The 70508-nt window shown below is 50.2% G+C and overlaps 2 protein-coding genes and 1 long non-coding RNA gene across 3 annotated transcripts; 1 reads left to right on the top strand and 2 right to left on the bottom strand.

The window, feature by feature from the left end:
• Positions 1 to 18136: 18136 nt before the first annotated feature.
• On the bottom strand, positions 18137 to 38619 carry LOC125644662 (uncharacterized). The gene is made up of 4 exons (XM_048868935.2): positions 38482 to 38619; positions 37161 to 37364; positions 21126 to 21239; positions 18137 to 20815 (listed from the first exon to the last, which is right to left on the bottom strand). The coding sequence occupies exons 2-4, from the start codon at positions 37297 to 37299 to the stop codon at positions 18975 to 18977; spliced, it is 2094 nt and encodes a 697-aa protein (XP_048724892.2). The 5' UTR covers positions 37300 to 37364; positions 38482 to 38619; the 3' UTR covers positions 18137 to 18974.
• LOC125644685 (uncharacterized) lies at positions 33556 to 34712 on the bottom strand. The gene is made up of 2 exons (XR_007359089.2): positions 34603 to 34712; positions 33556 to 34179 (listed from the first exon to the last, which is right to left on the bottom strand). It is a non-coding gene; the product is annotated as an uncharacterized LOC125644685 (long non-coding RNA).
• A 113-nt stretch (positions 38620 to 38732) lies between the features above and the next one.
• LOC125644660 (uncharacterized) lies at positions 38733 to 54695 on the top strand. The gene is made up of 4 exons (XM_048868923.2): positions 38733 to 38823; positions 46631 to 46762; positions 49566 to 51540; positions 52175 to 54695. Exons 3-4 carry the CDS (start codon positions 49602 to 49604, stop codon positions 53041 to 53043), a joined length of 2808 nt encoding a protein of 935 aa, XP_048724880.1. The 5' UTR covers positions 38733 to 38823; positions 46631 to 46762; positions 49566 to 49601; the 3' UTR covers positions 53044 to 54695.
• The last annotated feature ends 15813 nt before the right edge of the window (positions 54696 to 70508 follow it).

A 70508-nucleotide genomic window follows, 5' to 3' on the forward strand; every position in this document is an offset into this window, starting at 1 on the left:
TCAAAAACAGCAACCTAATGTTCGGTTCTTAGAGCCACGCTCAGTTCTCTCAATAAGTGGCCTGAGTTTGAAACGTGCCGAGCCTGAGACATGAGGGTTACCGTCAGGTGCCCAGCACGGTTGCCAGTCAGAGCATTTATTCAGCTACCTGAATACAGATCGAGAACATTAGCTATGGGCTTAGGGTGACGGGATAGAAAGTGTGAGAATCGGGACAGGGGGTGGGGGGTAATAGGCGCCCATATAAGAAAAAAGCCCCAAATAGTGGGACTGTCCCTAACAAATCGGGACATCTGGTCACCCTATATAGGCTCCGGTATGTAAGGACATGGTCCTGTAACACAGCACAGACACAGCCCCTCCCAGCACCCCAAAATCAACTAAGGCCGTTTTAAATCCTCACCGTTATCTACAGGGAGTGAAGGGCAGGGGGCCACTCATGCTCACACACACCATGTGTGTCAATATTTGCCGGGCTGCCACTTAAGTCAGTAAATAAGTGTGATTGACTGGCAAACAATCAGGCTGGGTACCCTCGGAAACAGAGATTGACTGGACTACAGAGAGGAGAGGGGCTCCCTGGGATCTCTCTATCAGACGCGCAGCCCAAGGAGGCTGGAGCTCTTCAAAACTGGATCATTTTCGAAGTATTAAAGGGTCATTTCTCTCCCTTCCTCCCAGGATGCTTTCCAAACAGGGGCGAGCTGTGTGTCCCCCCAGCCTCCGAGACCAGTCGCCAGGAGCAGCCTGCCAGTGACCCGGGCAGGGCCATATCGGCTCCGAGCCGTCGGCCCCGCAGACAGACGCTGCACAGCCGCCTGCCCGGAGCTGACGGCGGAGCAGGGCCAAGGACCCGCTGTGGGGACCCCTGGACCCCCTCCGACCCCTAGCGGACCCCTAGTGGACCCCTGGACCCCCAACCCCTAGCGGACCCCCCGGACCCTCCCACACCTAGCAGACCCCCGGGCCCTCCCGACCCCTAGTGGACCCCAGCAGACTCCCGGACCCCCCCGACCCCTAGCAGACACCTAGCGGACCCCTGGACCCCCCCTGACTCCTAGCAGAGCCCCCGGACCCCCCCCAACCCCTAGCAGACCCCTAGCAGACCCCCGGACCCCCCCAACTCCTAGCCCCTCTCCGACCCCCCGACCTGTGGGGACTCCCCCGACCACTAGCGGACCCCCCGGACACTCCCCCGACCTATGAGGAGTCCCGGACCCCCCCCGACCCCTAGCAGACCCCCAGCCCCCAGTGACCTGTGGGCAGCGCGTCCCCCCAGCAGCGGGCACCGGGCAGAGGCAGGACCAGTCTTTTCCTCTCCCTTCCCCCCCGGGCAGTGACTGTTGGAGGGGGTTCAGGGGGCAGGAGCTGGGGGGCAGGCAGAGCCTGAGGGGAGCCGGCTCTCACACAGAGGCAGCAGCGGCCTGGGCCGGTGTCACGCCCTGGAGCTCAGCCCCGGCGCCGCAGGCCGCGGAAGGGGGGGGCGGGATTCGCTGGGGGGGTGTTTGGGGCGGGGAGGGGAAGAGGCGTAGCTGGTGTGGGCAGGCCAGGGGTGGGGGCTGTGGAGTGTGGGGCGGGCGGGGTGGGGTGGGGTGGAGGCATAGTAGGTGTGGGCAGGCCAGCGGTGGGGGCTGTGGACTGTGGTGTGGGTCGGGGTTGGGAGGAGGCATAGCTGGTGTGGGCAGGCCAGGCATGGGGGCTGTGGAGTGTGGGATGGGCGGGGAGGGGAGGAGGCGTAGCTGGCGTGGACAGGCCAGGGGTGGGGGCTGTGGAGTGTGGGGCGGGCAGGGTGGGATGGAGGCATAGCTGGCGTGGGCAGGCCAGGGGTGGGGGCTGCGGAGAGTGGGGTGGGCGGGGAGGGGAGGAGGCATAGCTGGCATGGGCAGGCCAGGGGTGGGGGCTGTGGAGTGTAGGGCAGGCAGGGTGGGGAGGAGGCATAGCTGGCATGGGCAGGCCAGGGGTGGGGGCTGTGGAGCATGGTGTGGGCGGGGCGGGATGGGGAGGAGGCATAGCTGGCATGGGCAAGCCATGGGTGGGGGCTGTGGAGCGTGGTGTGGGCAGGGTGGGGTTGGGAGGAGGCGTAGCTGTTTGGGGCGGGGCAGGGGTGGGGGCTGTGGAGTGTGGGGAGGCCAGGGGTGGGGGCCGGGGAGCGTGGGGTGGGCGGGGCGGGGTGGGGAGGAGGCGTAGCTGTGTGGGCAGGCCAAGGGTGGGGGCTGCGGAGCGTGGGGTGGGCGGGGCGGGGAGGGGAGGAGGCATAGCTCTGTGGGCAGGCCAGGGGTGGGGGCTGTGGAGCGTGGTGTGGGAGGGGTGGGGAGGGGAGGAGGCGTAGCTGTGTGGGCAGGCCAGGTGTGGGGACTGCGGAGCGTGGGGTGGGCAGGGCGGGGAGGGGAGGAGGCGTAGCTGGCATGGGCAGGCCAGGTGTGGGGGCTGCGGAGCGTGGTGTGGGCGGGGTGGGGTTGGGAGGAGGTGTAGCTGGTGTGGGCAGGCCAGGGGTGGGGGCTGTGGAGCATGGTGTGGGAGGGGGTGGGGAGGGGAGGGGAGGAGGCGTAGCTGGCATGGGCAGGCCAGGCGTGGGGACTGCGGAGCGTGGGGTGGGCAGGGCGGGGAGGGGAGGAGGCGTAGCTGGCATGGGCAGGCCAGGTGTGGGGGCTGCGGAGCGTGGTGTGGGCGGGGTGGGGTTGGGAGGAGGCGTAGCTGGTGTGGGCAGGCCAGGGGTGGGGGCTGTGGAGCATGGTGTGGGAGGGGTGGAGAGGGGAGGAGGCGTAGCTGGCATGGGCAGGCCAGGCGTGGGGACTGCGGAGCGTGGGGTGGGCAGGGCGGGGAGGGGAGGAGGCGTAGCTGGCATGGGCAGGCCAGGGGTGGGGGCTGTGGAGCGTGGTGTGGGCGGGGCGGGATGGGGAGGAGGCGTAGCTGTGTGTGCAGGCCAGGGGTGGGGGCTGTGGAGCGTGGTGTGGGCGGGGCGGGGAGGGAAGGAGGCGTAGCTGTGTGGGCAGGCCAGGGGTGGGGGCTGCGGAGCGTGGTGTGGGCGGGGCGGGGCGGGGTGGGGTGGGGAGGAGGCGTAGCTGTGTGGGCAGGCCGGGGTGGGGGCTGCGGAGCGTGGTGTGGGCGGGGTGGGGTTGGGAGGAGGCGTAGCTGTGTGGGCAGGCCAGGGGTGGGGGCTGTGGAGCGTGGTGTGGGCGGGGAGGGGAGGAGGCGTAGCTGTGTGGGCAGGCCAGGGGTGGGGGCTGCGGAGCGTGGTGTGGGTGGGGCGGGGAGGGGAGGAGGTGTAGCTGTGTGGGCAGGCCAGGGGTGGGGGCTGCGGAGCGTGGTGTGGGCGGGGTGGGGTTGGGAGGAGGCGTAGCTGTGTGGGCAGGCCAGGCGTGGGGACTGCGGAGCGTGGTGTGGGCGGGGTGGGGAGGGGAGGAGGCGTAGCTGTGTGGGCAGGCCAGGGGTGGGGGCTGTGGAGCGTGGTGCGGGCGGGGTGGGGCGATGGGGTGGGGAGGCAGGCGGGTGAGAGCTGGCAGGAGGGAGGCGGCGTTGGTTGTGTGACGGAGGCAGGCGCAGGCTGTGGAGTCACTTAAAGAGCGTCAAAGCAGCAGCTGGCATTGTCTACAGCCGTACCCCCCTGCACACGCCTGATCTCGTCTGTTCTTGGAAGCGAAGCAGGGTTGGGCCTGGTTAGTCCTTGGGTGGGAGACCTCCTGGGTGCTGTAGCTTTTGCCTGCCCTTGCCACGCTCCCTGATGCTGCCTGGCTGCAGAGCTCTCTCCAGCCCATGATTTTGCCGCCTCCTCCTACCTTCCTTCCGCAAACGTCTCCCAGGCTGTGGCCATCTCTCCCAGGACAAGGGGTTTGGGCACCATCTTCCAGCCCTGTTTTTCTTTTCTTTTTTTTACCAGCGGGCAGGGCTGGATTAACGCCGGGGCTTTGGGGGCTGCAGCCCAGGGCCCTGAGCTAAGAGAGGCCCTGCAAAAAGATCTCTGGGTGGCTGCTAGAAGTCCCAGATCGTTTTGCAGGAGCCCCTTAGCCCGGGACCCTGGGCTGCAGCCTCTAAAGCCCCTGCTGCGATATCTGGCCATGGCTGGGGGCAGGAACGGGAGGGGACTCTGTACGCTGCCGTCCCCCCTGCTGGGCTGGAGCCCCTCCCCGCCTGAGATCATGTTGTTTTAAATTAGGAAAACACTTGTACATGGGGTACGGGTGGGGCGAACAAAATCTAACAGCCCCGGGCCCCCAGAAGAGAGACTCCGGCCCTGCCAGCGGGCGGTCTTGCCCCGCAGGCAGCAGGCGCGGGAGGCCAGCTGGCTGAAGTGGCGGTACGTGCCCCCGACCTGTCTGCGCGTGTGTACCCTGCCGCCGCGTCTGCTCCGCGGTTGGGAGTGGGGGGCAGGAAAGCTACAAGCTTTTCCATGCGGCGCAGCCCGGGCCTTTGGGGTGGCGGCTTTAGGGAAGCCCTTTCCCAGCATGCCTCTTGGCAGCTGGCCCTTTAAAAGTGTGGAGAGAGAGGCAGCTGGTGGCCCTTTGGCCCGGGGAGGCTGCTGCAGGCTTGGATCAGCCCCTGCCTCGGGGCCAGTAAGTGGAAAGTTTGGTCCTTGTGGTCTCTGAGCTCGTCTCCCTGAGGGGGCTGCCCATCCTGCCTCCCCCAGGGCCTTGTGAAGGGGGTGACGGGGGAGGGCGTGGGCATGGGGGGCAGGTGGTCCCATAGGCTGGGGGAGGCTCAGCCTCCCAAACAGCCAAGCGTGACCCCTCCCCCTGCCACGACTGCTCCCTGCGTGCGGCTCCAGTTCTCTGTCTCCGGCACCCCGCTGGTGGGGCTGGGCCGCCGGCCTTCCCACGCTCTGGGGCTAGGGAGGCTGAGGCCAGGCCCTGGGCGCCCTCCTCTGCTTGCTGGGGGCTTGCGCAGGACTGGGCCAGTGGCCGCGGTGCAGGGGCGGCGGCTCTTGGCTCCGCCAGGTGTGGTGCTGGAAGGGCTGGGGCCTTGGGCAGAAGCGGGGTTTCCAGGAGCGAGGAAACGGCTGGCCCCGTGCAGGAGGGCGTCCCCAGGGACGTGTGAGCTCTGGTGAGCCCTAGGAGGTGGGAGCAAACAGAGCGGATTGGCCTGTGAGCTGCTGGAGTTGGCAACACTCCCGGACTGGCCTGGAGTGCCCCGGAGTCGGCATCGATCTCCCCGTGACTCTTGAAAGCAACCCAGGAGATTTTAATAGGATAGTTTAAGAAAATGACACAAAGTCCTGTTGGGGCGTGGGGGGAAAGTCCTGCAATAGCTGCAGTCAGAGTTGGCAACCCCACAAGCTGCCCCCGTGGGGTGCGTGCACGTGAGGCAGTGCCGCAGCAGCGGGTGTGGGGGAGGCAGCCCCGCCCCAGGCGGGGCCTTGCGTCCGGGGGAGGCGTTCTGGGTTTTGTGTCGGGGGTGGGGGTGGCGCTTTTGTGCAGGAGCAGGCTGAGGAGAGAGGGCTGGGTGAGGGGTTAGTTGGGGGTGTGTTTGGGGCGGGGAGGGGAGGAGGCGTAGCTGTGTGGGCAGGCCGGGGTGGGGGCTGCGGAGCGTGGTGTGGGGGGGAGGGGAGGAGGCGTAGCTGTGTGGGCAGGCTGGGGTGGGGGCTGCGGAGCGTGGTGTGGGCGGGGCGGGGAGGGGAGGAGGCGTAGCTGTGTGGGCAGGCCGGGTGGGGGCTGCGGAGCGTGGTGTGGGCGGGGTGGGGTGGGGAGGAGGCGCAGCTGTGTGGGCAGGCCGGGGTGGGGGCTGCGGAGCGTGGTGTGGGCGGGGAGGGGAGGAGGCGTAGCTGTGTGGGCAGGCTGGGGTGGGGGCTGCGGAGCGTGGTGTGGGCGGGGCGGGGAGGGGAGGAGGCGTAGCTGTGTGGGCAGGCCGGGGTGGGGGCTGCGGAGCGTGGTGTGGGCGGGGTGGGGTGGGGAGGAGGCGTAGCTGTGTGGGCAGGCCGGGGTGGGGGCTGCGGAGCGTGGTGTGGGCGGGGCGGGGTGGGGTGGGAAGGAGGCGTAGCTGTGTGGGCAGGCCAGGGGTGGGGGCTGCGGAGCGTGGTGTGGGCGGGGCGGGGAGGGGAGGAGGTGTAGCTGTGTGTGCAGGCCAGGGGTGGGGACTGTGGAGCGTGGTGCGGGCGGGGTGGGGCGATGGGGTGGGGAGGCAGGCGGGTGAGAGCTGGCAGGAGGGAGGCGGCATTGGTTGAGTGACGGAGGCAGGCGCAGGCTGTGGACTCACTTAAAGAGCGGCAAAGCGGCAAGCAGCAGCATCTACGGCTGTACCCCCCTGCACACGCCCGATCTCATCTGCTCTCGGAAGCGAAGCAGGGTTGGGCCTGGTTTGTCCTTGGGTGGGAGACCTCCTGGGTGCTGTAGGCTTTTGCCTGCCCTCGCCACGCTCCCTGATGCTGCCTGGCTGCAGAGCTCTCTCCAGCCCATGCTTTTGCCGCCTCCTCCTCCCTTCCTTCGGCAAACGTCTCCCAGGACAAGGGGTTTGGGCACCATCTTCCAGCCCTGTTTTTCTTTTCTTACCAGTGGGCAGGGCCAAAGGAGGTTGGAACAGAGCAGAGTGGATTGTCTGTGAATTGCTAGGGTTGCTGGTTTGGTGGTGAACCTAACCAAAGCATTCATCACAGTCAGCAGAGCCGGTCTATTTACAATACTAGGAAAGATAGGATGCCCACCAACCCTGTAATGGCTTATACGCTCATTCCACAACAACATGAGAGCAAGGGCAACTGTTTAGTTTGACGGGTCCACTTCGGACAGCTTTGAGATGAAAAGCGGAGTGAAGCAAGGATGTGTTCTTGCCCTTACACTCTTTGGAATCTTCTTCTCAGTACTCTTAAACTGTGCGTTTAAGGACACGAAAGATGGAGTGTATTTCCACACAAGATCAGATGGGAAACTCTTCAGCCTGTCCCAACTTAAGTCAAAGACCAAAGTCAAAGAGGTGCTGATCAGGGAACTTCTATTAGCTGATGATGCTGCCCTTACAGCTCATGATGAAGATCTACCATGAGAACTCATGGATCGCCTTTCAAGTGCCTGTCAGGCATTTGCTCTCATCATCAGCATTAAGACAACAGTTGTATTAGGACAGGGGGCTTCACAAGATCCTTTACCTTAAAAGCAAACCAGCTAGAAGTAGTCCAAAAGTTCAGCTATTTAGGTTCAACAGTGACCACCAACCTCTCACTGGATGAAGAAATGTTCACATTGGAAAGGCCGCCGCCACCTTTAGCAGACTAACTAAAAGAGCATGGAACAACTCAAAGCTGACCATCAAGACCAAATGCTAGTGTACGAATCCTGCATCCTCAGCACTCCCATGTATGGTGGGAAAACATGGACAGCTTATGCTCATCAGGAGAAAAGGTTAAAGAGTTTCCATTTACATTGTTTACGCCGCATACTCAACACCAAATAGCAAGATGAAGTCACCATCTCAGAGATTCTTCAAAGGGCAAATTAGCAAGCATGATAGCCCAGCTCAAGCAAAGACGACCGCGCTGGTTGCGCCATCTGAGTAGGTTGGAAGACGGATGCATATCCAAGGACGTGTTATATGGCAGGGGGGATTGTCACAATCAGTGTAACATTCTCAACTGTGGAGTGTGCATTGGCTGAGTCTGGGGCAGGGGGTTGGGGTGCAGGAGTGAGGGGTGCAGGTGCTGGGTCTAGGAGGGAGTTTGGGTGCAGGAGGGGGCTCTGGGCTGAGGCAGGGGATTGGGGTGCAGGGTCTGGGAGAGAGTTTGGGTGCAGGAGAGCGTTCTGACCTGGGGCAGGGGATTAGGGTGCAGGAGGGAGTGTGATGTGCAGGCTCTGGTCAGGAGACGTTTATCACAGGTGGCTTCCGGCCGGCGGTGCAGCAGGGCTCAAGCAGGCTGCCTGCCTACCGTGACCCCACGCCGCACCCAGAAGCGGCCGGCTGCTGGCACGTCTCTGCACACCCCTTGGGAGGAGGGGGGCAGTGGGTCTCCGTGCGCTGCCTGTGACTGCAAGCACCGCTCCCACAGCTTCCATTGGCCGGTGAGATTAACTTCGTTCCAAATACCAGAAAGGGGTCAGTCAGGTGAGGAGGAGGTTCTCAAGTAGCTCCAGCAGGACTGACAGGTTAAGCTGAACGTCTGAAGAGGTATCACCCCACCTGGAGAGAACTAGGCTAATTATTGGCATTGAAAGAGCAACCAATCAGAGAGGGTCAAAAATCATACATAAGGCAGAGCGCTGATAGACTTGAGAGTGTGTGAGGGTGGTTAGCAATTGGAGCAGATTGGGCGGAGTAGAGCAGAAAACAGATTGAAGAAGCAGGCAGAGGAATCCATCAAAGAGCAGAAATCATTTTGACTGAGCAGAAAAACCAGCAGACGGGTCAGAGGGATTGAGACGATGGACAGTCAGTTTAATGACAGGTTTCAGAGGAACAGCCGTGTTAGTCTGTATTCGCAAAAAGAAAAGGAGTACTTGTGGCACCTTAGAGACTAACCAATTTATTTGAGCATGAGCTTTCGTGAGCTACAGCTCACTTCATCAGATGTATACCGTGGAAACTGCAGCAGACTTTATATACACACAGAGAATATGAAACAATACCTCCTCCCACCCCACTGTCTTGCTGGTAATAGCTTATCTAAAGTGATCAACAGGTGGGCCATTTCCAGCACAAATCCAGGTTTTCTCACCCTCCACCCCCCCACACAAATTCACTCTCCTGCTGGTGCTAGCCCATCCAAAGTGACAACTCTTTACATAATCAAGTCGGGCTATTTCCTGCATAGATCCAGGTTTTCTCACATCCCCCCCCACCCCCATACACACACAAACTCACTCTCCTGCTGGTAATAGCTCATCTAAACTGACCACTCTCTAAGTTTAAATCCAAGTTAAACCAGAACATCTGGGGTGGGGGGGTAGGAAAAAACATGAGGAAACAGGCTACCTTGCATAATGACTTAGCCACTCCCAGTCTCTATTTAAGCCTAAATTAATAGTATCCAATTTGCAAATGAATTCCAATTCAGCAGTTTCTCGCTGGAGTCTGGATTTGAAGTTTTTTTGTTTTAAGATAGCGACCTTCATGTCTGTGATTGCGTGACCAGAGAGATTGAAGTGTTCTCCGACTGGTTTATGAACGTTATAATTCTTGACATCTGATTTGTGTCCATTTATTCTTTTACGTAGAGACTGTCCAGTTTGACCAATGTACATGGCAGAGGGGCATTGCTGGCACATGATGGCATCTATCACATTGGTGGATGTGCAGGTGAACGAGCCTCTGATAGTGTGGCTGATGTTATTAGGCCCTGTGATGGTGTCCCCTGAATAGATATGTGGGCACAATTGGCAACGGGCTTTGTTGCAAGGATAAGTTCCTGGGTTAGTGGTTCTGTTGTGTGGTATGTGGTTGTTGGTGAGTATTTGCTTCAGGTTGCGGGGCTGTCTGTAGGCAAGGACTGGCCTGTCTCCCAAGACTTGTGAGAGTGTTGGGTCATCCTTTAGGATAGGTTGTAGATCCTTAATAATGCGTTGGAGGGGTTTTAGTTGGGGGCTGAAGGTGACCGCTAGTGGCGTTCTGTTATTTTCTTTGTTAGGCCTGTCCTGTAGTAGGTAACTTCTGGGAACTCTTCTGGCTCTATCAATCTGTTTCTTTACTTCTGCAGGTGGGTATTGTAGTTGTAAGAAAGCTTGACAGAGATCTTGTAGGTGTTTGTCTCTGTCTGAGGGGTTGGAGCAAATGCGGTTGTATCGCAGAGCTTGGCTGTAGACGATGGATCGTGTGGTGTGGTCAGGGTGAAAGCTGGAGGTATGTAGGTAGGAATAGCGGTCAGTAGGTTTCCGGTATAGGGTGGTGTTTATGTGGCCATTGTTTATTAGCACTGTAGTGTCCAGGAAGTGGATCTCTTGTGTGGACTGGACCAGGCTGAGGTTGGTGGTGGGATGGAAATTGTTGAAATCATGGTGGAATTCCTCAAGGGCTTCTTTTCCATGGGTCCAGATGATGAAGATGTCATCAATATAGCGCAAGTAGAGTAGGGGCTTTAGGGGACGAGAGCTGAGGAAGCGTTGTTCTAAATCAGCCATAAAAATGTTGGCATACTGTGGGGCCATGCGGGTACCCATAGCAGTGCCGCTGATCTGAAGGTATACATTGTCCCCAAATGTGAAATAGTTATGGGTAAGGACAAAGTCACAAAGTTCAGCCACCAGGTTAGCCGTGACATTATCGGGGATAGTGTTCTTGACGGCTTGTAGTCCATCTTTGTGTGGAATGTTGGAGTAGAGGGCTTCTACATCCATAGTAGCCAGGATGGTGTTATCAGGAAGATCACCGATGGATTGAAGTTTCCTCAGGAAGTCAGTGGTGTCTCGAAGGTAGCTGGGAGTGCTGGTAGCGTAGGGCCTGAGGAGGGAGTCTACATAGCCAGACAATCCTGCTGTCAGGGTGCCAATGCCTGAGATGATGGGGCGCCCAGGATTTCCAGGTTTATGGATCTTAGGTAGTAGATAGAATATCCCAGGTCGGGGTTCCAGGGGTTTGTCTGTGCGGATTTGATCTTGTGCTTGTCAGTTTAATGATTTTTAAATATAAGGAATGCACAGGTAGAATTGTCAATAAAGTTGGATGAAAGCCACCACCTCCATTCCCCCAAGTGACCGATCACCACTTGTGGAATGTCCTCAGTCAAGTCCTTTTAATGGGTCCTATTGTAATGTGGCTTTATCCCTATGTACAGGGGATTAATCTATTGTATTGTAATAGGTTGTGTACTGTGTTGTAACATTGGATTAAGGCTTTATATATATATATATGTATGAAGGGTCTGTGTGTACTGTGTTATGCAACACTGTGTCTGTTTTGTGGTTTGTGTAGTCTATTGCATTGCCTTACTATGATTGCAAAATGCAATGAAACTGTTTTTTGCTAGGAGTCATGTATCACAGCCCGTTCTTTCTTTGATTATTAAATACATCGTGACTAAATATTTCCTTTAAACAAACGTTATTTTGCGTTTGAAGAATTACTGCTTGAGTGACAATCCTTTGACTCTCCTCTGGGGAGAGGACCACGCCCAGTTCATCTGAACAAGTCGCCGAATGCCAGGCTCTATGAGCGACTGGAAGAGCAAATGAAAGAGAAGTCACTCCTGGGACACTGCCTGGTACCAGACCAGGAAGAAGGGAGCTCTGGCAGAGCAACCAGAACTCAAGGGGGGAGAACAGGACCTACGGCCACGCTCCCAGGGCCTGCCCTGTTATGAGGAGCTGAACTGGGAGTGCCACCACCAAACCTTGGCATAGGAAGTGTCTGGGCAGTGACCCTAGATACTGACTGGGAGGTGGTTTTGCCAAAGAGCCCGCGTATCTCTGCCTGTTTGAGCTGGGATGCTGGGTGGTGGTGAAGTGCCTGAAACCCAGGAGCAGACCCAGCCTAACACTGCTGCAGACGGGAGCTCCACCACGCCGCGTCACGTGCTGTATTGCAGTACAGCTGTACAGAGGGATTTAATAACTTTTTCCAGGGACTTGTGGGGCACTGCCATGTTGGGTGGATGAGAGCTGGCTCTTTCTCAGCCTGCTCTGCTTCCCACTGCCTGACCCCAGAGTGCTCAAAATGACATTGGCACCAGAGACTTTAAGATCTGAACGGTTTAGTTCCCAGAAATATTAAATCCCCAAACCACTGGCCCAACTGGCCTTCCTGTGCTGCCTGGTGCACCTTCCCCTTCCATTAGTGTCTACGGGTCTTGCACAGTCAGGTTGTAATCAGTCCTGTGACCAGCCCTTTTGCCAGCATCCCGAATTGGGGGGGAAGGGGGAGGGACAACATTCCCAGGATGGGAAGGGTCAGGGTCTCGACATCCACATTATTTTATCCTTGTGGGCATTTACTTTTAGTTTCAGGGTCATCAATATTGCCCTTTGTTAGGCATGGATGTTTTCCAATAAGCTCCTGATGTCTTCAAGTCTCTCCACTCCTCCCTTGACCATCTGGTGTTAATGATGGCCTTCATGCTTCTCTTTTTCCCTTTGCATGAATGTGGAGAGTATGTAAACAGTTTTACAGAGAACATACTTTCTTTGTTATAACAAGGCACATAATACAACTTGTAACTCAACCTCTACAATACTTCTCAACAATCTAAAATATCTTGCTATTATCTTGTATAAAGTGTGACCAACCCTAATTACCAGGCCACACACACAGGGTGCTGGGAGGTGCTGTGATGTTGTTACAGTCTGCTGCAAAGAAAATCTCCCTACACTCCTTCCCCACACACCCTAACCCTCCAGGGGCAAGTTGTCTCTGCCAACCTCTCCCACCACACACACCAACACACTGCACGGGGTGTCACTGTTACCATGGACACACTTCTCTGGGTGTAGTACAGGTAAGGGCTGGGGGTGCAAACATTTCTGGTTTTGGAGAAGAGCTGTCAACCAGAGAGAGTGGTGGCATTTTGGGCTAAAGGATCCAGACCTGGTGCCACCAGGGCCTGAGGCGTTGTGATGCTCAGGCTGAGTGTGCAATGAGCAGGGAGAGGAAGGCACCCAAGAATGGGATGCACACCACATTTTGTGATGACAAGCCAGGAACCCTTCTCCTGGAGCCAGGTGGCCCTGGTGCCTCAGCTGTTCCTTGTGAGAACAAGTTCGGAGTCTCCTCACCCCACACACAGTGGCCGGCGGAGGCAAAGGTGGTGCCCACTGTGTAGCTCTTCTGGGTTAGAGAGCTCAGCTTGGACCTGGATGAGCCAGGTTCAATCCCCCCTTTGCAGCCCAGGAGCCAGAGGAGTTCCCTCTGCCCACTGCGGCCCCGGGGCTGGGAAAGTTTGCTGTCCCTGGCACAGCCCCAGGAGAGAGGAGCTCTCGCACTCTCCCTGCCACAGCCCAGGAGCCTGCGGAGTTTTGTGCCCCTCGCCAGGCCCCATTGCTGGAGCAGTTTGCTCTCCCCCTCCCCAGAGGAGTTTCACATCCCTCGCCAATGTGCCCCACCCCAAAGCAGTAAAATTTAAATTCCTGCACATGCCCCTGCTTCTAGAGATTGCTGGGCACTGCCATGTTGGGTTAGTTTATGATCTATTAAAAAGAAAAGGAGTACTTGTGGCACCTTAGAGACTAACCAATTTATTTGAGCATAAGCTTTTGTGAGCTACAGCTCACTTCATTGGATGCTGTAGCTCACGAAAGCTTATGCTCAAATAAATTGGTTAGTCTCTAAGGTGCCACAAGTACTCCTTTTCTTTTTTGCGAATACAGACTAACACGGCTGCTACTCTGAAACCTGTCATTATGATCTACTGAATCTATTCATCCTATTTGTATGCATGTGTAATTTTTTATTTGAAGTTATGAATATTGACTGTGTACTTGTTTAATTTTAAGTAGCCTCAGTGAAACAGTTGGTCAGCTTCCTGAGAAAAGACTATTCTCAGTAAGTACCAATCAAGAAACACTTAAGCCAGCAATGAACTTGGAGACACCAATCCACATCTGGGCTTTCCCAGGAATGTGGCCTGGCTGGTAAGGAACTCAGTCATGCATAGACATGTGACTTGCCCTGGTGACTCCAAAACTCCATCTTGGAGCTGAATTCTGGATAGGAGAGAGGAGGAGGTCTCCACCCACAAGAGAAAGTCTATTTAAGCCCCTGGGAGACCCCTCCATTTTGTCTTCAGCTGGCTCAAGAGATAGCCTCTCCGCCCCCAAAGGTTACCTGAAAGAGACTGGAACAAAGGACAGTAACCACAGGGGTGAGAGTGATTGCTGGACCCAGACTAGAAGGAGGCTAGTCTGTAAAAGAAGCTTACTGGAACATCTTCGAGAGTGAGATTTCATCTGTAATCACTTTCTTACTGTATTAGGCATAGACGTGCATGTTTTATTTTATTTTGCTTGGTAATTCACTTTGTTCTGTCTTTTATTACTTGGAACCACTTAAATCCTATGTTTTGTATTTAATAAAATCACTTTTTACTTATTAATTAACCCAGAGTATGTATTAATACCTGGGGAGGGGGGCAGGCAAACAGCTGTGCATACCTCTCTATCAGTGTTATAGAGGGCAAACAATTTATGAGTTTACACTGTACAAGCTTTATACAGGGTAAAACGGATTTATTTGGGGTTTGGACCCCACTGGGAGCTGGGCATCTGAGTGTTGGAGACAGGAACACTTCTTAAGCTGTTTTCAGTTAAGCCTGCAGCTTTTCAGGGATGTGGTTCAGACCTGGGTCTGGGTTTGTAGAGTGTCTGGCTCAGACAAGGCAGGGTTCTGAAATCCCGAGCTACACAGGGAAAACAGGCTCAGAGGTAGTCTCAACACATCAGGTGGCAGTCCCCAAGGGGGTCTCTGTGATCCAACCCATCACAGATACATGTGTACAAAGAGGATACTCATATTCAGTAAATCATAACCTTTGTGATGCTACCTCAACATGGCCCAGCTTGCATAAAATATGTTATGATTATGACACAATTATATCATAATTTTACTATGAAAAATATGGGAAGCAGCATCACAGGAGGCTCCTCCTCCTTCCTTTCAGCCTTCCAAATGCCCATTTCAGTGCAAATCTGCATTGACTCAGAGTAGAGTTAAGCAGCTCCTTTCTCCTGTCCCAGTGCCCAGGACAATGATTCATAAGCCAGGGATGCAGACGGTTTCCCAGAATGACAGGAGTATGAGGTACAAAGGGGTTGAACACCGGATGATATTCAAAGTAAATTTACAAACAGAATGATACAATTATCAAAACTGATAATTAGGAGATTCAAGAATTAGGTGGAATTATTAAGTAATTGCTTCTTATCTGAGTGGTTCAAGGAAAGCAAATGAAAACATGGAATTACTGATTATGGTTATTAATGCATTAAGGAAGTAACCACAAACGTTTACCAAGGATTCTTTTTCCCATGCATTAAGGGAAATCCAAAAATAAACAATTGAACTTGGATTTGAAATAGAGAAATGTTTATTTCAGTAATCAACTGGTTTGTCAATTAAGAAACCAGTAATCAATTAAATCAACAAGATGTATGCAAACAAGATACACCAGATAAAAAAGGTAAATAAAACAAGTGATACAATGTAGCAAAACTTGACCCCCTAACTAAACATGACATTCTAAAATACCATGTAAATGAAAAGAAGGTTGGTTAGCTACACTGAATGGACGAGTGGTATAAAATTGGGTTTAACATTCAAAAAACTGTGTGTGATCCGTGAGTGTCCCCTAACAGCATCGACAGGTTGTATTTTGCTAATTAAGATGAACTAGTAGTTAAGCATTATGAAAATAATTCAACAGCAGACCTTTACGAAGAAACAGTTTCCGGTAACCAAGAATAAGCTCAATGACGTGATTAGATTAGAGCAACTCTAATGCAACTTGGTATTACAACTTTTGAACTAAAAACCAAGTTAGAGGAAACTGGATATTTTGGCTAAGATAATACAATTGAAAGGAGGGCCAAGCACACAAAAGCTAACACGGCCATTATTACACTATTTATTTTTTATTAAAGGCAATGCCATACATCAACAGCTGAACACTCTGTTGCTCAAATACAGAAAGAGAACTACCTCAAAGTACCCTGCTTTTGTTATTTAAAATAGGCAAAGGTAAAATAGAAACCAATGAAATTCCCACCCCAGGACAGGAATGGGGCTAGCGTGGAGTATAAAGTAGGGCAACTCTGTAGTTAGAAACACACAACGGCGCTGAAAGTAATGTAGAAGTATTCACCCAACACAAAGGTTGAAGTGAGCCTCAGAAGATGGCTGTTCTCGCTCACACATGCAGAGTGGCGTGCCAAGGGAGAGAGATGTCAGGATGTTTCTCTCACCAGCAGGTAATGCTGTCTCACACATGCAAAGGCAGCACCGGGCGGGTGTGTGTGTAACAGACTGATTGACAGAGTTGCCAGTTCTCAGTAGCTCTTAAAGTTAGAAATTGAGTTGAAACAAGGCAACAACAGAAAATTAGCCCCCAAGCAATGGATTTCCACAAACCAAAGATTTGAAGGGCAGCTCGTTTAGGCAGTAAGATCAATTTAGGAAGCCCGCTCTAGTGAGCTGAGCACCACTCAGACAAGGTGGGAGCAGAAACTCTGGCTGTTGGGAATGCAAACGTGGCAATTGAAATTGGCACCACCTCACTTTTAGTCACAACGTTGCCCGATTCAAACCCTGGAACTTCGTCCGGTGATGTTCTTAGGAGATTTTTCCTCACTGTTTTGTGCAGACTTAGTTGGCGTCTGAACCCACCGCCTGGACCAGGCCCTGTGGCAGAGGAGCATCCACCTTTCCCGCTTTGTCAATCCCAAACGGAGATAGGTTCCGGCAGCCAAGAGGGGGAGGGTTAGCACACACCCGTGTTCCCTCCTTGCTGCGCAGCCCCCCAGCAGTCAGTCAGCTACCAGCCCGCTCTGCCTTGGAGCCCGGGGCCAGCCGGTCCCAGGAGCATCCTGTTTGCTGCGCAGACCGGGGAGGAAGGTGGGGGTGCTGATGTCAGGGTGTTCCCCTCCCCCTGCTCATGTATCCCATCTCCGCAGAGCGGGGTGGGGGGGCACGTGGAAGGGAGCTGCTGGTGGCTGCTGTTGTGTCTGAACAAGCAGCCTTCAGACTGGTAAGTGCCGATCTACTTAAAGGGGCAGGGCATCTCTCATACCCTCCCCCTGCACGCACACACACGCCTGCACACACACACAGACACACACAGTGTCTCTCTCTCCCTCTCACACACAGTGTCTCTTTCTCTCACACACACACACGTCCCTGCCTCCCCCCTCTCTCTCTGACACACCCACAGAGTGTCTCTCTCTCTCACACACACACACACAATGTCCCTGCCTCCCCCCCCCCCCACACACAGTCTGTCTCTCACACACAGTGTCTTACTCACACACAGTCACACACACACAATCTCTCTCTCTCTCACACACAGTGTGTCTTACTCACACACACACACATCACACACAGAGTGTCTCTCTCTGTCACTCTCTCTCACACACACACACACACAGTGTCTTTCTCTCTCACACACACACAGTCTCTTTCACACTCACCTCCCAACACATACTTGTATTATTGTTGTGGGTGTGACTTCTTGGTACTTCCCGCAATGCACATTTATTCTCTGCAATTTTATTCTTTCAAAGTGCTGTTGTTTTAGTTCTTTGACTGGTCTATGCATTTCATACTTTTATTTCTCTCTTACACTTCAATTTAATTCTTTGAGTAGTGAGTTCTAAAATGCCCAACCTGTCCTGGCTGAAGTAATTATCCTATGGTAACTTTTTAAAAAGATAGATTATAGCTAGGTTTTTTGTTTCTACTGGTGGCGCACATCCACACATACCTCAGTGCACATAACAAAATTCATTCCACAAATGGATGCAAAATATTAGCGGGACCATAGCCAGAGAGCTGTGTGCCAATCTCCCATTGATTAGCTTAGGCAGTGCCCTGCCTAGTCTGCTGTCTTTTGTCAATCATACCTCTCTTCATTCATTGTACAGGGAGCCAGTGCCCCGAAATCAGGCTTCATTGCTCCAGTGTTGTTCCTGTGATTTTCTAGGTGCCTAAAAATTTAGTCTTGGCATTGCTGAGGGTCACAGCACCTAAGTCCCTTGGCGGATCCCAGCCTACAGTACTATCAACACTTAATGAGAAGTCAGAGCACATAACATAAGGTTGAGTTTAGGTATATAAAACCAAACATCAATGGAGAACCTCAATGAAAACTGGTTGAAAATTATACTCAGATCCCATCACAACGTGGAAGACTTATCTCAGACTCTTATCATGGAATCATAGACTATCAGGGTTGGAAGGGACCTCAGGAGGTCATCTAGTCCAGTGGTTCTCAAACTTTTGTACTGGTGATCCCTTTCACATAGCAAGCCTCTGAGTGCGACCCTCCCTTATAAATTAAAAACTTTTTTATATATTTAACAACATTATAAATGCTGGAGGTGATGCGGGGTTTGGGGTGGAGGCTGGCAGCTTGTGACCCCCCAGATAATAACCTTGTGACCCCCTGAAGGGTCCCGACCCCCAGTTTGAGAACCCCTGATCTAGTCCAACCCCTTGCTCAAAGCAGGACCAATCCCCAACTAAATCATCCCAGCCAGGGTTTTGTCAAGCCGGGCCTTAAAAACCTCTAAGAATGGAAAAGGAGTACTTGTGACACCTTAGAGACTAACAAATTTATTTGAGCACAAGCTTTTGTGAGCTACAGCTCACTTCATCGGATGTATGCAGATTCCACCACTTCCCTAGGTAACCCATTCCAGTGCTTCACCACCCTCCTAGTGAAAGAGTTTTTCCAAATATCCAACCTAAAGCTCCCCCAGTTCTAAACAGCTCTGCTCCAGGCAAGTGATTTCATTTTCTGCTTTAATAATTATGCCGTGTCCTCGTTACATGGCCACTCCAGCCACATCTTGTCTGACCATCTGAGATTTGCGGGAATTGGCAAAAGTGTTGTTTATTTGGCCCACTGCAAGCCAGGATGCTTCTTGGGTTTGTGTTGCCTGTGGATTCTCTTATGTGTTCTGAGGTTTGAGCTGTGACATAAGGCATTTCCCACAACCAGGGTACTTGTAGGGTCTGTCTCTCATGTGTGTTGTGTCATGTGGTTGAATGTGTGAGATCTGACTGAAGCTTTTCCCACAGTCAATACATTCATTGGGTCTTTCTCCACTGTGAAGTCTCTGATGTGTAGTAAGGGCTGAGCTCCCAGTGAAGCTTTTCCCATATTCTGGACATTAAAAGAGTTTCTTCCCTGTGTGGATTATCCAGAGAGAAACAAAGGCTGACCTGTGACTGAAGGTTTTCCGCAGTCATGGCAGTTAAAGGGCCTCTCTCCTGTGTGGATTCTCTGATGTAATTGGAGGTGTGAGCTCTGGCTGAAGCTTTTCCCACAGATAGGGCAATTATAGGGTTTCTCCCGTGTGGATTCTCTAATGTGATATGAGGTGTGCGTTCTGATGGAAGCTTTTCCCACACTCATTGCATTTCTAGGGTTTCTCTCCCATGTGGAGTCTCTGATGTTGAATAAGGGCTGCTCTCTCATAGAAACTTTTCCCGCAGACAGGGCAGTTAGAGGGTCTCTCCTCCGTGTGGGTTCTCTGATGTAAGAGAAGGGAATATTTCCGAGTGAAGCTTTTCCCACACCCACTGCATTTGTAGGGTTTCTCTCCCATGTGGAGTCTCTGATGTTCAATAAGAGCTGAGCTCTGATTGAAGCTTTTCCCACAGTCAGAGCAGTTATAGAGTTTCTCCCTTGTGTGGATTCTCTGATGTGATAGGAGGTATGTGTTCCGACAGAAGCTTTTCCCACACTCATTGCATTTGTAGGGTTTCTCTCCCGTGTGGATTCTCTGATGTTGAATAAGGGCTGTTCTCTCATAGAAACTTTTCCCGCAGAGAAGGCAGTTATAGGGTCTCTCTCCTGTGTGGGTTCTCTGATGTAAGAGAAGGGAATACTTCCGAGTGAAGCTTTTCCCACACTCACTGCATTTGTAGGGTTTCTCTCCCATGTAGAGTCTCTGATGTTCAAAAATGGGTGAGCTCTGACCAAAGCTTTTCCCACAGCCAGAGCCGTTATAGGGTTTCTCTCCTGTGTGGATTCTCTGATGTAATAGGAGGTGTGAGTTCTGCCTGAAGTTTTTCCCACAGTCAGGGCAGATATAGGGTCTCTCTCCTGTGTGGATTCTCTGATGTGATAGAAATTGTGAATTCTCACGGAAGCTTTTCCCACACTCCAGGCATTCATAGGGTCGCTCTGTTGTGTGGGTTCTCTGATGTCTAATAAGGTGTGCCTTGTTCCTAAAGCTTTTTTCGCACTCAAGACATTCATAGGGTCTCTCTCCTGTGTGGGTTCTCTGATGTGATAGAAGGGCGTTCTTCTGACGGAAGCTTTTCCTGCACTCACTACATTCATAAGGTCTCTCTCCCGTGTGGATTCTGTGATGGAGAATAAGGATTGAGCTGTTCCTGAAGCTTTTCCCACACTCAGCGCAGTTATAGGGCTTCTCTCCTGTGTGGATTCTCTGATGTGATCGAAGGTGTTTCCGACTAATGTTTTTCCCACACTCATTGCATTTGTAGGGTTTCTCCCCTTTGTGGAGTCTCTGGTGTTTAATAAGGGCTGAGCGCTGACCAAAGCTTTTCCCACAGTCAGGGCAGTTATAGGGCTTCTCTCCTGTGTGGATTCTCTGATGCTTGAAAAGGGTTGACCAGTATCTGAAGCTTTTCTCACAGTCAGGGCAGTTATAGGGTTTCTCTCCAGTGTGCGTTCTGTGATGTGCTAGGAGGTTTGAGTTCCGACTGAAGCTTTTCCCACACTCATAGCATTTGTAGGGTTTCTCCCCTCTGTGGAGTCTCTGATGTTTAATAAGGAGTGAGCGCTGACCAAAGCTCTTCCCACAGTCAGGGCAGTTATAGGGCTTCTCTCCTGTGTGCAGTGTACGATGCCCACTAAGGGTTGACCTGTGTCTGTAGCTTTTCCCACAGTCTGGACACTTGTAAGGGCTTTCACATGTGTGGATTCTCTGATGTCTAATAAGCTCTGATCTGTACCGGAAGCTTTTCCCACAGTCACTGCACACATGGAGTCTCTCTCCAGTGGGGATTCTCTGTTGAATAGTTTCCTTGACTTTCTTCTCTCCTCTTCCGCTGTGAGTGGATTTAACCAGTGTCTCCTCTGAGTGGTTTCCCTGCTGACTCTCTGTGCGGCTCTGGCTCTCACGGGCTTCTCCCTCCTCGGGACTCTGGGAAACGTCCCCTTCACCTCTTCCCGATACCGTCCCCTGCTGAGGATTCTCCTCCTCGTTCCCACTCACCGTCCCATCGCCTGCTGGGACACAGAGAGAGAGGACCCGGACAGGAGTCAGTCCCTGTGCTGGGGGACGGCGAACCTCAGAAAGGGAACAGGAAAGGGGGGATCAAATCCAAATAACTGCTGGGGATATTGAACTATCAAGAGCTGAATCCTGCTCCACCCATATCCTTCTCCAGAGGAGAGAGAAACGGATCAATCCTTCCTCCCCACCCCCAAGTATAGATGACGGCCAGGGCTGAAGGGTCAGACAGGCGTGATGAAAATGCATGAGTAACGTCTGCTAAAAGGAGACAACAACTGGTTTCTGAGTCGGATGATTCCTCACCTCTGTGGGGATCGCTTGGGATTTCCCTCTCCTCACAGCCCGGGAGATCGGGGACCCATGGCTCCTTCCCTTCTTCCAGCCAGGAGATGGTCTCTGGTTTGGAAACTGGAAATCCTGGTAAGGTGCAAGGAAACAAATGTTGATCAGGTTCATTCCATATCACTGTTACTGGTTGTACTTCCCTGGTCCAGCACTCTCAGGACCTGACTGGTGATGAACCAGGGAATTTGCTGGACCAAGGTAGGTCAACATCGGCCGGCCCCTCTGCAGCCAACAGGTTCCTGGCCGCCGGGCTTCACTCCTGGCCCTGACCGGGCTCTGCAGCCATCCCCAGCTGTGGTCCCAGCCTGGGGCAGTGAGGGGCGTGGACAGGGTAAGGCTGGGACCACAGCTGGGGGTGGCTGCAGAGCTCTGGGTCAGGGCCAGGAGCGGAGCCCGGCGGCCAGTAACCTGGCGGCTGCAGAGGGGCTGGCAGCTGCCATGGGTGGCTGCAGAGGGGGCTGAGGGGGAACTGGGGCCAGCGGCTGGGCCGAGCGGCTGCAGAGGAGCTGGCGGTGGGGACCTGGGGCCACATCTGCGCTTCTGGCTGGGAACTGCCAGCGCGCTCCACCTATGCCAGACAACGGATGTTGCCGGACCAGGGAGTGCTGGTTTAGAGAGGTACGACCCGTACTACAAAATCCAGCGTCTGAGCAGCAAAACCCAGAGAGGTTCCTTCCCCTCCCCAACCCCACCCTACAGGGACTGGGCTATAAATAGTACAAAGCCCTTGATGCACTGGTTTGGAGCAAGGGTTCCTCCACTCTGCCTAGGGAATGGCCCCAACTTACTCCCCTGGGGAGCTGCGCAGTGTTGCTACCCTCTCTAGGTATGGGGGGGTACAACTATGTCCCCATCACGGCCACTCCCCCGCCCCCACGCACATACTCCTATCCCTCCACAATGCCAGCCAGAATGGGAGGAGATCTCTCTGGAGTGGGGACTGTCTCTCACTACATGTCTGGGCAGCAACTGGCTCACTGGGGCTTTGGTCCTTTATTGCCGCCTCTCGCTGATGCCTAATTTAAGCTGTGAGGAAATCAAGAGAGCAACCTCCACCCCTGGCCTGGAAAGATGATCACTAGACCCCACCGCAGTGCAGCAAGGAGAGCAAAGAACTTCCTTGTGTAGTGTGTGTGATGTGGCATTTCATATGCTTTATGAAAATATGCTTATGACATAACTGAAATATAGTTTATGCAAGATGGCTCTTGCAAGGTATCATTGGAAAGGTTATGATTTACTGAATATGATTGTCCCATTCGTATGCATGGATCATTTTTGTAGATGAAGTTAGGATACCTGTGTATCTGTTTTTCATATTTGCTGCTTTGGGTCACTTCCACTGCTGACACTTCAGGTACAACAATGGAAAAGCCAGACAGTGCTAATGGACCATCAGCACTGACAATGAATTGTAAAAGAGCTTCCTCTTCCTTTGAATGTGTGGGTCAGCCTGTGAAGAATGGCTACAGGGGCCTTGCAGAAGCATGGGACCACATCACCGGATGCTGGAACCCATCTGGAATTCTGTACTTTTCCATGAGAAGCGAGGGGGTGGGGGGGAGGGGGGAGGAGAGAGAGTAGGGTGGTCAAATTAGGAAACAAAGGACTCCTACCTTATGCAAATCTTATTTAAGGGCCAGGAGTGAGTGTGACATTGCACTCCATATGCTTTATGAAAATATGCTTAGGAATATGCTCTTGTAATATATCACTGAAACAGTTATAATGTACTGAATTTGATTTCCCTATTTGTATGCATGTATCATTCCTATATCTGAAGTTAGAAATATGAGGTATGAACTTGTATTACTGATGTAGTCATAGCAGGTGAGGGCCGTCAATGGGGCATTAGGAACTTGATGGCTCCCATTTACCAGGACAATTAGCTGCAAATGGCCTTGTTTAACTGCAAGCCTGCCTGTATACATGTGAGCCAGCCTGTGGGTAATAGAGACTGGGGTCTTGCAGGGACATGTGACCATGTCACCTGATACCAGCATCCATCTTAAACCTTGTACTTTTCTATGAGAAGCTGTTTTTTTTTTTGTCAAACTGAGGCAAAGAACTCCTGCCTTTTGCCAAATCTATATAAGGGGGTGGAGCAGGACAAAGGAGATGGTCAGTCATGAGAAAACCCCTGCTTACCACTTAAGATGTCTGCTGGAACTAACAAAGATTGAATCAGGGAAGGACTGGGCCCAGACTAGGAATGAGTCTAGTCTGTAAAAGAAGATTATTGGAACATCTTTGAGGGTGAGATATTACATGCCATCAGTTTCTTAGCGTAACAAGCTTAGCCTTGCGTGTTTGTTTTATTTTAGTTAGTAACTTACTTTGTTCTGTCTCTTATTACTTATAACCACTTAAATCCTACTTTTTATACTTAATAAAATCACTTTTGTTTATTAATAAACCCAGTGTAAGTAATTGTTCCCAGGAGGGGCAAACAGATTGTGCATATCGCTCTTTCAGTGCTGAAGAGGGCGAACAATATGAATTTATACTGTATAAAATTTTATACAGTGTAAGGCAGATTTTTCTGGGGTTTAGATCCCATTGGGGCTGGGGAGCTGGGCACTGAAGACAGGTACCTTGCTGAGCTGTTTTCAGTTTAGGTCTGCAGCTTTGGGGGCATGGCCCAGACTCTGGGTCTGTGTTGTAGCAGGCTAGCATGTCTGGCTCAACAAGACAGGGTTCTTCTGGAGGCCCAGGTTGGCAGGGAAAACAGGCTCAGAGGTAATTTCAGCGCATCAGCTGACAGTCCCAAGATGGGCTCTTTGACCAAACCTGTCACAGTGAGGTAATCCTGGTGGTCAGTTCTCCCCTGCTACCCAAACCAAGATGACTGCTGGAAACAATTAAGATGAACATGAGGAAAGAACTGGACCCACCCTGGAAGGGCATCTGGCCTGTGAAGAAGATTATTAGAACAACATTTAGGGTGAGAACTCACGCGTAACCAGTTTCTTTAGTGTATTATGCTTAGTTTGCAAGGTCCGTTTTATTTTCTTAGTAATCTGCCTTGTTCTGTCTGCTACCTCCTTAACTACTTAAAATACACCTGTTATAGTTAATAAATTTATTTCTGGTTTATAATATAACCCAGTTTATGGCGATTTCTAACTGGGGGATGGGGGTGTGGGTGAGAAATTTTGCATAATCTCTTCCACACTGAGAGAAGAGGAGAATTTCATATAATGTGTGGTTTGTACTCCAAAGGGGGAGTGGACATCTGGGTGTTGTGGCAAGTCCCTTAAGCTGAACAGACTCAGAGCAGATCTCTGTCTCTCTGTGCAGCGGGGTGTGGCCCTGCCTGTGTGTGCTTGGCTGGAAGAGGCTGGGTAAACTAGCCCAGCAAGTCCAGGTAAAAGGGGGCCCAGGCTGGCAGAAGAGTCTGACTCAATGGTGTCCCGGTGTCTCAGGTGACATCCCAACCCGCCACAGTGTGATCCTTTGGGGGTTCACTCAGAGCAGTAGGGGGTCCCTGCGCAGCCTGCCTCTGTCCTGTGCAGCTTGGCTCAGATCCCTGCCACCTGCAGCAGGCTCACAGAGCAATGGTCTCTCCCTGGCTTCCACCAGCCTGGGTACTCCCTGCAAAGGGACCCCAACAGCCCTTCCAGACCTGAGTCTCCCCAAAACCATATCCCTGGCCATGCCCAGGCCCTCCCACTTCACCCTCACAGACGTCATTAAGCTTGTTGCATTCAAGGAGACAGAACACACACCAGCCTGGTAGTTTATCTGAATTCCCACACATCAGTTCAATAGAACAGCACTGAGATGCTTTTCTAGTAAAACCAGAGTAAGTTTATGATGACAGAACGTAGGTTTAAGTGATTTCAAGGAAGCATGAGAGAGCTATGAAATGTTACAAACACAACATGCTTTCTAGTGATTCAAAGTTAACTGTGTCAACTTACAATCATTGTCTAAGCAGGTTTCTCACCTCTAGTAAGTTCCCAGAGATTTCAACCCCTTTTGACCGACAGATCCCCTTTTCTCAGAAGATCAGAGCTCTGGCCTCTCGTATTCCTCTGGTGATGGATGCCAAGATAGCTCTCTGGCTCTGCTCAAATCTCCCAAAGTTCATCGCCCTGTTTCCAGTGGCAGAAAGGATTCCAGGAGTTGCACCCTCCATCCCCTGCCATGATTGTTAAGTGGCATCTCCCCCACTTGGCACTTTGATGCACTTCCATTCTTTTGAGCCTCACCTGCTTCAGTTTACACTGGAGACACAGTCGAGCTTTTGAAACAATTTTCCTTTGTCTAGGACAGGCTGGCTTTATGCACTGAAATATGTTTAAAGAACATATTTCAACACACGTTTATAATTATTTATACAGCACTCCTAGGTACATCACCCACTCATATTGATCATGACCACCAGCTTGTTACCAGGTCACCTAGGGTTCCTCACATGACCCCTTTTAGATACAGATTATGACAGCAGTGAGCTGCGGCAATGAGCGTGCTAGGCCTGGTGTGAGTTAGACTATGGGGTTACCTCTGCCGGCTGGCATTGAGGGGCTCCATGGGTCACACATGAGTCATGATGGACTAGCACCAAGGCCATACTCCCATGCTGATCAATGGTCATTCAGCCCTTCCCCATCACCCATGGGACCCTGGCTGACACCACCAGCCTGGTGCTGGTTCCCCTCACACCCTCAGCCTCCTCCATACAGCACAGACCCAGAGAAGGGAACTCTGCAGGAGAAATATCCAGTCTTCTCCCACATGGGCTGAAATGCGGGGGACGCTCCGTCCCAATGAACAACTGCACGTCCATCTGTTTAGTCTGCCAGGCACCCCTCTGAGCAAAGTACTTAAATCTCAGAGCTTGAGTCCCATTGACATTATCTGGAGTTAAGCATTTTCTGAGGTGTTTTTCTGAACAGGGAAGATTTTTTGGACCTGGGACCTGAATCCAGAGACAAGACTAACAAGTATCCAGGTAACTTACACACCTGCAGGTATAGAACCAGACATTTGACGTCCAAAAGGACCTTTATTTCATTTAGTCTGACCTCCTACACAACTCAGGCCAGCTATTTCTGCGTCAAATCGGCATCATCTCGTTAACCTAGAGCAGGGGCTCTCAGCCACTTTCTTTCTGAGTCCCCCCTCAACATGCTATAAAAACTCCTTGGTCCAGTGCCACGCAACTGAGCCAGGACTGGGGAGTAGCAAGCAAGGCTCTTCCCTAGGGCCCTGCGCCACAGGGGGCCCCACAAAGCGAAGCTGCTCAGGCTTCAACTTCTGCCCCAGGTGGCAGGGCTCAGGGCTTCAGCTTTCTGTCCTGGGCCCCAGCAAGTCTAACACTGGCCCTGTTTGGCGAACCCCCTGAAACCTGTTCGCCCATTCAGCTAGACCCCATTGTAACAAAGAGATCTCCAGATCTGATTTACATTTCTCAAGCGACGGAAAATCCACCTGGTCCCTGAGGAAGACGTTTCAGTAGTTAATTCACATCACTGTTCTGTATTTACACTTCATCTCTAGCTTGAACTGATCAAGCTTCAGTTTCCAACCATAGCAGCTTCTTTTCCTTTTATTTGCTAGACTGAAGACCCCTGTCCTATTTCCCATGTTAACCTTTGTGTACCAGGATCAAGTCATAAGAACATATGAATGGCCATACTGGGTAAGACCAAAGGTCCATCTAGCCCAATATTCTGTCTACCAACAGTGGCCCATGCCAGGTGCCCCAGAGGGACTGAACCTAACAGGTAATGATCTAGTGATCTCTCTCCTGCCATCCATCTCCACTCTCTGACAAACAGAGGCTAGGGACACCATTCCTTGCCCATCCTGGCTAATAGCCATTAATGGACTTAACCTCCATGAATTTATCCAGTTCTCTCTATAGTCCTAGCCTTCACAACCTCCCCAGGCAAGGAGTTCCACAGGTTGACTGTGTGCTGTGTGAAGAAGAACTTCCTTTTATTTGTTTTAAACCTGCTACCCATTAATTTCATTTGGAGGCCCCTAGTTCTTATATTATGGGAACAAGCAAATAACTTTTCCTTATTCACTTTCTCCACACCACTCAAGATTTTATATACCTCCATCATATCCCCCCTTAGTCTCCTCTTTTCCAAGATGAAAAGTCCTAGCCTCTTTAATCTCTCCTCATATGGGACCTGTTCCAAACCCCTAATCATTTTAGTTGCCCTTTTCTGAACCTTTTCTAATGCCAGTGTATCTTTTTTGAGATGAGGGGACCACATCTATACGCAGTATTCAAGATGTGGGCGTACCGTGGATTTATATAAGAGCAATAAGATATTCTCCATCTTATTCTCTATCCCTTTTTTAATGATTCCTAACATCCCGTTTGCTTTTTGGACTGCCGCTGTACGCTGCGTGGACGTCTTCAGAGAACTATCCACAATGACTCCAAGATCTTTCTCCTGATTTGTTGTAGCTAAATTAGGCCCCATCATATTGTATGTATAGTTGGGGTTATTTTTTCCAATGTGCATTACTTTACATTTATCCACATTAAATTTCATTTGCCATTTTGTTGCCCAATCACTTAGTTTTGTGAGATCTTTTTGAACTTCTTCACAGTCTGCTTTGGTCTTGACTATCTTGAGCAGTTTAGTATCATCTGCAAACTTTGCCACCTCACTGTTTACCCCTTTCTCCAGATCATTTATGAATAAGTTGAATAGGATTGGTCCTAGGACTGACCCTTGGGGAACACCACTAGTTACTCCTCTCCATTCTGAAAATTTACTATTTATTCCTACCCTTTGTTCCCTGTCTTTTAACCAGTTCTCAATCCATGAAAGGATCTTCCTTCTTATCCTGTGACAACCTAATTTACATAAGAGTCTTTGGTGAGGGACCTTGTCAAAGGCTTTCTGGAAATCTAAGTACACTATGTCCACTGGATCCCCCTTGTCCACATGTTTGTCGACCCCTTCAAAGAACTCTAATAGATTAGTAAGACATGATCTCCCTTTACAGAAACCATGTTGTCTTTTGTGCAACAATTTATTTTCTTCTATGTGTCTGACAATTTTATTCTTTACTATTGTTTCAACTAATTTGCCCGGTACTGACGTTAGACTTACCGGTCTGTAATTGCCAGGATCACCTCTAGAGCCCTTCTTAAATATTGGCATTACATTAGCTATCTCCCAGTCATTGGGTACAGTAGCTGATTTAAAGGACAGGTTACAAATCATAGTTAATAGTTCCGCAATTTCACATTTGAGTTCTTTCAGAACTCTTGGGCGAATGCCATCTGGTCCTGGTGACTTGTTACTGTTAAGTTTCTCAATTAATTCCAAAACCTCCTCTAGTGACACTTCAATCTGTGACAATTCCTCAGATTTGTCACCTACAAAAGACAGCTCAGATTTGGGAATCTCCCTAACATCCTTAGCCGTGAAGACTGAAGCAAAGAATTCTATTAGTTTCTCTGCGATGACTTTATCGTCTTTAAGTGCTCCTTTTGTATCTCAATCATCCAGAGGCCCCACTGGTTGTTTAGCAGGCTTCCTGCTTCTGATGTACTTAAAAAACATTTAAAGTATTTGAAGTATAGAGAAATTTTGTCTCTGCATTTTGTCCTGAGGTGACATGTACCCAGTCAATATGGAGATAACTGTAATCCCCCACTATTTTTGAGTTCTTTATTTTGATAACCTCTCTAATCTCCCTTAGCATTTCATCGTCACTATCACTGTCCTGGTCAGGTGGTCGATAATACATCCCTACTGTTATATTCTTATTAGAGCCTGGAATTACTATCCATGGAGATTCTATGGAACATGTGGATTTGTCATAACCATACAGCTAAAGATAGCCTAGAATTCCTCCTTTCCTGTAAGGGGTTAAGAAGCTCAAATAACCTGGTTGGCACCTGACCAAAAGGACCAATGGGGAAAGAAGATACTTTCAAATCTGCAGGGAGGCTTTGTTTGTGTGTTCTCTGGGGAAAGCAGAGAAGCATCAGGTCAAAAACTCCTTCTCCTATAAACCATCCTGTACAAGTCTCTGATATTACAAAAAGAGTAAGTAAATAAGGGAAGGCGCATTAGATTACCTTTTGTTTTCAACTTGTGAATTTTCCCTTTGTTAGAGGGAGGTTTATCCCTGTTTTTTTTTCTCTGTAACTTTGAAACTAAAGCTAGAGGGGGTTCCTCTGTGTTTTTGAATCTTTTGTTATTCTGTAAAGTATTTACCATCCTGATTTTACAGAGGTGATTCTTTTACCTTTTCTTTAAATAAAATTCTTCTTTTAAGAACCTGATTGATTTTTCATTGGTCTTAAGATCCAAGGGTTTGGGTCTGTGTTCACCTGTACCAATTGGTGAGGATATTATTCTCAAGCCTCCCCAGGAAAGAGGGTGTAGGGCTTGGGGAAATAGGACTCCAAGTGCTCCTTTCCCTGATTCTTTGTCTGAATCACTTGGTGGCACCAGCATATTGTTCAAGGACAAGGTGGAATTTGTGCCTTGGGGAAGTTTTTAACCTAAGCTGGTAAAAATAAGCTTAGGGGGGTCTTTCATGTGGGTCCCCACATCTGTATCCCAGAGTTCAGAGTGGGGAAGGAACCCTGACAGGATTCATTTAAGATTTTTATTTCATTTGATTCTACATTTTCTTTCACATATAGTGCCACTCCCACCCCCGCACGACCTGTTCTGTCCTTCTGATATATTTAGTACCCCGGAATGATTGTGTCCCATTGATTTTCCTCACTCCACCAGGTTTCTGTGATGCCTATTATATCAATATTCTCCTTTAACACGAGGCACTCTAGTTCACCCATCTTATTATTTAGACTTCTAGCATTTGTGTACAAGCACTTTAAAAACTTGTCACTGTTCATTTGTCTGCTCTTTTCTGATGTGAATGTTTCTCGTCTGATCTGGCCCATACTTTATCCTCTTCCAGCCTCTCCTCCTGACTAAAACCTAGAGAATCTCTATCAATAGACTCTCTGAGAAGAGACGTCTCTGTCCGATCCACGTGTGCCTCTGCAGCGATCGGCTTTCCCCCATCTCTTAGTTTAAAAACGGCTCTGCAACCTTTTTAATGTTAAGTGCCAGCAGTCTGGATCCACTTTGGTTTAGGTGGAGCCCATCCTTCCTGTATAGGCTCCCCCATCCCAAAAGTTTCCCCAGTTCCTAATTAATCTAAACCCTCCTCTCTACACCATTGTCTCATCCACGCATTGAGACTCCGAAGCTCTGCCTGCCCACCTGGCCCTGTGCCTGGAACTGGAAGCATTTCTGAGAATGCCACCCTAGAGGTCCTGGATTTCAGTCTCTTTCCTAGCAGCCTAAATTTGTCCTCCAGGACGTCTCTCCTACCCTTCCCTTCGTCATTGGTACCTACACGTACCATGACCACCGGCTCCTCCCCAGCACTACGCATAAGTTTATCTAGATGCCTCGAGAGATCCGCAACCTTCGCACCAGGCAGGCAAGTCACCATACGATTCTCCCTGTCATCACAAACCCAGCTGTCCTTGTCTCTAATGATTGAATCTCCCATTACTAACACCTGCCTTTTCCTAATGACTGGAGTTTCCTCCCCCGGAGCGGTAACCTCAGTGTGAGAGGATACCCCAACATCATCTGGAAGGAGGGTCCTCACTATGGGAAGGTTTCCCTCTGTTTCCGTTGACTGCTCTCCTTCTCTGGGTCTTTCATCCTCCTCAACAGCGCAGGGGCTGTCTGACCGATGGTGGGACAAATCTACGGTGTCCCAGAAAGCCTCATCAACATACCTCTCTGCCTCCCTTAGCTCCTCCAGTTCCTCCACCCTGGCCTCCAAAGCCTGTACGCGATCTCTGAGGGCCAGGAGCTCCTTGCACCAAATGCACACATATGCCACCTGCCCACAGGGCAGGTAATCATGCATGCTACACTGAGTGCAATAAACAGGATAGCCCCCACTCTGCTGCTGGACTTCTGCCTGCATTTTCTCCTACAGCTACCTAGGTTAATGATAGGGTTTTTGTTTAAATCAAGAAGTTTTCATTATAGTTTAGTTAAAAGGTTTTAAAGAATGGCAAGTGTATCTCGCCCCCTTCCCACTCCCCTGCCAAACTCCCTCTCGAAACTCCCCTGGTCGCTTGCTCACTGCTTTATAGCAGTGATAGCCTCCTTGATAGCCTGGCCCCCTAACGAAGTCTCAGCCACTGAACAGAAACTTCTAGATTTCAAACCTTATTTAGAAGCTCACAGCTTCCAAATGCTGGCCACAGCACACAGTCCTTCAAACAAACAGACAGACAGACAGACAGACAGACAAAACACAAGCTCAGCACACAGCAAGTAACCCCCAAACACAAACACACACTACAGACAGCCACTTACTCCAAGGGTCCCGTATTTGCTCCTCCTTCACCTGGAGAACTCCCTCTCGAAACTCCGTTAGCGGTCCCTGTTCACAAAACATCCCCTGGCAAAGAGTTCCACGAGTTGACTGTGCGTTGTGTGAAAAAATACTTCCTTTTATTTCTTTTTAAACCTTCTGCCTATTAATTTCATTTGGTCACCCATAGTTCTTGTGTTATGAGAAGCAGTAAACAACACTTCCTTATCTACTTTCTCTACACCAGTCATGATTTTATAGACCTCAATCATATCTCCCCTTAGCCGTCTCTTTTCCAAGCTGAAAAGCCCTGGTCTCATTAATCTCATATGGGAGCAATTCCATACCCCTAATCATTTTTCTTGCCCTTTTCTGAACCTTTTCCAATTCCAATATATCTTTTTTGAAATGGCGCGAACACATCTGCACACAGTATTCAAGATGTGGGAGTACCATGGATTTATATAGAGGCAAGATGATATTTTCTGTCCTATTATCTATCCCTTTCTTAATTGTTCCCAGCATTCTGTTTGCTTTTTTGACTGCCGCTGCACATTGAGTGGATGATTTCAGAGATCTATCCACAATAACTCCAAGGTCTCTTTCTTGAGTGGTAACAGCTAATTTCGACCCCATCATTTTATATGTATAGTTGGGATTATGCTTTCCAATGTGCATTACTTTGCATTTATCAACATTAAATTTCATCTGCTATTTTGTTGTCCAGTCACTCAGTTTTGAGAGATCCTTTTGTAGCTCTTCACAGTCTGCCTGGGTCTTAACTAGGGTGACCAGATGTCTCGATTTTATAGGGACAGTCCTGATTTTTGGGTCTTTTTCTTATATAGGCTCCTATTACCCCCCACCCCTGTCCCAATTTTTCACGCTTGCTGACTGGTCACCCTAGTCTTAACTATCTTTACTAATTTTGTATCATCTGCAAATTTTGCCACCTCATTGTTTACCCCTTTTTCCAGATAATGTATGAACATGTTCAATAGGACTGCTCAGAACTCAACCTTCTCTTTGTTGAGATAAATAGATTGAGCTCATTAAGTCTCTCACTATAAAGTGCCCTCAGAATTTCTTTAAAAAGATGAAAATGTCTAACTCCAAAGGTGTTACATCCAACACAGGGGAACTCTACGGCAGACTTCATCTCCATAGAGAAAGAGGAACTGGAAACAAAACAACAGAAATGTAAGGCTGGCAGTGACCTCAGGAGGTCATCTAGTCCAGCCCCCCGCACTCTCCCCCCATGCTTAATGAGGATTAAGCAAACTTCACCATTAATAACAGGTCTCTCTCAACTCCTCTTTAAAACCTCCAGTGATTCCACAACCTCCCCACACCACCTTCTCCAGTGACAATATATCCATTAGCATTAGAAAGTTTTTCCTAATATCTCACTGAAATCTCCACTGCTTCATACCTTTTTGTCCTGCCCCTTGGTGAACATATGATACAGTTCATCACCCTTCTCTATTTAAAGGCCTGTTACATACTTGAGGTCTGTTATCATGTGCCCCTACAGCCTTCTCTCTTATAGACTAAACCTGCCCAGTTCCTTCAACATTGCAAAAATTACCACAGTATAAGGATTTTACCCACCACCTACAGAAAAAGAAAAAAAAAAATCTGTAATCGATCAACGTTTCATTAAACTCCTCTGTCGTAGCGTTATTATGAGCAAATAGCCTAACTCACAGTACACAGACATTTTGAAAAAGAGATGTTAAAGTATATGAAAGAGTTCACTCCTTCTTTGGTGATACTGCAGAATTCCATTATTTATTTATTTTATTTGCAGTGCAATTTATTAACACCTTTCAGTTACAAAGGAGAATTTAATCCAAAGGTAATGCTCAAACATGGCAATGCAGCTCACTCCGCATTGCTCAGATTGCATTTGTTATGTGGAAATGGAACCAACTCTAAACCAAGAATATATTTATATCTATACACACAAAAACAGACACACACTTTAGAAAGGTTTCAGAGTAGCAGCCGTGTTAGTCTGTATTCACAAAAAGAAAAGGAGTACTTGTGGCACCTTAGAGACTACCAAATTTATTTGAGCATAAGCTTTTGTGAGCTACAGCTCACTTCAGTTTCACAAAGCTACAAACAACTATGTGGCAAATCTGCTGGGAGAATGAACTTATAACAGACAAATGCAAATGCGTGTGTAGAACTGTTCAATAACATTTCAGTAGATTTCCAAAAAAGCCACAATTCTGCAAAGAAGAAGGAAGGACATATTGTATAGTAAATTAACCAACAACCACCAGCTAAATGGGAAACAAAAGCATATATATATTAGAAATTGGGAATTGTAGAAAATTGATAAGGGAAGCAAAGTGACACAAAGAAAACTCTCTAGTCTGCAGAATAAAGGAGCATAAGAAGGAACTTTTAAAAGTACATTACTATATGGAAAGGGTAGAATGATAATGCAGAAAAAAGGAGAAGGGGTCAATAAATACTAAATTAACCTGGTATCCTTTTTTGATGAGATTACATGTTTGATTGATAAATAGAGTATGTTAATGTAATACAGTTAGTGTTCATTTACTGTACTCCCAATTGGAGTTGGACAGTTCAATATAGTTAAAATCCGGTCCTCAGACATTTGACTTGGTAGCTCATGCCATTTTGATTAACAAATCTAGAAAAAACAAAATTAACAAAACTAGAATGATACAAAACAAATGTGGCACACATTAAAGGGGCTAACTAATAGGTCTAAATATGTAATTGCAAACTAGGGTTGTGCTCACAATTAAAGAAGGGTGCTGAAAAATTAGAGAGAGGCCTCAAAGAAGAGCCACAAGAATTATAAAAGGATCGGAAAACGGCCTATAAAGGAGCTCAACCTATCTAGCCTATCAAAAAAAAAGATTAAGGGGTGACTTGATAACAATCTAAAAGTCCCTACACAGGGAACAGAAATTAAAACAATAGATCGTGCTTCATTCCAGCAGACAAAAGTACAAGAGCCAATGGCTGGAAGTAAAAGCTAGAGATATTAAAATTTGAAATAAGTTGTAAAGTTCACGGTGAGGCTAACTGACCATTGGACAAAACTTACCCAGGGCTCTGGTGGTTTCTCCATCACTGAAAATTTTTATATCAAGAATGGAGTTTTATTCCAAAAGAATCACCTTGTTTAAACAGGAATTAATTCAGGTAACTCCTATTGACCTGTGTAACAGAGGAGGCCAGACAAGATTATCACAATGATCCGATTAGGCCTTAAAAACTATGAAACTATAAAGCAGGTTATCTAGTCCTCTAATCATTCTTGTCGCTCATTTCTAAACCCGTGCTAATTTGTCAACATCCTTTCTGCAGTGTGAACACGAGGACTAGACGCAGTTCCCACTAATGGTCTAATTAATGCCATATGACAAACTAATGAGGTGCCCCTCATTACTGCTACTTCATAGTCCTCTGTTTAGCTTCCCCAGGATCACATTAACTCTCTTAGCTACAGCATCACACTGGAGGCTCATATTCAGATGGCTTCCACCACAACCCTTTGGCCCTTTCCAGAGCCACAGATTCCCAAAAGCTCCCCGTAGCAGGGGACAGAGACACTGTCTGACATGGTGATAAACCAGGCTCATGGTGCTGGAGACAGTGACAACCTTACAGACAATTCCTCAGACACAGCAGCACAAAACCTCCCCTCAGGTCTGTCCAGCTCATTTCCTTCCGGGAAATCTCTGCTCCCACAGCGCAGCCAGCTACACCCTGGACTGGGCACGGATGTCAAACGCCAGAACTGCCCTTTATAGCCACTCGAGCTACTCTATGCACCACAGCCCCAGAGACCCGGAGTAACTTCTCCGCTCACAGCTTTACTCCAATGCAGACACAAAGCCCTGTAAATCTGTTCCGTTCCCATCATGCTTCACTGCTGGAAATTCGTGAACCTCAAACAATGGCAGCATTGACTGAATGCAAACTCCACACAGCCACCAGGAGCAAAAGAATTAGCCAGGCATGACAATCAGTTCCCCACTGCTGCTGTCCACCGTCTGGCACTGCGGAGCCCCTCCATACAGACCTCTGCAGTCCTGGGGCTTCTGCAGCCCCTAAAGCGGGGAGGGAGAACAGAAGAGCATTGACGATGAGGAACCCCAGCAGAGACAGAAAGTTTGGCACAAGAAATTCTTATTACCCTTTGCCACTGCAGGAAGGAAAGAGAGTATCAACTACAGCAGCAGCTGGAATCCCCAGCTGGAATAAGGGCCCCTTTGTGCTGTCAGTGGTACTTATCTGTCTGTCCTTGTACCATTAGCACAGGGTCTGAGGACTACAAGACACCAAACAGAGATCTCTGGCACAGAGGGAGCTGGAGCCGGAGATCACCCACAGCCCACACTTGCAGCTGAGACTCCAAGGCAGAGCGAGACGGGATTTAGGCGTTTCTTTCAGAGAGAGGGGCAGGGCTAAGCAAACACCCCTCTGTTGGGCATCTCTAGCTGGCGAGGTTAGGGGAGGAGCCACCTAGGCTGCTGGCTGTTGCGAATCCCATCCAGATGTGCCATCTCTCCTCACTACAGGGAGCGCAGGCTCATAATGCAGGCTTTGTGAGTCCCAGCAGCTAGACCTGGCAACACTCAGTGTCACCACAGCTAAGTTTCTCTCTGAATCTAGCCCCAGGTTATTAGCATAAGGTCAGGCACGATGTCAGGGCAGAGCAGGGAATTGAACTCGGGTCTCCAGAGCATCAGGTCAGTGCCCCAACCACTGGGTCACCCTTCCTCTGACAGCAGGCCCCCAACATTCACACAGTGAGACACAATCCCTGCCCCAAAGGGCTTTCGCTGTCTCCACTTCACAGAAGGGAAACTGAGGCCCAGAGAGATCACAGCTGGGACTTTCAAAGCAGCATAATGGGAGAGGTGTGCAAGTCACCTCCCTCTGGACCCTCTGAAACCAGCCTAAGTGACTGCCAAGAGCCCAGACAGGGAGTCTGTGGTACAACCAGGGATCTACCCATCTCCTGAGTACCAGCCCGGTTCCTGACACAGGAGAGCAGCCTTCCTCTCTTGTGTCTGTGCAGAGAACAGCCCCCACAATTCTTCTGCATCACTCTGGTCGCACACCTCGCTGCTTGTGCAGACCAAGCTCACTGCACACACCGGAGACTCCTTCCACCCCGTCACCCCCTTCCAGGGTTTGTGTTGTGTGCCCCTTTCCCTCCCCCTCCCATAGCAGGGCTCCTCATTCTACTCCATGGCAAAGACTCTATGTGTCCCCATTTCCCCCTCTCCCCATCCCCCCTGCCCCCTATTGCCTATACGCCATCTCCCCCCACTCTCAAGTCATCTCTCCCCTGTCAGGGATTCTCTGTGCCCCCTATTACCCCTCCCCCTAACTCCCATTCCCCTCCACCTACCACTTGCCTTCCTGCATCTGTCCCCATCCCTCACCCCCAAATAAATTTCCATTTCTCCCCACAATAATCAGCTTATGGCTACTGACGTACAGAACATTCCCTGACCCAGGGACAGTATCTTACACAAAGGAGCTGCAAATTACATGGCCTGATCCCCCTGAATTCTGGGGGACCAGTGAAGATTCCTGCACAGACTCTGACCCAGATGCTTCTCACACCCAGGGGACAGGAATCCTTACCCAGCCAGGTCACGGCCTCATAGTTCTCCTGCATGACGTCCCTGTACAGGGCCCTCTGAGCCGGGTCCAGCAGGGCCCATTCCTCCTCCGTGAAACACACAGCCACCTCCTGGAAGGTCACCGGGTCCGCCGCAGCCATTTCCCTTCCCGCGCACCTGGCAGGATGGGACCATCACCAGCGAAACGGAGACGTGATCCTGCAGCCTGGCAGGGTGAGAAGGGAAACCGGAGATTTCAGAAGGGGCTTGTGTCCAGTGAAACCCTCCATTTCTCCCAGACTCTTCCCCTGCGGACGGACGGTCCAGACTCCGCGGTCCCACGGAAACGGCTCAGTTCAGACTTGTGAAAAAGTGCTGAGGCTGCCGGACCGGGGTCCAGGTCTGAGAGCCCGGCTTGTCCCGCCCCGGGGTCCGGGTCCGAGTCTGAGAGCCCGGCTTGTCCCGCCCCGGGGTCCGGGTCCGAGTCTGAGAGCCCGGCTTGTCCCGCCCCGGGGTCCGGGTCCGAGTCTGAGAGCCCGGCTTGTCCCGCCCCGGGGTCCGGGTCCGGGTCTGAGAGCCCGGCTTGTCCCGCCCCGGGGTCCGGGTCCGGGTCTGAGAGCCCGGCTTGTCCCGCCCCGGGGTCCGGGTCCGGGTCTGAGAGCCCGGCTTGTCCCGCCCCGGGGTCCGGGTCCGGGTCTGAGAGCCCGGCTTGTCCCGCCCCGGGGTCCGGGTCCGGGTCTGAGAGCCCGGCTTGTCCCGCCCCGGAGTCCGGGTCCGGGTCTGAGAGCCCGGCTTGTCCCGCCCCGGGGTCCGGGTCCGGGTCTGAGAGCCCGGCTTGTCCCGCCCCGGGAGGCTCGTGGTAGAATGCAGAGCCGACAGCACTAACGTTGCTGGGACGGAAAAGAGATTTTTTTAATTAGAAAAATATTACCCCCCCCCCCCAAACCGCTGCTGTTTTGTACGTGCCTCCCACCTTCCAAGCATGCCTCCCGGGACAGAGGAGTCCAGCCCGAAGGATGCACACCGGGCTGCCTCCACCGGAGATGCAGCTGGGGACCTGGACGGGGGGAGAAGCCCATTCAACAGGCCCCTGCAGACGGAAACGCTGCAGCGGACACTGGCCCGGCAGGGACGGAGCAGGACCGAGGAGCCGCTCCGGGCGACCCCGGGCAGCGCGTCCCCCCAGCAGCGGGGACCGGGCAGAGGCAGGACCTGGCTTTTCCTCTCCCCGCCCCCAGGCCAGGCACTGCCCCGCGGCGGGGGGCTGCAGGGAATGGGGGGGGGGAGCGGAGCCGGGAACCTCCTTCCCCCCCCCCATGGCTCCTGCTGCCTCCGCCCCTCACCTGCGGGCTCCGGGTGGGGGCTGGGGCGGGCAGAGCCCGGGGCTGGTCCCCCTGGCCGGGCCCAGAGGGGGGGGTCCGTGCCGGGCTCTCCCGCACCCCCCGCGGGGTCCAGCAGCGGCTCCGCCCGGCTGTGAGCCCAGCCCACAATGGAGGCAGCCGCGGGCTCCGTGTCCCGTGGAAACGGGTCCCTGGGCAGGAAGTGAATCGGATTCACTGCCGCGTTCAGCCCGGCCCCGCAACCCCGCTGCTGCTGCTGGCCCCGCCCGTGTCCCGCAACCCCCCCGCTGCTGCTGGCCCGGCCCAGGCCCGTCTCCTCGCGGGGACCCCCCGCGCCCCCCAAAGGTGAGCGAGACTCGGCCCCCGCCTGCCGCGGGGAGAAACCCGCCTGCCGGGGGGGGCGGGTTATGGGGCCCCCGGGGGGGGGGGGCGGCGGCGGGTTATGGGGCCCCGGGACGGACCCCTCCACAGTCTCTGGTTAAACTGCCCCACGGCTAGAGCCCTGACTTGGACTTCGGGAGAGGGCTGCTGGGGTCTGAGCTCCGCTCCAGCCTGGGTGCGACGCTGGGCCATTCACTGGGCCCGGGCCGCAAAGGTATTTCGGCTCCTATGGGGGTGGCCAGGTAGCAAGTGTGAAAAATCGGGACAGAGTGTGTGTGCGAGGGGCGTAATAGGCACCTGTATCAGAAAAAGCCCGGACTATCGGGACTGTCCCTATAAAATCCCACCCTCCGGGATTATTGTCCCCTGATTTCAGTGGGTGATTAGATATTTTTGTGGACCTGGGCAGGCTGCAGACCTGTTTTTTTAAATGCGACTGGGCCCCGCTCGGCTCTTGGGGAGAGGTTCCGAAATCCTGGGCGTAGGGAGGCGGCACCCCCTGCGTGGGGGTCTCCCCTGCAGCCCTGTCTTGGCCTTCGGGCCTGTGCCGTGTTCGCAAGGAAGAGGCGGCGTTTAGCCCAGTGTCAGAGCGCTCAGCTGGGGTATAAAGCAGCCCTCCTGCGCGTCCCTTCTCCACCGAATGTAGCCTTATTGGGAGCGTTGCAATTAAAGGCATAAATATAGCGTTTATGCCATTTTCTGAGAAAAAATATGGGGATTCTGTACATTTAGTGCAATTCTAAATGAAGTCCAGCAGACAGGTGTTCCTTGTCTTAATGGCAGAAGAATACATTGCTAACATGCATTCTTAGCAAAAGCGAATTTTAATGCAGTCCCTGCATTTCTAAATAGTCATTAAATAATTGACAAAACCTTAGGGCAGGCCTACACCTAAAACCCTGCTTTGGCAGAGATGCAGTACTTTAATGTAAAGACGTTCTAGGGGGAAGGGAGAGAGCTTTCCCATTGGCATAGTGAATCCACCTCCAGGAGAGGAGAAGGGAGACCCTCCCACCGACCTTGCTTTGGCTACTCTAGGGGTTAGGTTGATATAACAATGTCGTTCGGGGTGTGGATTGATGTAAGTCTGTATTATAGCCCACACCTTGGTAACAGCAGCATAAAGAAGTATTAATACATATATAGAAGCATTAGAAAAAAATAATTTTAATGCGGTTAATACAACGAGCAATCCTGCGGCACCTTAGAGACTAACAAATTTATTTGGGCATAAGCTTTTGTGGGCTAAAACCCACTTCATCAGATGCATGAAGTCTGTGGTTAATGCCATTCTAAATAAAGTTGATTAAACAATTTCACAAAGGTGACCAAATATGAGTGATAGAAAGAGAAACTATAATCATAGACCTAGTTACATATTACAGAGGTACAGCCACCTTTCAGAGATAACCGGGAAAGTTTTAAAACAGCAAGAAAGGGGGAAAAAGGCAGAAAAGAGAAAATATGGCATAGAATCATAGAAGTGTAGGACTGGAAGGGACCTCAAAGGTCATCTAGTCCAGTCCCCTGCACTCATGGTAAGACCATGTAATAACCAGGGCCATCCCTAGGGGGGGTGCGGGGCCCGGGACAACCCCCCACACTCCACTCTAGGCCCCGCCCCTACTCCACCCCTTCCCCCAAGCCCTGCCTCCGAGCGATGCCAGGAGCTGGCAGGGCGCAGCAGGGCCAGGCTGGTAGCACGGCTGCTGACCCCTGCTCCTGCACTGCCCTGGCCCTGCCAGGTCCTCCTGAGGCGGGGGTGCGGTGGAGGAGCAGGACCACCCAAAGCGCAGGGCCCGGGGTGTCTGCCCCAATCCGTCCTATGGACGTCATGGCTCTCTGGTAATAACTATACCATTCCTGATGGGTGTTTGTCTAACCTGTTCTTAAAAACCTCCAGTGACGGAGAGTCCACAACCTCCCTAGGCAATTTGTTCCAGTGCTTAACTACCCTGACAGTTAGAAAGTTTTTCCTAATGTCCAACCCAAGCCTTCCTTGTAGCAGTTTAAGACCATGTCCCCCCAAATACCCACTCCTCTTTTTTTCTAAGACAGCCCTTCTTTGCAGCACCTTCACTGAAGTTGGCCCAGTAAAAGATATGACCTCACCCACCTTGTCACAGGATCGTCGGTCAAGGGCCACAGTTTATCTTTGTGAGGCTGCCTGGGACGATGTGCCTGTGTTAAAGTATAATTTAAACAAATTACAAACGTGCTTGGTACATGCATGTTCATGGGAGGGAGGCTTTTCGAGTGATGCCCAACTCAGCCCAGTTCCGATGACACTGTAGTAAAAATGTCCAGCAACTGGAGGACCTGGGAGCCGGGTGACACCGAGTCCCCCCGCCACAGCGCAGAGGGTGAGACAACTGAAATTACAATTCTGTAGATTGTTACACATGGAATGACACATCTCCTACCTTTCTGTCATTTACTTGCACACAGAATTACACATGCTCCCACGCCTTGGGGAGGGGGCTCCATGTGCTCTAGACCAGACTTTCCAACTTGTGGATCGGGACCCAAAATTGGGTCACTGGAATGTTTTGGCTGACAGTGCTTGTGATGGCTGCAGGGAGATTAAAGAACAGGAGCCTGTCTGTGCAGCCTGTTGCAAGGCTTTCTGCTGCCGCCATCTTTGCTGGGATTAACTCCTGAGGCAGAGACCCCCGGGGAGTGAGGGAGAGGTTGAAAGGGCTGGGGATGGGCAGGAAAGTGACTGTCTGCCCCAGGAGCCTCAGATCTTGCACCCTGGGGAATCAGCTCTCTTGTTAATATGTATGTAGGAGGGATCAGAGCCGAGCAAACGGGCAAGGGGGGTGCTGCCTTCAGCTAGGGTGACCAGATGTCCCGATTTTGGGATCTTTTTCTTATATAGGCTCCTGTTACCCCCCATCTCCTGTCCCAATTTTTCACACTTGCTGTCTGGTCAAGGAGCAAACCTGGGAATGGGAGGAAAATAGTGAGAAAGGGATGGCTGCGGGGTCATAAACAGGCCCCCGGAGGGGTTTCTCCGCTGTATCTCTGGGGAGCAGAGTTGCCAGGATGGGAAAGGATGAAAATAAGATGGAGAGAACAGGAAGGAAGGAAGGGGAGGGGAGGGAGAGACAGTTTGAAATGTGGTAGGTTTAACAAGTAACAGGGAGAGGAGAAGAGCAAGTAGCAGAGGGGACACAGGAGAAGGAGGGCTTTATTCCTCCTTTATCTAATCTAACCCCCTTCCCAGCCCCTCCACCCTCAAAGCCTGCGTTGCCAGACAGACAAATCTACCCAACATGGAAGTGTTGGCAGTGATGTGTTTGCTTTGTCCGACATGTCAGGCCCAGCATGACGTGGAGCATGTTTGTGTTTATGAACCTTTCATCACGCACACCTCTTGCTGGGAATAATGCGACGGTCCCTGAAATGCTGCACACAGATCTCTTGGAAGCATCAGGGTCCTGCTCTCCCTCCCTCCCCCCCACATCTGAGCAAACTGACTATTTTTTATTGAGGCCACACACAGAGCAAGGGGGCCCCTTAATAAATCTCTGTTTGACACACCCAGGCCTTAATAGTGGCTTTAAAAATAGTGATGTTTTGCTGGGGAGAAAAGGTCTGTCACATTTCATCCCCAAAGGGAGACATTTCCTCTCCTAGTGTTGGCACTTTCCCTGTCCCCTCCGCATGTTATTTATTAGAGCGACTACACGGTGGCAGAGAGTTCTGATTACAAGTTTAGCCAGTTTACTTAGCTTCTGTTGCTTCCAGCCAGAACAGCGAGTCAGATGGTGTACCCAGGGTTTTTAAAGGTGGCCTGCCGAAGAACAAACTGGCCAGTTTTTGTGACCCTTTTTGCTTTTTTATGATCAGTAAAAAGGTCCAAAGGTTTTTTTTCTTCTCCCCTGCTATGTTTGTTTGTAAGTATTGTAAGTTCTTGTCTTAAGTACCCTAAGAGAGGCTATGGCACCCTGGAGAACCAGTAGATCTGTAGCATTGAAGAAATAGAATCAATTTTAATTTGCCTTATCTCAGGATTTTTTTTAGCACTAATCCCCGTAGTACCTCAGAGCCAGATTTTCCATCACTGCACCAGAAATCAGTGGTAGTTATGAGTGCTCAGAGCCTGTGAAAATTTGGTGCTGTATGACTTGATTGAGAGGAGAAGGGACTTTTATTCAGATAGTTTAAACATTTTTTAATTGGTTTGATTCTAGTAAATACTTGAAAGAAAATATCTGTTTGTTCAAAATTCAGCAATGCCCCCCATTTTCAAGCTGCCCTGATGTTTCTGAGGGGGGGTAAAAACAGAATGTTCTTTCTTTCTCCCCCTCCTTCTCTCCCCCCTCTCAAATTCTTGAAGATTATCCCTCTGATGTTGCCTTATTTTCTCACTAATAATACACAACATATAAAAACCTTGGATTATGCGGTGTTTCCTACCCTTTTAATCTGCAACAATTTCCCCTTGTTTTGCAGAGAAAGTGTTGCCCTGAGTTACTATCGCAGATATGTGGAGAGGGCCTGAAGAAGGGGAATAAACTCCCCACTAATCAACTTTCCCCCTCATGTCTTAATCCCCCCCCACACACACTTTATGTATATTAAAATTGACTCACTTGCTGTCTTGCCCCATATGTAGTAAACATCACAGCCGGGAGCCTCCCCCCATTCAGTCTCTGCTGCTCAGTGGTCTGGGCCCAGGGGACCTAAATATCATTTGAAGCTTCAGGAGAAGAGCCATGGTCCACAGCTCCGTTCCTCGGGCACAGCGTAGCCGTGAGCAGGTGGGGTAGAGCTCATTGGGGCTGGAGATAGAGCTTTCTCAGGAGCTGCTCCCAGGCTGTGGGACAAGAGCATCCCCATGCTGCCTTCCCAGGGCCAGGTGCACTTTTTACACCTGCCTTCAGTAATTCGCAGAGACGACAAGCATCACATCCACAGACACACAAATAATAAATTACATTTTAAAAAACCTCATGGAAATTCCCCTTTGGGGAGAGGAGGGAGCAGGCGAGAATCCCAGGGGACGAATGCGAGACGTGTGGCTGGTGCCCAGCTAGACGGTGCTGGGACCCTGCAGGCATGAGGGGCTGTAAGGACCAAATAGAACAGAACACGGGGGAGTGGTGCTGCCCGGCTGCTAACGGGGCAGTTGGCTGGACCCTGAGTGACTGGGTTAAACTCCCAACTACTCATTAAATACTGATATGAAATCCTCTGCAGACAGTGCCCCATTTCCCCAAATTATGGAATATCAATAAACTGCCCAGCCCGTTTGCCACACCCCAACTCCACAGTTCCCCTCAGCCCAACTTCGATCCCCGACCCCAGCTGCCAATCACCGGCCCCTCCTCCATTGCTGGAGTACGGGCCATATTTTTAAAAAGGACTTAGGTGCCTAAACATGCAGATAGGTCTCTAGTGCGGTTTTCAGAAGCATCCATCTGTGTCTTTCGGCGCATAAATATTGCTTAAAAATCTGTCCCTTAGTGTCCTCAACTGAGACGAACCCCAGTTTGCGCTGACCCAATTTGCCAACCCCCTGTCCGTGCTCCACTCCTGCCGCTCCCGACTGCCCCGGGACCTTCCAGCTCATCCTGTCCCTGCCCCTGTTAAGGCAGCATCACCCAGAGGTCCCTGCTGCCCATGTCGGTGGCTGACCTGGGGGCATCAGTTACGCAAGATAGAGATAAAATCTCCCCAGATTTTGTACATTTTCTCTCTAATTATCTCTTACTAATGCTGTAAGAAAGTTGGGGGTGTGGGTGTATTTTTGTTCAAAAGTCATGGCCACGGCTGTTTAAAATAGCTATTTCGGTGCAGTCAGTACCACAAACAGGCCCTAAACTCTTGTTCAGTGTCAGGTGGGCGGCAGAGTCCTGTACCCTCCAAAGGGGATGGATACCGTCCCCCAGTCCCCACAGAGTGGCAGCTCTGGTGGGCCTGGGCTGGGCCGGTGGAGGGGCACCTCTCCCCACCTGCCTGGGCGGCTCTTGAGAGCCCGGTGCGTGGCCACGCAGCTTAGAGGGAACGAAGGTGGGTGTTGCAACCTGGTGCACGGGGTCGCAACACCACTCACATTTGTGGTGTGTGCTAAAAGTTGTGCTTTCTGCAACAAAGCAATTTTCTTACCATCTTATCTATTACTTACTGAATTCTTCAATTCTGAGTACAGATCTAAATTCCCCTTGAGTCGCCTCTTTTCTCCCTAGTTACTGAATAAGGATATAAAATCCCCTCACATTTTTCTCCAGTTATCGACTATTAATATCAAATCTCCTCAGATTTTGCCATTTTCCATCTCATCCTCAAAGTTTGATTAAAAAAAACAAAGCTCCTCACACCTTGCCCCCGTTCCCGCTATTTTAAAAATATTTATATAACATGTTCTCAGATCCCCCTCCCCTCCCATACATACACCTTTTGAACTGAAGGAATTTGTCTGTATTTGGAAAGAAATGTGACTGACGAAGACATACTGCTGAGTGTGTTTTTAGGATTGTACTGCTTTATAACGGGCTCAGGTTTAAAATCACGGAACATGCTTTGTGAGAAATATCCCGCAGAATCATCAGGTCTCGCTTGTTCTCTTTCCCCTGAGCAGGATTTCCAGGGTTGATGTGGTTTCCCGGTTGGAATGGGGTGAAAAGCCAGGGAAAGGAAAGGGAGCTGCTGAGAGGGTGAGGAATCAAATCACTTGACACAGTTAAGTATCAGCAAGCGAAGCTGTAATTCCCACCAGCGCCTTCTAAATAGGGTTGCCAGGTGTCCGGTTTTCGACGAGAACACCCAGTTGAAAAGGGACCCTGGTGGCTGATAGCACTGCTGACCGGCCGTTAAGGGCCTGTTGGTGAGGTGCAGCAGGGCTGGGCAGGCTCCCTGCCCAGCTCCGCGCGGCTCCCGGGAAATGGCCAGCATGTCCTACTCCCAGGCAGAGCGGTGGCCAGGGGGGCTCCACGTGCTGCCCCCACGCAGCAGCAGCTCCCATTGGCCAAGGCTTGAGCTGCGGTCCATGCCCTGGAGGTGACCCTGCCCTCTGTCTCCCCGTCGCCAGCACCCAGGAGCTCAAGGTATCCCCATCTTGGAGCGCTGCAAGGGGCTCTGGGAATGGGGCTGCTGGAGGGGAGGCAGATGTGAGAGCCCCTCTCGGGGCTCTGTGGCCTTCAGGGACTCCTGCACATCTTCCCCTGTAGGGCCCCACATCCTGTCGGTGCTGCGTCCCTCAGCCTCTTCCCAGCTCACCAGTGGGGCCCTTCTGGTCTCGGACCTCTGGCTCTTGCCGATCCTGGGCCCTGGTGCAGTGGCCTGGCCCTGCCTGGGTCTGCGGCCTATAGCAGTGCTACGGGCTAACCCTTGCCACCCCCACTGTGTTTGCTAACCTCCGCAGGCCAGGGAGCAAGCTAGAGGTTGGGGATGAGAATTAAGCAAGTGTCAAACCTGTTTGTTAAAGCTGCAAAACTTCCCAAATGAACTACAGTACACAAGAAATTAATGAAGGTCCTGTAGCTGCTGGAATGAAAAGCAAGTTTAGTAGTTCCCAGATGTTCTGTCCTTTGGTATTAAGGGCCATGTTTGCTCTAGCCACCACAGTATCTGATACTCCTTCCTGAGATTTCCCTTTAGTGTTCAGGCCATATAATTAAAAACATGTTCAAACTTTAAATCCAATCAAGGATTTGGAAAAGTCCCACCATTGCTGAAATTGCCATGTATTTATGAGTGATATTCAAAGTAAAAATCACAGTGAGATTATAAAAGTCCTGTAATTTAGTATTTATGTGCTTAGATACTACTGTGATGGGTGACACAGACAAAGAAACATAGCTACAGAGTGGAGCAGTCCAGCTCAAAGAACAGAACGATTCAGGCTGAATCATTCAGGATTTCTGTTTCTGCTTCTAAATTTGAAACAGCAAATGTAAGTAAAATTAATGTTCAAAAAGTTGTTTTTAGCACCAAAAGAGACATTAACGTACAATCATACATGATTAAGAAAATATACATGATCTTTAACAACAACCCTGCTGAAGTACATATTCTGACGTTTAATTTCTAAAATTCTTTTTGAGCACTCTTGGTAAAGGAAAAGCTCTTTTATAAGGAAAACCTTGCCCACACAAGATATGATAGCGTCTAACTCCCAACTCAGGAGCTAAATATGAACCCTTGTCTGGGAGGGGGTGGCAGCAGGCAGAGGGGTACTTGATAACCAGGTGGCAGAGCAGAGAACATGCTAAGGATGGGTGAGTGAGTAATATGGCCTTGTGGTACAGCTAATTACCTTGTATGCTAGTTCATTCTTGTGTGCTGTTTAGAAGCTGGTAAGTAATTCCAGCTAATTCAGTTTTGTTCTGTAGGGGAGCTCCAGTGGCTGTGAGAAATAGGCTTGGGGGACTCGGGGTCACCAGCTGTTTTTATCCCCCTGAGGTCGACCTGCTGAATCCTTCTCCTCCTTTTTTGAGAATTTTTATTTCCTTGGGATGGAATTTTTTCCAAGGGCCCCTGTTGTCAGTTCATTTGGGGCCATGTTGGAATGTTACTGTCATGGACAGGCCAGGGGCTGTGAATGTTTGTTTACTGCCCATGACCTGTCCATGACTTTTACTAAAAATACGTAGGACTAAAATGTAGCCTTATCTGTTAGTGAGGAGAACAGTGTCCCAACAATGAAGGGCTGGGAGATTAGGAGGCTCAGAGTACTAGTTAGTGGGAGCCAGACCCTTTCCTCTTCAGGTCAAGGGTGTGAATCCAGCTGTAGGCCAGTAATTAGTCCCATTCGGTTCCATAAGAATATTCAGGTGAACAAGGGCTTGCAGCATCACGCCCTAGGTTCAGTCCCATGTTCGTGTTACAACTGGCACTCCCAGCAAAGAGACAGAAGTGGGAATCAAGAGCAACAAGATACCTCATGGCTGGGAGGCTCCACCGCACAGCTGAGGCACGTTGGTGAGGGCAACACAGAGAAGCTTGCACTGCCGTTGCTCCCCCTGTCTGTTCGCTAGATCCACCTTTTGTCTCATATGTAGACGGTAACACCTTTGGGGCAGGGACTGTATGTTACAGACGTGTACGTTGCTTAGCGCAATTGTCTGGTGTAAGTGCTACTGTCATACAAATAAATAATGTTTACAACATTACTTCAATGTGCCGAGCTCTTAAGGTGGAATCATGTTGCACTTTTTATAAAAGATATAACCTAGAAGATATATCACTGGATTTAATCTAATTCTCTGTCCTCTATACAGCTAGTATTTTTGCACTGGAATGGTGAGACTTTTGGCTGGTCCCCACGTAATAGGAATGTAATTAATCCAGTATTTCAGATCCTTTTGTTTTTTCCAATATAAATTACTCGGTGGTAAAAAGCAGTGAGTAGCAGCTTTGTATCGACTGAGTTATGGAAAAGGTGACCTGCATCAGTGATTAATCTTGCTTTTTGATTAGTCTGAGTCCTAAAGCGCCTACCCAGTATTTTGCACTAAGGTAGATGTTTAATCATAATGATAATTAGCTAGCAGAATGCAGTTTGATGTTACTGAAATCTACCTAGGGCCATTTATAACCAATTTTACATGTAATGTACTGTTGTTTTCCTTTATCTATATGTATATAAAACCTTTAAAACATGGCTTTTGGGGTGTGTGTGTGGGGATTTTAGTTATTACATACATTTTCTCCAGTTAACCGGTGTCCTCTTCTTTTGTATAGCATTTAGCAATAACCACTATTCTAGCAGAGGGTCCAAATCCTATAAATTAAGGGTTGCCTTCATTCCAGATTGTGCAAGTAAACCACCATTTTTGGTATGGTCAGAAGTCTCAAGGTTACTTGGCACCCATAAAAATAGCACCCCATTGCAACTGCCCATCACCAATATGGCGATATTTTGAGATGAGGTGACAATGTAAGCGTCAGGACAGGATGATGACCATTGAATATCCCCATCTTACCATGTATATGGCAGATAGATATTTTTTAAACTATGCCCTGCTCTCTTCTGGGTGGGTTTTTTATTGTCTTAAAGGTTAAAACAAAATTCTGACTCTATTATCTTAATACAGTTGAGTTAATATATCAACAGGTTAGTGCCTTGTTTTGTGAATCTTGAGAGCAGCTGGTATCCAGAGTAAATGATATTGTTATCTTATAGCTCTCACATCATTTTGTCATGGCTTAATAAAACTGTACTAACCATGAAAAATGGTGACACTGTAAGCATGCCGTTTTCTGTTTGCTGTGCCGGCTGCAGTTTCATGCTGTTCGCAGGGTGGTGCTAATTGAACTGATGCAAATATAGAGAGGTCTTTGCAGAACCGGATGTTACACACGCTGGTCAAAACACCTGTGTTAACTTTAGCTCCACTGAAAACAGAAAATAGCTTATGACAAATTATAGAGGCTAATATAATACAATAGAATAGAATAGAAAAAGTCCAGTTTTAAGGGGACCTGTGCAATCAGAAGTATTGACCGGACACCATAAGTCCGGTTACAATAATTTTCTATCATTTTCTAGTGTGCTGTAAAAAATAAAACCTAAAATTAGCGTAATATATCTGTCAAAACAATATATTTGATTGAATCTTTGAATAACTTTTTCAGTCTACAATCAGAAGCAGTAGGGATCAACTAGCCTTTAAAGAGCTAAGCCAGCCGGCATCAACGGTCAGTAATGTAGTTAGTGTTTCCCCATCCACAGTCAACACTGTTTTATCTATCAGCTAAATTGTGCTGCCGTCACACTAGTGCGAGGTGAAATGGCGGAACCCGAAAAGAAAAGGATTCGAAGGCTGTGCTCTTTTAAAGACGAGTGGTTGCAACTCCCAGAGTATCAGAATTGGCTTTCAAAGGCAAGTGAAGAGTCGGGATACTGTTCTATTTGTCGTGTTCAATTCAAGATTCAGTTTGATTCTGTAAAAGCTATCCAGCATCATGCAGAGACAGCGGGTCACGAAATCAAAGTACGAGCACAAGTCCAGTCCAATATAATCGATAAATTCTTCGTATTGCCTGATACCTCCGAAGAAGAACAGGTGTGCACGGCTGAATTGCTCTTAACATACCATGGAGTTAAACACCACCACAGCTACCATTCTCAAGACTGTGGAAATAAACTGTACCCCTCCATTTTCACTGATTCCAAGATAGCTTCCAAAATTCACTGTGGAAGGAGAAAAGCGGAGGCTTTGATTGAGAATGTATTAGCCCCTCATTCATTAAAACTGGCTGTGCAAGACATTGGATCAGCATCGTTCTCAATAGTGACAGATGCTTGGAATAAAGGGAACACAAAATTATTCCCAGTTGCCCTCCACTACTTTAATAAAGATAAGGGAAGCTGCACATGTATCCTAGACTTTTTCGAGGATGCAGATGAGACCTCAGAGGCAATCGCAAACAACGTAAGAAGTTGTCTTCAAAATGCTGGTCTGATACATAATAAAATTGTGGCATATGGAGCAGACAACGCATCTGTCAATTTTGGAAAGCACAAGTCTGTTTTGGTGCACCTAAAACAAATGTTGGATTTACCAAATCTTGTGCCAGGGCATTGCAGCACTCACATAGTGCACAACACAGCAAAACATGGCTTGAAAATGCTCTCTTATGATGTAGAGAACTTGGTCATCAAGGTTTTCAGTGAATTCTCGTCCAGTGCAAAGAACATTAGTGAGCTTAAAGAGTTCTTTGACTTCCTGGAGACAGACTATTCGGAAATCTTACGCCATGTACCTACACATTTTTTGACCCTTTTCACTGCCGTAGACAGGTTACTGAAGCATTGGCCTGCCCTCAAATCTTACTTTGTGAAGAAAGGAGAGGAAAAAGTGAGCTGCGCAATATGGGCCTTCCTCTCTGAGCAGGAGGTCGCAGTATCCGATGATGACATGGTTACACTTCCCGAGCTGTACGTCTACTTTGTACACAACATTCTGAGCCAATTTAACAACACCGTAAAGGTTCTTGAAAGTGATTACATTCAGGTAACTGGACTGTATGGTGTATTCAACAGGCTGAGAAGAGAGATTCAGAATCGACAAGAGCAAGGCTTCTATGGGTACAAGGCGACACAGTTCTTGAAGAAACTGCCACCTAATGAGCAGAATAAATTTGTTGGAGATGCCCAACGGGCTTACACACGCATGCTGCAGTACCTAGAAAAGTGGTTTGATTTCAGCGAAAACTCTTTCTATGTGCTGTGTGCACCACTCAATCTAGACGGACCTCTTGAGCTAGACAAACTGTGTGCTTTGACTGCAAACTGGGACATTCAAGTAGACGGAGATGAACTATTTACAGAAATGTGCTCACTGAACGATGCGCTACCAGCCCTAAAGAGTTTGACAAATGATGCTGAATTGCCATTGTCCCCCCAGCAACAAGAGCGCCGCCGTCGAATCAGTGTCTCTGAGGTGTGGGTAGAATTCTTTAAGCGCTGGGAGGCCCCGAACTTACTTAAAATTGTGCAGCATGTGCTTGCTGTACCACCCACCAACGCCTTTGTGGAACGCGTTTTCAGTGTTATGAAGAACTTGAGGACTGACGAAAGGAATCGGCTCCGTGTGGGCGCGGTGAAAGCTGAGCTATTCGTGCACTTCAACTACACAATGACGTGTGCCGAGTTTGCTGGATTTTTGAAGACAAAAGCAGCGAAGGAGCTTGTGGTGGCAGCGAGACAAGAGCAGAAGTATGAACGTAAGTCACTTCACTGGCCACGCTCATTAAACCTGGTTTTGTTTTATTTTGTTTGTATCTTCGTTGCATTGCAGACGCAGTTAAAAAGTAGTGTTTAAAATCTCTCCCTGGTGAGGCGAAGGCTATGTGAGTCACACGTTCCATCTCCCACATTCAAACTATTGCAGCTCCTGGCCTTCTACTGGTGCCTGCTCGGGCCTTGCAGTGAAAATGAGCGAGTGAACGAAGGTGGGAGAGAGCGAGTGATGGAGGGAAGGGGGTGGAGTGAGCAGAGGTGGGGACTTGGGGCAGGGGGCGGGGCAAGGGTGTTCGATTTTCTGCAGTTAGAAAGTTGGCAACCCTACTTCTAAAGCCCCCCAGGGTCTGCTTCATCTTAGCCAGGTCAGAGTTGTTCCTAGAACTCTAGACACTTGGCAGTAGCGCCCTCTCTCCTGCCCTCACTACCTCTGATTTTTCAGATGGGATGTGGTGTCCAGATTTGTCCCTTTCTCTCTCTCCCTTGGGAAAAGTTTGGGGAGGATTTTGTTCCTGATTTTTCAGATTCTCCAGTGCTATTTGGGTTTGTTTCTCTCCTTTCCTCCTCCAGCGCAGGGAATGACTCATGTTTAGATTCTCTCTCTCTCTGTCCCAGCAGGTGAGGGAATGGTGAGTGAGAATGTGGAAGAGAACCCTCAGCAGGAAGATCTTGAGCAAGTTGAAACTCACGGGACATTATTGGGTAGATCTGAAGGGACTGTGTCCTGGAGTCCAGAGCACGGAAAAGCCGGTGGGTCTCAGTGCAGGCCAGAGAGACAGCAGGGAAACCAGCCAGGGAAGAACGCGGGTAAATCCACTCAACGTGACGGTGGTTTGAAGAATCTTAGTAAAAACATGATGCACCAGAAATCCTCCAAAGGGGAGAGGAAAAACACATGCACAGAGTGTGGGAAAAGCTTCAGTCGGAGTTTATACCTTATTATACACCGCAGAACCCACACAGGAGAAAGACCCCATAAATGTCTTCAGTGTGGGAAGAGCTTTATTGGCATCCCAACCCTGAAAAAACATCAGAAAATCCACACGAGAGAAAAACCCTATAAGTGCCCTGACTGCGGGAAAAGCTTCGGTGAGAGATCACACCTTATTGGCCACCAGAGAGTCCACACAGAAGCAAAAACCTTCATATGCTCTCAGTGTGGGGAAACCTTCTGTAATTGGTCATCCTTTCTTAGACATGAGAGAATCCACACCGGAGAGAGATCTAAACCTCATAAGTGCCCTGAGTGTGGGGAGAACTTCCGTGATAGGACTGGTCTTATTAGGCATCAGACAACTCACACAGGAGAGAAACCCTATACCTGCCTGAAGTGTGGAGAAAGCTTCAGTCGGCGCTCTAACCTTACCAGGCACCAAAAAGTTCACACTGGGGAGAGACCCTATAAGTGCCTCAAGTGCGGGAAAAGCTTCAGTCAGAAATCAACCCGCAGTAGACATCTGAGAACGCACTGGGGAGAAAGTGAATAAGTGGCCTGATGAGGGCTGGCTGAAGTGGGTTAGACCGGAGCAGTTGCAGTTAAAGTTGAGACTAGCTTCCTTTTTAACTGCCAGTTTTCCTGTGTGCTCTAAAACCCACATGTGGACTTGGATTGTCTTGAAAATTGCCGTGCCTCATCTGGGCCGGGGGCAGAGCTAGTGGTGGGAGGTTGTGGTCGTTTGGTCTCGGGGTTCCTCAGATACAGCCTCCCAGTAAGGAGCTGCTTTTACCATTCAGATTGCTCTGAAACCCTGTGCAAACTTAACCCCCATGAAAAGCAGGAAATATTACATTAGAGTAAATGCTACCCCCACAACATAACCTTAACTCTGCCCTCTTTGAGTGAAGTCCCAACATACCGATAACACACATTTGCTCTCTACCTTTGCAGATGTGACAGAACACTTCAGGAATAGAGCACTGATGAGCAGTGTAGGACAAATTCGGCCACCTTCTGTTGCTAAGGGAAGACTCTGGGGTAGGTCAGGCACAGTGAGCAGCTCTCACTTACACTCAAAAACTGAGCGTGCCCCACACAAACCACCCCAGAACGACAAAATGTTCCCATGTTCCCATGGCTTCACCCTTGCCCTGAGGATTCCCTTGGGGGACATGGCTTTCACTGGCAGAGTTAAGGTTGCACAGTGGGAATGACATTTACCTTAATTTCTTGGATTTTAGAGGTGTAAGTTTAGCCACTCTCCACATTGTGGAAGGGCACAAGGCAGCGCCGGGCAACCTTAGCTCTGCATTAACTAAGGTTTTGGACAGTTAATATATTTGCTGATTCCACAAATGTCGTCACCGTTTGACTTTTCAGAGTCTGGTTACCCATCTCTGCTGTTAGGAGACAGCAGCCCTCCTCTGGCTCTGCCTGGGTCAGCAAAGGAAAAGGCCCGATCAGCCCGTCCACCTTCCCAGCTGCTGGGATTCCCTGCCTCAGTGGAATCGTCTCCCCCATCTTGCCTGGTTCCCCAGCCAGTGTCCTATGGACTGGGTATCCGAGGAACCTTTTGTGCCCTTTATTCACAAAGACCTCCAGGCACCTGGAGCGATCCAGTGTTTAGGGACTAGGAGAGATGGGTGTTGGGCAGGGAAGAGCCTGTGTTTGAGCACAGGGGGATGGGAACCCAGGGACTGAGTGTGTGAATCAGTGAGTGATGGTGAGAGCGCTGAGACTGGAGAACTCGTTGCACTAGCAGAGCACAGCTCCTCCTTGCAAAGAGGAGCAGCAGCCACAGCCAACACCCAGAGAAGATAAGACAGCATTTGCCCAGCTGCAGATGGCTCATCGTTACAGTCTAAAGGGATCTGGCAGCCCCTGCAGCTGCCAGCGGCTTGGAGAGAGACAGGCATTCAGCTCAGGGAGTTCAGCCAGAGCCCTAACGCGTTCTCTCGCGGTTGTAACCTTTGGTTAAGATGCCAGCAGAGTGCAGTGAACTCAAAGGGAAATTAACGAATGGCCGGGGTTTTGCCTCCTGAAGAAATGTCAAGAGCAATGAGGGCACAGTTCTACAGTAATTCTCTGCAATTGGCATTGGGCATGTGGTGTCCTGTGTGTGTGTGTTTGAAAAACAGGATCTGGATTATATAAATGGATGGGGAGGTACTTTGGACATTTAAATAAAACACAGTTACTGTTCCCTTTCTTTTCAGTCCCTCACTATAGAAAACAATCCCCAGCGACAGTTAATTTGTTTTCCTTGGAATCAGCCTGATGAAACTCCTTAGGATGCCTATAAATGACGTGCACGTGGCTGGTGATGCCTTTCTCCAAATACAGGGCAGCGCTCAGTGAGGCTCCTGCGTGATAACACGCTGGTCACAGGGTTCAACGAATGGAGTTATTCTTTGACACATGGGGCCCGTTTCAGGTGACGTTTTGCCCCCTCTACTCCGGGTCGTCCTTCTCTCAGAACCATCATCCAGCCACTCCTGTTATTTCTCTTTATGCTTCGTTCTGGTGAAGGAAACCTGCAGACACAGACACATCTGGAATCTGTTTCTTCAGTCCCCAACCCATCTGTGAGAGGAGCCGGGATTGTTCATTCCAGCCATGCAGCCCTTGGGATTCAGATCCAGATTCCTTACCTCCCACCTAGCTCCTCTCTGCCCTTCTCCCCACATCCTGCCAGCCCTTCCCCTGCTGTCTCAGACACCTCCTATCCAGTTCCAATTTCTTCCAGCCCCCCCTAGGGATAAAATGATTTGCCACAGTCCCACCTTGGTCACCTATTGCTGGGGCTGCTGCAACCACTTCTCTGAATTCCCCCTATTGCCTTGCTGTCCCCCAGGCCCGACCCCAAAATACCACAGCTGGGCCTCTCCCCTTTGCAAATCCCCTGCTTGTATCTCCTGAGATATTAAGTTCCAGGGCCTGGTCCCGCCTCACCCGCACTGGCATCTGGCTGAGTCTGGAGTCCTGGGGAGACGAGAACAGGAATCACACTGGAGTCACACGAGGTTGGTTCCTCCAGGGCTCCATCCGGAGAGCAATAGAGTCAGCAAGGAACTAGCCTGTGTCACAGCTTGCTCACCAGAAGGGGCCCCAGGCCAGTGCCTAAGGGTCTTGGTGTTTTCCCATCTTCCCTGGGCCAGGAGACGGGGCTCAGCCCTCGGGGATGCAGAACCGTGATGTAGGTATCACACGGTCGTCAGTGGGCGGGATAGAACCTGGGGCCTCTGGAGCTTAGGGCGGGAGCCTCTGCCACATGAGCTAAAAGCCAACTGGCCGTTAGCTAAGGCTAAACATAGAGCAGACTCATTTTACCTCTGTCTCATAGAATCATAGAATATCAGGGTTGGAAGGGACCTCAGGAGGTCATCTAGTCCAACCCCCTGCTCAAAGCAGGACCAATCCCCAATTAAATCATCCCAGCCAGGGCTTTGTCAAGCCTGACCTTAAAAACTTCTAAGGAAGGAGATTCCGCCACCTCCCTAGGTAACACATTCCAGTGTTTCACCACCTTCCTAGTGAAAAAGTTTTTCCTAATAACCAACCTAAACCTCCCCCACTGCAACTTGAGACCATTACTCCTTGTCCTGTCCTCTTCTACCACTGAGAATAGTCTAGAACCATCCTCTCTGGAACCACCTCTCAGGTAGTTGAAAGCAGGTAGTCTCTCAGTGGTCTTGGTGCCCCTAGATGGGCCAGAACCCCACACCCAGCAGGTGTGTGGGGGTTACATAGGCACCCAGCCCATTGTCATCGACCTGTCCCCCCCATGGGGGTCATGGCCTGTAAACCTCATTTCTAAGAGTTACACTCAGACAATCAGGGACCAGGAATTACAGCTTGTGACAAGGGTCAGTCAGAAACGGTTCCCACATTCAGATTGTTTCCAGGTTTATTTGGAAAAACCCTTGGAATAACGAATAAGTCCAGGAGCACTGTGCTCCGTGTCTGAGTGAGTAATATGTAGGGAAAGGATCTGAATTCCTGCCTCTCGTTCACTGCACGCTCTGTGCTCGGCGATGCTGGGAGCCCTTTTCTCATCCCCTCTCTGGGGTTCTGCCTCTTCCTGCCTTTTATTCCCCCTTTGCTCTGCCTGGGAACCATGAGCAGGGCTGCGGTTCCCACCATGTGTAGAGAGAGCCCTGGACAGGCCAACTAGAACTGTGGTTCCCACCATGTGCGAGCTCACAGACTTTTGCGCTGCCGGCAGGATTACTGTGATTCTTAATATCACTGGCTGCAGCCCAGACAGCCCCACAGACATGGCCCTGCCCAAGGAGCTCATGCACTGCACAGCCCTGGGGCACTGACCCATGTTTAAATGCTCCAGGCACAGAGGGAAGGGCTGAGTGTTCCCTAGAGAAGAAGGTTTGAGGAGGGGCGGGGTCCAAGGCAGAGGTGAGGAGGTGTGTGTTTGTGTGGCCAGGGGTGAAAAGTGGGCCCATTGCTCACACAAGCCCTGGGGCTGGGCTCTCACTCCCCTTCCCCTAGTCCAGCTACTGAATCCCCTTCCCCAGCTCTTCCCACCCCTCCCTCCATCGCGCTGGGACCAGGTCCCCCCCAATGCGGCTGAGTCTGCAGCGCAGAGCAGCCCATACAGCAGGGTCCCGGCGCTCTCACTCCTGCCCCCGCACTGCCCCTGTGGCCATTTTGCTCCCCTCCATGGGCGGAGATTCCCCCGGGCCAGGAAATGCCGGGACATACCTGCCGCTCACTGGCCCCCATCGCACTCACTGGGCTCCTGGGTTTGCCTTTTCTTTGGGAGTCTGATAAGGTAGTTAATAGCCCTGACAGGACCTGGAAATCCCCCAGTTCATCCCATCACCACCACCAGGTAATGCTGAGTAGGACCCTGTCAGGGGTAGATAAAGGTCTCTGTCACGTTGGTCCTTGTGTGTAATGGGGGTGAATTCAGTTCAATGGGCCTAGGGTGATCGGACAGCAAGTGTGAAAAATCGGGACGGGGGTGGGGGGTAATAGGCACCTATATAAGATAAAGCCCCAAATGCTGGGACTGTCCTTATAAAATCGGGACATATGGTCACCCTAAATGGGCATGAAGCACTGAGGGGCTGTAGTGACTTGGCGAGCGGCTAATTGCCATTGGTCCCCATGCTCACGGCTTCCTCTGTTCAGCCCCGGCTGGGTGGGAGCGTTTCTCTGACTGTCATTCCCACTCATTTTAGAAAGAATGGGATGTGAAACATTTGCAACACGAGACACATATGCCTCACTTTTAACCCCTTTTAAACAACATTGGGTAGTGGGTGCAGGGCAAAACTGAAGTTTGGGCTCCTTGCAGTGAGGGGGTCTGAGATGGTAGGGCGGGAGAAATCACTGAGGCAGAGGGGCCCATCTGCCAGCAAAAGCCCTGTCTCCCCCAGCAGCCACCATGTCTCCTGATACAGAGAAATCAGACCTGGGGTGAAGGAGTAGGGGGTTGAAAACTTCTTGTCCCTGGCATTTCTATGTTGCACGACCCCATTGTAACTCCCTTATCTCTGTCCCATTCTCTCTCTTTCTCTCTGCTAGTTGGCTGCCCCCCGTTGCTGGTCACTGCCCCTTCCCCAGTGTTGCCAACGCTCGTGATAATGATTGTTTTCCTTAAAGCCCCAGCTACTGGAGTCAAGTGAAGAAGTGATGATTTCAGCCTTCATTCTCAAAGAAAAAGAAGTTTCTTGCCCTCGTGGCTGTGGAGGAAGCTTCAAAATGTGACCCCCACTGCACCCTAAAGGCTCAAAAAGCAGAAGGGAAATAAAATGAACCCCAAAGCTGTTGTTCTTACATAATCTCATGATTTTAAAGCCAGTCTTCTGGGTTTTGTTGAGCCTGATTCATGATTGTTGAACAGTTGGGTGAGCAATCCTGTTTCCCCATCAGTGGCCTGTTCTCCCTCACCCCTCCCCGTCTGTGGGCCTGTCTGCACCATCAAACCACCAGCCTCAGAATCTGATCCCTGGACAGAACGACTCTGGCCTGGCTAACACCTGAATGGGGTTTGCAGTAGAACCCAGTTCTGATCCCCATTCCCCTTCCCTCAAGTAGTGCAGGGTTCTGCAGACCGCCCCCTGGGGTGGTGCAGCTCAGGTCTCAGATGGGAGCTGGGTCAGTCCTGTCTACACTGCGGCACCCTCAGGGTGTTGGGAACCACTATGCACTTAGTGGCTCTCCCAGAACAAGAGTGAGAATGCAGACAGGGCCCAGACCGCTCCCACACCCTTCCCTCCTCCACGTCCCGCGCTGCTTCCTGCAGCCCCCATTGGCCTGGAACAGTGAACCACGGCCAGTGGGAGCGGCAGGTAAACAAACCGGCCCAGCCAGCGAGTGGATTTCCCTGATGGGCCGCGTGCCAAATGTTGCTGATCCCTGGTGTAGACATAGCCTTAGATCTAAAGGTGCTTATGCCAGTATAATATATTTCTGCAAAGGAAGGGGAATAATCCATACTGGCATAGGATACCTCTGTCCTGATTCAACTATGTCCTCAGTAGAGATTGTATTGATTTAACTATATCATATAAAATCACCCCTGTGAATGACGTAGTTTCCCAGGGCAAGGACTGGGTGTACACCAGCTCTTACTTTTCTTTAAAAAATGAAAGCTGAGATTCCCCTGTAATTACAAGACCTCCAAGAATAGGGGCTTAAAGAAAGACCCCCAAATATCGTGAGAAATATTCCATCAGAACAGGAGCCATTGGGTTTGTCCCAGCCAGTAAAATTTCTAAGTCCCCAAAGCCGCCCGTGTGAGTGTGTGTGAGAAAGCCATTCGGCGAGGGTTTCAAGTTGCAGTGGGGGAGGTTTAGGTTGGATATTAGGAAAAACTTTTTCACTAGGAGGGTGGTGAAACACTGGAATGCGTTACCTAGGGAGGTGGTGGAATCTCCTTCCTTAGAAGTTTTTAAGGTCAGGCTTGACAAAGCCCTGGCTGGGATGATTTAATTGGGTATGGGTCCTGCTTTTGAGCAGGGGGTTGGACTAGATGACCTCCTGAGGTCCCTTCCAACCCTGATATTCTATGATTCTATGATTCAGCGTGGTCGCAGGGAGAGCGGAAGCCCATCTGAATACTCTTCTATCATGACAAATTTCCCAGCAGCCAGACCTCAGGGAAAGAACTTGAAACTCATTCCATTCGCTGCTTGGAATATTGTGCTGAAGCTGCTAAAAACTCAGTCTCGGTACAGAGCCGTGGTCTGGTTGTGAAAAAGGAAATATTCACAATGGAAAAGCCCCTCCACTGTTGAAAGCGATTCATAAAACCTTTCAGTAGCAAATCTACCTCTGCTCTGAGGGACGAGCAAACAAACAGAGTGGAAAGTGGTAGGAATGATTTGGACTCATGTGATATCAAACAATGAAAAGGATGTGAAAAGTCTGGCAAAAATCTGTCAGCCTTGTTTGATGTTTGCCTGCAATCAGAGGGTCTGGACAGCTGAAGCAACGTCTACGCTGGGAGCACGGTGCTGATATAGCTTTCCCGGTACACCCTACTGGCAAACAGCCATTTATACTTTAACCGGTGTAGCGCATCCTAGCCCCCCAGATGAAACAAGCTCATCAGTCTTGCTGGCGTAGCTGCATCTGGACTACAGACTTCTGCCTGCACAGCTCTGTCGCTCAGGGACCACACCTCTTCACACCCCTGAGCAACAGCAGAAGTCTACCGAGTAGGCCTCGTCTGAGGTCTTTTTTGCTTAAGTAAGCAGCTCTTTTTGTAGAATGAGCCTGAGACATTACGTGAAGCCAGGAGAATGTTATAAATCCATCCATGAATTCTCCTTCATAGACACCTGTCCCAGATCCACAGAATTGGTACAACACCCTAGCTTTTAAGCCATCCCTAGGAGGAACCCCTTCAGTGTGTCAGACCCTGAAGTGATCTCATTTTTCCTTCATGGTGGCCAAATGGCCTCAATGCCTCCAAGGCTGAGCCCCTGCGCTCCAGCTCCCACTACTTCAGACCCAGGGCCGGCCCACAACATTTTGGCACCTGAGCGGGGGAGCTCAAATGACGGCCCCATGCCCCTCACCTGGGCCAAAACTTTGAAAGGTCTCAATTCTGCCTTCTTCCTGTTCTACTCCTCTCATGGTACTGCTCTGCTACCTACCCCAATAAAGGAGAACGAGCAACTTAAAATGCCTTGTTCGAAAATTTTAAGTAACACTTAACTTTCAAATGCCTGAATGGCAAATGTAACTTTTCTTGTCTGCATAGTAAACACAGGCATTTTTATATGTTTGAATAGTCAAAGTGGTGCTTTCCGTGCCTTCCTGGTTGCAAAGATTTGAACTGCTTCCTGCTGAAGGTCCACAGTCTGGGCCAGCTCATGCTCTATTGAGCTGGTTGCAAGGCCGACCAGCCTCTCCTCTGTCATTGTGGAGCATAGATGTGTTTTTATTAATTTCAGCTAGGAGAAGCTGCATTCTCCACTGGCAACTGTTACAGGAAGTGTTAGAAGTATGCACAGAGCAACAAAAGCATTTGGAAAGAGGGTGGTCATCTTATTTGTGCACATATATTCCAAAACAGCCTTTGGAGTTGATCCTGCTGAAATGTATCTTGAAAGGGCTCTCGGTTCTTCACCTAAATCACTCGCATCAATATTGCACATGTCATTATGTGTCAACACTGTCTCTAGTGCCCTGCATTGCTGGCGTAGGTCTTCTTCAGGTATAGTGAGGAGTTTTGGAATATCATACAGCATCCCAAATATACTGCTGTGTTCCTTGAGCTGCATGAAATGTTCTTCAACTGACTGTATTGCACAATCTAGCACCTGGTTAAAGAATTCAACTTTGAATTGTTGTTTGGGGTCTCTTATGGGATTATCCCATGCCTCATAATCAAAATGTCTTCTTCTTCGGTGACTCTTGTATTCTTGAATGGGTGGGAAAATAGCTTCAGAGTGAAGTTCCTCTGCCAACTTCTGTGGACTCTTCAGAACGTTTTGAAATCCCTCATCTGACCTGTAAGATTGTAGGTATGACTTTGCTTTGTCCAGTTGTTCCATTGCTCCAGATATATCAAGATCAACACCTTGGAGTCTCTTGCTTACAACATTTATTTCAAATTGTCAAGGTTCCTTCCCCACTCTGAACTCTAGGGTACAGATGTGGGGACCTGCATGAAAACCTCCTAAGCTTACTTTTACCAGCTTAGGTTAAAACTTCCCCAAGGTACAAACTATTTTACCTTTTGCCCTTGGACTTTTGCTGCCACCACCAAATGTCTAACTGGGTTTATTATTGGGAAAAAGCTGTTTGGACATGTCTTTCCCCACAAAAACCTCACCAAAACCTTGCACCCCCCTTCCTGGGGAAGGTTTGATAAAAATCCTCACCAATTTGCATAGGTGACCACAGACCCAAAACTTTGGATCTTAAGAACAATGAAGAAAGCATTCAGTTTCTTCTTTTGGATCTTAAGAACAATGAAGAAAGCATTCATTAGCATTCAGGGCTAATGTAGTGCCAATCTTTATAAAAGGGAAGAAGGAGGATCCTGGGAACTACAGGCCAGTCAGCCTCACTTCAGTCCCTGGAAAAATCATGGAGCAGGTCCTCAAAGAATCAATCCTGAAGCACTTGTATGAGAGGAAAGTGATCAGGAACAGCCAGCATGGATTCACCAAGGGAAGGTCATGCCTGACTAATCTAATCGCCTTCTATGATGAGATTACTGGTTCTGTGGATGAAGGGAAAGCAGTGGATGTATTGTATCTTGACTTTAGCAAAGCTTTTGACACGGTCTCCCACAGTATTCTTGTCAGCAAGTTAAGGAAGTATGGGCTGGATGAATGCACTACAAGGTGGGTAGAAAGCTGGCTAGATTGTCGGGCTCAACGGGTAGTTATCAATGGCTCCATGTCTAGTTGGCAGCCGGTATCAAGTGGAGTGCCCCAAGGGTCGGTCCTGGGGCCGGTTTTGTTCAATATCTTCATAAATGATCTGGAGGATGGTGTGGATTGCACTCTCAGCAAATTTGCGGATGATACTAAACTGGGAGGAGTGGTAGATACGCTGGAGGGGAGGGATAGGATACAGAAGGACCTAGACAAATTGGAGGATTGGGCCAAAAGAAATCTGATGAGGTTCAATAAGGATAAGTGCAGGGTCCTGCACTTAGGACGGAAGAATCCAATGCACAGCTACAGACTAGGGACCGAATGGCTAGGCAGCAGTTCTGCGGAAAAGGACCTAGGGGTGACAGTGGACGAGAAGCTAGGTATGAGTCAGCAGTGTGCCCTTGTTGCCAAGAAGGCCAATGGCATTTTGGGATGTATAAGTAGGGGCATAGCGAGCAGATCGAGGGACGTGATCGTTCCCCTCTATTCGACATTGGTGAGGCCTCATCTGGAGTACTGGGTCCAGTTTTGGGCCCCACACTTCAAGAAGGATGTGGATAAATTGGAGAGAGTCCAGCGAAGGGCAACAAAAATGATTAGGGGTCTGGAACACATGACTTATGAGGAGAGGCTGAGGGAGCTGGGATTGTTTAGCCTGCAGAAGAGAAGAATGAGGGGGGATTTGATAGCTGCTTTCAACTACCTGAAAGGGGGTTCCAAAGAGGATGGCTCTAGACTGTTCTCAATGGTATCAGATGACAGAACGAGGAGTAATGGTCTCAAGCTGCAGTGGGGGAGGTTTAGATTGGATATTAGGAAAAACTTTTTCACTAAGAGGGTGGTGAAACACTGGAATGCGTTACCTAGGGAGGTGGTAGAATCTCCTTCCTTAGAGGTTTTTAAGGTCAGGCTTGACAAAGCCCTGGCTGGGATGATTTAACTGGGAATTGGTCCTGCTCGAGCAGGGGGTTGGACTAGATGACCTTCTGGGGTCCCTTCCAACCCTTATATTCTATGATTCTATGATTCTTACAAGAAGAATTTTAATAGAAGAATAAGTAAAAAGAATCACCTCTGTAAAATCAGGATGGTAAATACCTTACAGGGTAATTAGATTCAAAACATAAAGAATCCCTCCAGGCAAAACCTTAAGTTACAAAAAGACACAAAGACAGGAATATCCATTCCATTCAGCACAGCTTATTTTCTCCAGCCATTTAAAGAAATCATAATCTAACGCATATCTAGCTAGATTACTTACTAAGTTCTAAGACTCCATTTCTGTTCTGTCCCCGGCAAAAACATCACACAGACAGACCCAGACGCTTTGTTTCTCCCCTCCTCCAGTTTTGAAAGTATCTTGTCTCCTCATTAGTCATTTTGGTCAGGTGCCAGCGAGGTTATCCTAGCTTCTTAACCCTTTACAGGTGAAAGGGCTTTTCCTCTGGCCAGGAGGGATTTTAAAGATGTTTACCCTTCCCTTTATATTTTTGACACAAACAGTATGTCATGCCACAACACTAAACCACACAGAAATTGGAAGTTATTTATGTTTCTGGTGATTCCATTTCCCTCTGCCACTGTTCTCCCATGAACAGTTCCTGTCATAGCATTATCCTCCATAATGGCAACTATGGCATCATCTATCTTCCCAATTTGGTGTTTGATAGGTTTTATTGCCTCCACTCGACTTTCCCATCGTGTGGCATGCAATGGTTTCAGTGTCAGAAAGGATGTTCCCAGATGTTGATTCAAAATTTGCCATCGATGAGTTGATGCAGAGAAAAATACATCGATGCTTTGAATTATGTTAAAAAATTCAGCAGCCTCGCTCGAAGCTGATGCTGCATCACTGACCACCAAGTTCAATGAATGAGAACTGCATGGGGCAAAAAAACCTTGAGGGTTTAACTCTCAGATCCGTGTCTGCACTCCTCTGTTCTTTCCTCTCATGTTGGCACCATTATCGTAGCCCTGACCTCTCATGTCAGCTATGGCAATTCCCATATCTTCCAGCTTTTTAAGAAGCACATTTGTCACACCAACTCCTGTAGTATCATCAATGTCAATAAATTCTAGAAAATGCTCTCTGACAGTCACCACTGCAGGGACATTTTCACTAGGTTCTGTTGTTGTTACAAAATGCACCATGAACATCATTTGTTCCGTATGGCTGATGTCAGGTGTGCAGTGCAGAATAACAGAGTAATATTTTGCTGACTTCAGATCTGCCCCAATCTTCTGTTTGACTTTTGTTGCCAGTAACTGTATGGTCTCATTTTGAATTGTTTTTCCAAGGTAGTGGTGTGTGTACATCTCTTGGGTGGTGACTCTTCTTCGATGCTCCTGGAGTACAGCATCAAACGCAGCCATCAGCTCCACAATTTTAAGGAAGTTTCCATTGTTTGGCACATACGGCTGATCTGAAGTGCCACGCAGTGCGAGGTTTTGGGTTGCAAGCATTGTCGCAATGGCAATGAACCTTTTCAGAACATTTTGCCAGTAAAGAGACTCTAATGCAATCTTCTCTTGTTGCTGATCATCTATGATGGCCTTTAACCTTAATCTCATCTCAAGCTCTTTCCACCTATGGAATGCTCTCTGGTGATTTGCTGCCTTCTCATGGCATGCCAGATTTCTAGCCAGATTTTTCCAGTCCTTTGTTCCTGTAGAACCCAATGTGGCTGGAACATTAGACTGGCAGTTTGCAACAAAAACAGTATGCGGCATTCTGGGTTTTTGAGTACATAAACCATGGCCTCTCTACTTTGTCACCACTGGGGATTTCACACCAGTAATGTGTTGGATGGAAACTTCTATTTTCATTGTCTTTGGGGAACATGAAGTTTTTCACTTGCTGTGGCCCACGCAGTACAAGGAAGTCCCTCAGGCTACTGCTCAAGTGGGTCCGCAGTCCTGGATCATCTAGACTTAAGGAACTAAACTCAGCAGCAGCTGTTTCTTGAGCCTCCACCACACTCTTCTCTGATCTACACTTTTCTTCAGGAATGTGCATAGTTACATCCATTTGAGATGGAGATATGGATGCTGCAGTAGCTGCTAGGTCACCTGCACTCTGACTAACTGGAAGATCAGGCATCTCCTCTCCACTCACATCCTCACTGGGGCCGGAAGGCTCACCGTGAACATTTGTGTCTATGTATCTCAGGAGAGCTCCTTCCTGCTTAGATAGAAAAGCTTCCTTTGCTTTCTTTCTTTTTGCTGAATGCTGCCCCAGAGGGGCGTTTTCTTCTTTCACTCATGGCTGCTGTTCTGGGCCAGCTATAGTGGCTCCCGGCACTCAATTGAAGGGGACAAATAAGCAGGCTGGTAGCAGGGCCTGAGTGAGGGAAGATATCAGCGTCTTAAGGGCCTAACTGGCTCCTACTACTTCAGCTGACGGCCTGTTCTCCTCAGGTGGGTTCAGGGAAGTAGCAGGAAACAGGAAGCTCCCTGAGATGCTGGAGTTAATCAGTCCAGGCTCCTGGGGTGCTAGAGAGGTACATAAGAGGCTCCTTCTCCTCTCTCTCCCTGTAGCTCTGCTGCTTTCTGTTATTCCCTGTCACCTTTTCTCCTACATGCCTGTTATGTCTCTTGTGCCCTTCTTCCTCCAGCACAGCACTCCACCCTCTCTGTGCATCTAGAGCAGAGAGAATACAGATACACCAGCAGCAGACACAATTTTCTACACTCTGGGTCCTAGTGGCGCCCCCCCACAGTCTGGCACCTGAGGCGGCCGCCTCAGTTTGCCTCATGGTAAGGCCAGCCCTGTTCAGACTGTCCAACTTCTATCACACTCCTTATTCTCTGAAGTGGGAGGATGAGCCTTGTGTTAGGAAAGTGTTAAATACACAACTTACGCTCAAAAGTCTGCCCCAACCTGGACAGGGACCTGCCAGGCCCAGAATGCTGTCACTGCTCATGAATGGCCGCAGTGCACAAGAAGAGACCAGCTCTGAGGGACACCTCTTGCTCATTCAGCAAGAAAAGCACACACAGCTTACCTGTACTAACAATCCAGGGATGCTCAGCAGCACTTACAGTGTAGGTTCGTTTTCCGACCTGCTGGGAATGCCCTGCGCGATGCCCGCACTGGGATACCTTACAAGGCCTGCTTTGTATGTAAGACCGCGCTGATATAAAAATGAGGAGTACTGTATGGGGGTTCTGGGACTCTCCCCCAAGGTATAGAATGTTACACCCTTGTTCATGGCTTGTGTTCTGGATTAGTTCCCTCCCTCCTTTTCTCTGGTGATAAATATTCATAATTAATAATTGGGTTGTGACAATCAGGGTCCAGACACCACAGGGGGCAAACAGCGGGTCTGAGCCCCAAAGAATAAGCTGTCGGATCAACTGGCTGTATACAATATTATTGTGCTGTTGAAGTGTGTGGAGTAAGGTATCCTGTGTAAAGGGGTCCGGTTCTCCCGCAGGGGAACCCAGTTTGTCACATGGCGTACTTGTCTTGTCTTTAATCGTGATGTGCCCTCAGTGATGGCAACAATCCCAAATTCACATCCCCGAGCTGGCGCTGAGATTAGGCCTCTGCCATTTCTCTATACTATGATGTGGGAGGAGAAAACCACTTGGCGCTCAATGCCCGAACACACCCCTCTGTACCCACAACCTGCAGTGGTCACCGAGCCATGCCAGTTAGTCCATGCCCTGGGATCTCCTCCTCCTGCCCACTAACACAGTGTGTGTCTTGGGGAAGCGCTCACCGTTCTGTAATCAGAGATGCCGTTTTGACCCCTGCCGATGGAGGGAAGGGAGAGAAGTTGTCCTCCATGGGAGGCGTGGGGGAAGAACCCTCCACAGCTGCAGGAGGAGCAGAAGTGGGGCTGGGGGTGAAGGACAGATGTGGGGCTGGTGGGGCAGAATTGATGTGGGTCTGGGAGTCGGGGCAGATGCCAGGGTGGGAGGGGGGCACAAAAATTCATAAGGGGCTGGGGAGACCTAATCAATGAATAGGCTGGGGATGGACAGATGTGGGGCTGGGCGGGTGCAGAGTTAATTGATTGGCATTTGGGGTGGGGGTGGGGAGAAGCCGGAAGCTCCACACTTTCCGGCAGCCCTTTGTACAGTGTTGTGCAATGGGACCGCAGTTCGGGTGTGGAGGCCAAATTCCCTTTACTCACGCTATGTCAGAGTGTGTAGGGAGCACACACAGACACACACACGGCAGTGGGAGCTCAAACTGAGAAGACAGACCAAAAAAATACGCCACCCTATATACTTCCTCAAGGCATGACTTTGGGGCAGCCTCATGCTTTCTGGGGGGAATCTGAGTCGTGATTTTGAACGTTTGGGGTTGGCCACGCTGAGCTCACACACTAGGCAGTGCCAGCCATTTGGGTCTCTCTGGGGCATGCGGTTGGGTGCCCTATTTGTCAGTCAGGATCTAGATCCAGTTCCCCCCACCCCCGGCAAGGCTCTGTGTGTGTCCTTCGAGGCTAGGTATGTGCCCCCTCTTTAACTTCCACTCTGTCTCTGCTGCTTTGCCCAAGCCCCAAGCTGGCGACACAAATAATATGTCAGCTTTGGTTCCATAAAATCTCTCCAGCGAGCTCCCAGAGGAACAGAAAAGCCAATGTCCCCCAAGGGTTCAGTGCACCAAATATTGTGACGATGTGACTCAGCAGGGAGGGGGGAGTGTTGACCTGGGAATGTGCCCTGGGGATGGGAGACCTGAGAGCCTGTCACCTGAGCCAGGAGGGGGAGGGGGAGGTAACACCTCTGCCCAGGAATGTGAACAGAGGCTGCAGCAGGGAACCTGCGGGGTGAGTTTAGTTGGCAGTTTGGAGGCTGGGGGGAGGAACACAGGGAACCCCAGAGCTGGGGTCTAAGCTCCCTGCTCCCCCAGAAGGACGTGATTGAGGGGTCCTGGTTGTACCCACAAGCTCTGTTGTGGACTGTGTTCCTGTTGTCCAATAAACCTTCTGTTTTACTGGCTGGCTGAGAGTCTCAGTGGATCCCAGGAAGAGGGGTGCAGGGCCTGGACTCCCCCACACTCCGTGACAACTGGTGTCAGCGGTGGGATCTACTGCACCCCGTGAACGGCGCTTCCTGCAGTAAGTGACTGGGGAACAGTAAAACGAAGGGGAATTGACGGGGACCAGGCGTGCTGAAGATTCAGAGACGGTTTCGGGGGGCGGTTAACCCCTGGGAATGTGTGACCAGAGAGAAAGACTTTTGCAGTAACAGGGTCCCCCGGGGGATTGCAGCGAGCAGTCCCAGGGGCGGAGGAGTCTGCAGCTCGACCCTGGCAAAGAGGTGGTGACCTCAAGAAGGACTGGCACACTAAGGGCTTTTCCTGGAAACCGTGGGAAGCTGCCCGGCCTGCGAGTGGCCAGCAGGGAGATGTACGCTAAACGCCTTAAGAGTGACCTGGTGGAGCTGTGCAGGCAGAGGGGGCTGCGCATCGGGAGGTCCACCAAGGAACAACTGATTGCCCAGTTGGAGGAGAGGGATCGCTTGGATGACCCGATCCCTATCCCTGAGGGGAGCCGCCCGGCAGACGCAGCGTGGGCCCTGGGGCCTGACCGGGCTGGGAGGGGTCAGACTGCTGCCGAGGACATCCCGAGACCCTCCCTACCTATGTCTGGGGGAGGGGTTGGGGGAAGCCCAGCGAATACCGAGGGCACCCTGACCCCAGCACCCAACAGGGGATCCTCCCGGCGGAGCTCCCCATCCCTGGAGCGGAGGCGGCTGGAATGGGAGAGGGAGATGAAAATGAGGGAGCTGGAGGATCATGAGAAACAACGTCAACATGAGCAGGAGGAGAAGGAGAAACAACGTCAACATGAGCGTCAGGAGAAGGAGAGGGAGCGTCAGGAGAAGGAGAGGGAGCGTCAGGAGAAGGAGAGGGAGCGCCAGGAGAAGGAGAAACAAAGACAGCACGAACTGGAGCTGGCCAGGCTGAAGAGCAGTGGGGCCCCGGCTGTGGTGAGTGAGGGGGGACCCAAGACTGCAAGGAGCTTTGATAAGTGCTTCCTGGCCCAGCGTAAGGAGGGGGAGGACATAGATAGCTTCCTGACGGCCTTTGAGAATGCCTGTGAGCTGCACAGGGTTGACCCTGCAGACAGGCTCCAGTTTCTCACCCCCTTACTGGACCCCAAAGCCGTGGAGGTGTACAGCCGGATGACAGGGCCGGAGGCAGGGGACTATGAACTGTTCAAACAGGCCCTGCTCCGTGAGTTTGGGCTGACCCCCGAGATGTACCGGAGAAGGTTCCGGAGTCAGCGTAAAACGCCTGAGGTCACCTACCTACAACTGGCCAACCGGATGCAGGGGTATGCCCGCAAGTGGACAGCGGGGGCCCGAGCTAAAGAGGACCTGCTTGACCTAATTGTACTGGAGCAGCTGTATGAACAGTGCCCTTCCGACCTGAGGCTGTGGTTGGTGGACAAAAAGCTCGAGAACCCCCAGCACGCAGGGCAGCTGGCCGACGAGTTTGTGAACAGTCGGTCAGGGGGTAGCCGGGAGGAGTCCCAAAAGAACAGGCCCCCCCCGATGCAGAGAGAGAGTCACCAGGGGGCCTCCCAGCGGGGAAATAGGGAGAACCCCCTCCCAAGGGGAACGCCTGGCGTCGGGCCCCTCCGACCCGCTCGAGGGGACCAACGTGACCTGAGCTGCTATCACTGTGGCCAGAGAGGCCACGTACGGTCCCAGTGCCCTGGGCTCAGGGACAAACTGAGCAGACCCAACCTACCCAGGGTTAACTGGGTAGGGACCCAGCTGGACGAGGGGCAGACGACTCAGGCAAGGGGGGCTGCCAGTTTACCACCTGCCCCGGAGGGAAGAGTACCCCAGGCCAGCTCCACCAGAGGGCTGGAGGCTCTGGACTCAGGGCGCTCAGTTTACAGGGTGGGCGCGGGGCTGTCCCTCCGGAGAGAGTGCCTTGTTCCCCTGGAGGTGGATGGGAGGAAGGTCAATGGATACTGGGATACGGGTGCGGAGGTGACGCTGGCCCGGCCCGAGGTGGTGGCCCCAGATCGGGTGGTGCCCAACACCTACCTGACCCTGACAGGGGTGGGTGGGACCCCATTTAAGGTGCCCGTGGCAAGGGTACACCTGAAATGGGGGGCCAAGGAGGGCCACAAGGATGTGGGGGTACACCACCATTTGCCCACTGAAGTTTTGATGGGGG

This window comes from Caretta caretta, chromosome 11 (genome assembly GCF_965140235.1).
Source record: "Caretta caretta isolate rCarCar2 chromosome 11, rCarCar1.hap1, whole genome shotgun sequence".
NCBI classification, from domain to species: Eukaryota; Metazoa; Chordata; order Testudines; family Cheloniidae; genus Caretta; species Caretta caretta.

Bases quoted from the DNA above. Each gene is read 5' to 3' on its own strand.
- LOC125644660 (XM_048868923.2), top strand. From the start codon at position 49,602: ATGGCGGAACCCGAAAAGAAAAGGATTCGAAGGCTGTGCTCTTTTAAA. The intron at 51,541-52,174 runs GTAAGTCACTTC...CTGTCCCAGCAG, and splicing joins ACAAGAGCAGAAGTATGAAC to GTGAGGGAATGGTGAGTGAG.
- LOC125644662 (XM_048868935.2), bottom strand. From the start codon at position 37,299: ATGGCTGCGGCGGACCCGGTGACCTTCCAGGAGGTGGCTGTGTGTTTC. The intron at 21,240-37,160 runs GTAAGGATTCCT...GCACCTTACCAG, and splicing joins TGAGGCCGTGACCTGGCTGG to GATTTCCAGTTTCCAAACCA. The intron at 20,816-21,125 runs GTGAGGAATCAT...TCTGTGTCCCAG, and splicing joins CCCAAGCGATCCCCACAGAG to CAGGCGATGGGACGGTGAGT.